The sequence below is a fragment of the Camelina sativa genome, chromosome 9 (genome assembly GCF_030686135.1).
Source record: "Camelina sativa cultivar CO46 ecotype springtype chromosome 9, ASM3068613v1".
In the NCBI taxonomy this organism is placed as follows: Eukaryota; Viridiplantae; Streptophyta; class Magnoliopsida; order Brassicales; family Brassicaceae; genus Camelina; species Camelina sativa.
This window is the reverse complement of record NC_141888.1, coordinates 15,398,797-15,470,885: the sequence shown is the minus strand read 5'-3', so window position 1 is coordinate 15,470,885 and position 72,089 is coordinate 15,398,797. Positions and strand designations below refer to the sequence as shown.

The window sequence follows — 72,089 nt, the reverse complement described above, 5'->3', positions numbered from 1 at the left end:
GTGGTTCCAAACTACTAGGCGGAACAAATTTCAAGTTAAGAAAATCATCATCATCAATGATAGGAGTCAATGTAGCTTTATACGGTGAAGAAAAAGGAGAATCCAAGCTAGCATGAGAAAACGAAAACCATGTCTCAATAAAAAAAAACATCCCGAGATATTGAAAGAACACTGGTATCAAGATTATAAACCTTCCAACCCTTCTTCCCGAAAAGGTAACCAAGAAAAATGGATCGATTAATTTGAGAGGCAAATTTATCACCTCCATGTCTATGATTATGAACATAACATATACAACCAAAAATTTTGAGATGATTCATAGGTGGTGATTGCGCATAAAGCCTCTCGATAGGAGTCTTTCCATGAATCACTGTCGTTGGTGTTCTATTAATTAAATAACCAGCTTTAAGAACGCAAGAACTCCAAAACTCAACAGAAATCTGAGCTTGAAAATGCAAGGCTCGAGCTACATTATGGATGTGGCGATGTTTATGCTCCACTCGTCCGTTCTGTTGGGGAGTTCCAAAGTAAGAAGTTTCATGAATAATCCCCTTCTCTCTAAAAAACCACTAAGGCTTAGAAATTCAGATCCATTGTCACTTCTAATAATCTTAACCTTTCGTTCAAATTGTCTTTCAACCAAAGAGATGAAATCACGTAGAGCAGAAGCAGTTTGAGACTTATTTGGCAGCAAATAAATCCATATAGCATGAGAGTAGTCGTTCAGACTTGTTAAGAAAAACTATGATCCACAAATCTCCTTTGTATGATAAGGACCCCATAAATCACAATGAACTAACAAAAAAACTTCAGAATTTTTATTAATGCTCAAAGGGAAATAATCATGTGTTTACTTTGCCCAAATACAAACATCACAAGCCTTGGAATCAAAACTACTACTACTAGAATTCAATTAAGACAACATCTCCATATCTGTAGAAGAAGGATGTCCTCAACGACAATGCCACACTTCCTTAGGTTTCCTCTCCAAAGTTTATGTCAATGTCGCAGCTGCCATCCCTCTAAAAAAATACAGACCATTCTGCTGTTCACCTGCGCCAATCACCATCCGAGTGATGCGGTCCTGAGTAATGCAAAGTCTATCAGATATCTAGAAAATGCAACTCCGATATTGAATTAACTGAGAAACCGATATAAGATGACAATGTAAGCCATCAACAAAGAACACTGATAACATCATTATTTTACTCATATTAGCTATATTTTTAGTATGCATTTAAAAAAAATTTGTTAAGATTTCAGGTATAAAAGGTCTATTATCAAGTATTTCAGGTTTTAACAATGTTTTACAGATTTTATAGAAAATTGGACCAAAAGACAAGCAAAACATGTTTCAGGACAAATTCAGAGCTTTACTGTACAAGCCACTTTTGAATAACTTCCAGAACTCTTATTATATTATGATTGGTGTCTATGGAAATTTGGAAGAGTCATCTTTCTCCTCGAAGTGGAATCAAGTCAATCCATTCAGCCATCAGGAAGATATGCCGATTTATCGACAGGTGTTATAAACCGACGTAAAGAGAAGCATCTAGCCACTGGAATTTTATTGAAGACCTGACCAGAAACCATCACGGCGGCCCAGTCCAAGCCTTCACCACGGTCCAGAGTCCTCTTTCGCCGCCCCTTGTTCTGCATTCAAGAAGAAAATACGCTTTTACCCTTACAAACCATAATCCAAGTCAAAACCCTATAAATACTCTTCAAAACCTAGGTTTCAGGTGTGCTTCTTTTGTGCCTCTTAGTTCTTCATCCACGCCTCCAACAGCTGCCCTAGAGACGACCAGAGACTCCTCCACAGCCGTTGAAGCTCGTCCTCTCTCAGTTCCTCTTGGAAGCCATCATCATTCACCTTGGAAGTCATCCATCTCTACTCTTTCTTATATCTTTCATACTTTCATCGCTTTTGGGATACAAGTTACTTTTGTGACAACTAGAGAAGTTTCTTTTTAACCCATTTTATTATTTGATTCGTTTTTGATGATATACTTTATAATATCAATATCGTTTCTAACACACGCTTCTGTTTTAGGGTGCAACCAAATAGGCTTCCCTACTGCACTTACCAAAAATTCCAAACTCTTGTCCGTAAACATTGTGGGAGGAACATTTTTTAACGTAACACATAATGGTATGGACTTCATGGCTGGTTGAGCTTCTTCAGCAAAGAGAGTCCACTTTGACACTATCATCAGTAGATCTGTAATATTCCACATTCCACGATTTAGAACTCTTTGCCTCATACCCTAATTCTGGATGCGAAATTTAACGGTGGACTCATTCACCGCAAACACATCAATCAAAAACGTTTGGTTCCCTAACCTCCAGATCTTGTTCACAATCATATGAATTCTTTCGACATGAGTAGCTTTGACGTGGAGAAATTTTCCAATCACCAAATCCTTCTAGAGAGGCTTGGCCACGACAAACACCTCCCGAGGGACGACAACCCTCTCCTTACCATCCACTTCCGAGATTTAAAACTTCTGCCGAGAGAAGGTACCAAGAAGGTCTCTAAAAGTTACTTTTAATTTACATCTTGATTTGCATTTGAATTGTGTTAGTCTTACTATATTCCGAGCTAGCCATCCATATTTAGTCTTAAAAATTGGCGTATAAAGGATCCACGAGTCATGTAATCATGCGAGTGTGAGAAGGTGTTAAACAAAAATAAGTAATATCCAATACCAATACTAAGTCTTTATCCACAAATATATTATGATAGCTTTTCTTCAACTTTGTAAAGTTGCAAATAAATTTATTTTGAGGACGATGCGAATAAGCAACAATTAATGCCCCACGTAGATACGAATAAATATGTGCGAGTATCAGTGCCCCACGTAAATTGTATATAGCATTTCATAATCTTATTTGTTTTTTTTTTTATGTTGTAGAACGAGACTTATTATATTTTTACATAATATTATCAGAGTAAATATCAAATAGCAGAATCAAAAAGATCAAAGAGGATGCAAACTAAAACTACCAGTAATGACATGAATAATAAAAACATAACAACTATTCCAAGCAATAGTTTTGTTCATGGGGTCTCTACCGGTAGTTTAGACCTCATCATTCACTTGGGAGGATGAAAATAGCCATACGTTGCAAAGAAAGCTTGAATTATCGTGAGAAGGACAAGCGTCAAAGCAGCGCAAGATGAAAGAGCAGTCCAAGGACTATCAAAATGGGTATGCTTGAATCCTGCCCATTGAACATGCCATCCTCGTGAAGTATACTTATTAACTCCTTCGAAAACATCAGCTAAGTAACTTTCACCGATGTCAAAGTTAACATCTTTACCGACAACCTTAAAGAATCGAGAGACTTCATCCCCTGACCCGAAATAGTTCTCAAGAATCCCTACTTCGCTTAGAAACATAGCATCAGCCTCGCTTTTGAGAAGACATCCCATGAAAGCTACATAGCTCGTTATGTGCTTCTTACAATAAACATAAAACTGCTCGAAGGAAACACAATTAAGGAAGACGGAAATGAGAAAATCATCCAAGATCAACACTGGTATCTCGAGGTATTTTCCCTTAAGCCTTATGTCCAATAGTGTTTCAGCATTGTTCCTCGGTTTGAACTTTATCATCCCCTTCAACTGAAGTTTTCTTGCTGAAAGAATCATTTTCAGATGAGGACGGCCTGGAGGATCTTCTTCTTCTAGCAAATCTGATATTTGTTTTCCTTCTTCGAGCATGGAATCCAACTCTTGTTTTTCTTTTTCGAGCATGGATTCTTGGTTTGCTTTTTTGAGCATGGAATCCATTTCTTCTTTTCCTTTTTTGAGTATGGAATCCATCTCTTGTTTTCCTTTTTCGAGCACGGACTGCAATTCTTGTTTCCCTTTTTTGAGCATGGCATCCAATTCTTTTTTTTCTTCTCCAAGAATACAAAACTTCCGAATCAGATCAAGAAAATGTTTTCCCTGTTTTTCTTCTTTAGTAATATCAGGCATAAAAATCTTTCGAATCAAATCAAGAAGATGATTTGCCTCAAGTTTTTGGTGTTTTAACCAAAACTCTTTTGGCTTTTGGAACGAGTAGTTGAAAAAATGATATGTAAACGTATTTAGCCCACTCGAGGATTCTATCTTTGATCTTTCGAATATAGTTTGAAGAAGAAAGTAAGGAACCTGATTCTCCAAAAGTAGTAGGTCACTCCTTACAGCCGGTAAAATCCATGGCATTACAAAAATAGGATCATTCTCAATCTCATAGTACCTAACTTTTCCGGCTACCGCTAGGAACAACATTAGAATGAAGCAACCGTCAAGAACCATCATTTCAATCAAGTTCTTCCGACCTAACAGATCATCATCGTTATAAAGGTTCTCGGAATACGATTCTCTAATATCTCCCTCCAACTTTGAAACTGCTTCGATAAGATCTTTTGAATCCACACCCTTTTTCTTAGCTTCAGCCATGAAAAAACCGAGGAAACGATGTTTGTGCTCTTCAATCATTTTGAGATGCGATTTTCCATGATGGTATGGGCCAAATGAGACAACCCTCGGTTCATAAGCCTTCTTGTTGTTTTCTTCGAGTCTTTCAGGGATTTTAAAGATGCAACACTTTTCTCTTCCAGCTGATTTCTTCAGAAGCTTCGGGTCCGATCCTCCTGAAAGTTCTACTACAACTACATCTATACCAGCATCTTCGTCATCTTTCTTTCCTCCCTTTGCTTCTTCATGAGGATTCATTATATGATTCTGAATTTGTGACGATATCTTTTGTTGGAATAATCAAGGAAGAGGACCGAATGAGCAAGTGTGGGAGGAGGAAGGAGAGTAAACACAACGTTGCTTTCATAGGGAAAACCGTGAATTTCCAAATAACTAATTAAAATTAAAATTTTCATTTTAAAATAAAGCATTTGATACGCTGTCATTATTATTACATCAATTACATGGAAATATCACGTGATATACATAGCATAAAAGACATATCGACTATGTATAATATATAGAACGTAATATTCTTAATGTTTTCTAGCTTAGTTTAATATTTCACTTCAAAGACGTTTGAAAAAATGTTGACAGGAAAAATTTGAAGAGTTTTTAATTGTCTAAAAGCTTAGACCTTCCCCAACGGAGGTTTTAAGCGAAAAGAGATTAAAAAAAAAAAAAAAAAAAAAAAATCAGAAAATTGAGAAAAATTGAAGAGCTCCTCTTATATAGTAACCTCAATTTCACATAAGAGACTGTGACGTGTCGTTGGCTCCGTTTAATCCAGAGCAATTTTTTTGGCCCGATTGTGTTCTTTTTCTTCCTCTCCCTCTCTCTCTCTTTCTCGCGAATCTCTCAATCGGATGAAATGGGATTGGTTGGAATCGTAGGAGATTGGAATCGGAGGAGGAGATTGAATCGATTCTCAATTGGCAGTTATTTAACTACCATCAGAGGAAATATACAAGATACAAAGAGAAGATGGGTGCTCCGTTAGTGTGCGACGGGCATTCTCGTCCCGTCGTCGATGTGGCTTATAGTCCGATGACTCCAGATGGATTCTTTCTCATTAGCGCAAGCAAATGTATGATCTTTGATATGGATGATTCTAAGTCTTTGATCGATTTGTATTTATAAATCTATGTTCTTTATATGTAACTGCGGCTATTTTGGATTATGAATATTATGATTTGCATAGCGGATGTGCTTTGAAGAATTGATTTGGCTGCCTCTTGTTATTAACGTCTGTTTGGATTTTCTTGACTGATCTAATGGGGAAATTAGGATGATGAGTTGTCTACATTGTTGTAAATCCAGTTGAGAAGATTATACTGAAAGAGGTGTTGAAGCGCAAAGGTTAACTTATTTATTTTTTCGTATGGCAGCACAAATAGTAGAGAGAGATGACAAAAGTTCAGTCACTGAAGGAGATCTCCCTCTGGTGGTAAATGAAGGTAGGTTGTGAGTCGTGTGACATTAATCTATGAAAGTAATATAATGAAACTTTTTGCTCAATTTATGGTCTTTCTCTCTATGGTAGGTGAAAACCTGGACAAAGAAACGCCACCGCTTAGCATCCTACTTCAAAATCTATCAAACAATTTGAAGTCGATATGCAAAATCTTAGGTACCACTCCCTTTACTGAATCTCAGGCAGAAGAAGCATCAGAGAGAACGCCTGAGAAGAACATTGGTTGTAGTCTCTCTAAGTTATTGAGAGATATAAGTGTGTATGTGTAATATTCATATTGTTTATGTCTAGTTGTGCAATATATGTAAGTATTTAGGTTTAATTGTATGAGTATGTATATAAGGCGTTGAGCCTCCGATGAATACAAGCAAGAAAACCTTTTATACCAAACTAGTTTTCTTGATATGGTATCAGAGCTATACCTAAAATTTTAGGTTTTACGATCTCTGGCTCTTTTACATCTTTGATCTGTTTTTCTATCTTTCTTTGACCTAAGTATCTCGATCTATTCTAATCGACATACTCTCTCTACTCTCTTTACTATGACAGAAGCATCTGCGACTAAACCTACCTCTACCATGACGTCTACTCGCCCTGAGTCTATGCGTCGGAGAATTGATCTTTATGATCTCTCAACTGGGGATAACCCCGGATCTATCATCTCGCAGACACAGTTGCGAGGAAGCAACTATGATGAATGGGCGTTGAATTTGCGTCTTGCTCTTCGCGCCAGGAAGAAGTTTGGGTTTGCGGATGGATCGATTCTCAAACCTAGTGATGACTCGGATGATCTTGAGGACTGGTGGGCGAATAACGCCATGGTGGTTTCGTGGATCAAGCTTACGGTGGCGCCAGATTTGAGCAGTTCACTGTCTCACCATGAAATCGCTTGTGATCTGTGGACGCATATACAAAAGCGTTTCTCAGTGAAGAATTGGCAAAGGGTTCAGCGACTCAAAACAGAACTTGCCAATTGCCAACAAAAGGTACTGCGGTGGAAGCATACTATGGGAAGCTTACCAAACTGTGGACGAGTCTTGCGGATTTTCAGAGAGCTAAGACCGTGGAAGAGATTGCAAAGGAGCGTGAGGAGGACAAGCTTCACCAGTTTCTTATGGGTTTAGATGAAACCTTGTTTGGTGCAGTGAAATCTTCTCTCTTGTCTCGTGATCCATTGCCTTCTCTTGATGAAGCATATCAGGTTGTGACACAAGACGAGGAATCTAAGAGAGGGAGCCGGTTGCTGGAAGAACGCAACGAAGGGGCGAGTTTTGCAGTGCAAACTTTGGTTCGTTCTCGTCAACAGAGTGTGCTTTGTGATCCAGCTGCGGTTTGCACTAGCTGTGGACGAACCGGACATCTTGCTGCAAATTGCTTTCGCAAGATTGGTTACCCTTGGTGGTGGGGTGATCGTCCATGGTCGACTGGCTCGAAACTCCCAACTACGCAATCGAGAAACTCGAGTGGCTCTCATGCTGACCGACGTGGAGCTTTGTCTATGCCTTCTAAGGGCATCGAACCAGCTCATGCCAATCAGGTGGTACTTGCTCAACCAACCGCAGTTGCTAATTCAGTTATCACCGAGGCTGATCGTTCGGATATCATTGGCTTGAGTGATCAAGAATGGGAGTCTTTGAAGAAGATGCTTAACGAACGAAAGCCAGACACACGTGAGCGACTCTCGGGTAAGTATTTTCTCGAATCATGGGTTATTGAGACAGGGGCTTCTAATCACATGACGGGAAGCATTGAGTTCCTTGTTGACATTTGTGATATGCACTCGGTGTATATCAAGTTACCGGACGGCCGGTTTAATGTGGCAACGAAGAAGGGAACTGTGTGTTTGGGTTCAAAGCTGAGATTGTCGAATGTGTTTTTTGTGGATAGTCTTCAGTGCCATCTTATTTCTGTTTCTAAACTCACTAGAGATAGGGGATGTATCTTTCAGATCTCTGATAGACTTTGTGTTGTTCTGGACCGCATCACACAGATGCTGATTGGAGCCGGTGAGCTAGTGAATGGACTCTATTTCTTTAGAGGAGTGGAGGTAGCGGCAATGACACAGATCTTGGACCAGCAATCTGATGATCGGTGGCATCGACGTTTGGGACATCCCTCATCTAAAGCAATGGAGATGTTGAAGTTATCTAATAAGAATAATAGTAGTTGTGGCTTTGATTCAAAGTCTTGTGACGTTTGTATACACTCTAAGCAAACACGTGATTCTTTCCCTTTGAGTATTAATAAGACATCAACGGTTTTTGAATTAGTTCACTGTGATCTTTGGGGTCCTTACCGGACTACGGCTATTTGTGGGTCAAGATTCTTTCTCACCATAGTTGACGATTATTCACGGGCCGTATGGCTTTATTTGCTACCATCGAAATCACATACAACCTCTACACTACGTGATTTTGTCTCTCTTGTTGAGCGACAATTTTATAAGAAGATTAAGACAATCCAGAGTGATAATGGATCCAAATTTCTTTCTCTTGGTGGTTTCTTCCGTGAAAAAGGAATCATTCATGAGACTTCGTGTGTTGAGACACCCCAATAGAATGGTCGCGTAGAGCGCAAGCATCGCCATATACTAAACGTTGCGCGGGCTTTACGTTTCCAAGCTTCTCTCCCTATCGAGTTTTGGAATTTTTTGCACTGACTGCGGGTTATTTGATTAACCGTACACCGACTGCTATTCTTAATGGGAAGACTCCCTTCGAGATGCTATATGATCGACCACCACTGATGAATCACCTTCGGGTGTTTGGTTGCTTATGTTACGTTCATGATCAACGCCGTGATGGTGATAAGTTTGCTTCTCGGAGTAATAAGTCGATTTTTCTCGGTTATCCGTTTGGGAAAAAGGGTTGGAAGGTTTATAATCTTGATAGTGGTGTGATCTCTGTTTTACACGACATCATTTTCATGGAAACAGGGATTCCATATGCTCTCCTGCCTTCTACGAGTACGGATTCGCCTTTGTTGGTACCTTCTAATTCTCTAACTGCTAGACCTGACGAGGATAATGATTGCTGCGATGAGTTTTTCTCTTTACTTCCTGAAGTTCGTTCTTCTCACACACTACCTTCGGTCGTGGTTCCAGTTGAACAGGGTGCGGATTTGGTCTCATCACCTACACCAGATTCTGAGGCTGTTCCGCCAACTACGGATACTTTGGTCGAGTCTCCTTTGCGTCCAACTTTGTCTCCATCTTCTGTACCATGTTCTCCGTCTCTGGCCGAGTCTTCTAACGAGGCTCCGGAGTTAGAACATGTTGACGAAGTGATTCCTATGGGCAGGGGTTGCAGACAAAATTTTGTTCCCACGAAACTTCATGATTACGTTATTAACACAGCACAAGTTGAGTCTGATGGTGCTATCACGGACTCAAGCTGGTATCCCATTGATTCTTATGTCGATTGTTCGAAGTTTTCAGAGCACCATCGAGCCTTTCTTGCGGCCATAACTGCCGGTGTTATTCCAAAGACGTATGCCGAAGCATTTCTTTATGAAAATTGGCGGAATGCGGTCCGTGTGGAGGTTGATGCTCTTGAGGATCAGGGTACTTGGACTGTTGAGACTCTTCCTCCAGGGAAGAAAGCTTTAGGTTGCAAATGCGTATTTACCTTGAAATATCGGTCGGACGGGACACTTGAACGATATAAGGCTTATTTGGTTGTTCTTGGAAATAATCAAACCGAAGGTTTGGATTACAACGAGACCTTTGTACATGTGTGCAAGATGACTACGGTTCGTACTTTTCTTGAAGTTGCTGTTTCTCGTGATTTGGAGGTTCATCAAATGGATGTACACAATGCATTCTTACATGGGGACTTAGACGAAGAAGTGTATATTCGGTTTCCTCCGGGGTTTTGAACTGATGATAAGACAAAGGTGTGTCGTCTACATAAGTCTCTTTATAGTCTTCGTCAAGCACCTCGATGTTGGTTCGCCAAGCTTTCTACGGCTTTGAAAGATTACGGTTTTAAACAATGTGTGAAGGATTACTCTCTTTTCACTTTTGCGGATGCGGATACACGGATTCATGTTCTTGTGTATGTTGATGATCTTATTGTCACTGGCAGTTCTCCACAGATTATCGCTGGTTTCAAGACATATTTGAGTTCCTGTTTTCATATGAAAGATCTTGGTATTTCGTAATACTTCTTAGGCATTGAAGTGGCTCGTAATTCTGAAGGCATGTACTTGTGTCAACGGAAGTACACACTTGATATCATTTGTGACTCGGGTTTGCTTGGTGCCAGACTAGTATCTCATCCTCTTGAGCAAGATCATCACCTTACGCGCGCTGATGGGGCGGTTCTTCCAGATCCTTTCATGTATCGTCGATTGGTGGGACGGCTTATTTATCTTAGCGTGACTCGTCCAAATATTTCTTATGCTATTCATATGTTCTCACAGTTTATGCATGCTCCACAGGCGCTTCATTGGGAAGCCGAGCTTCGTGTGGTTCGTTATTTGAAGATCAATCCAGGACAGGGCATTCTTTTACGGGCTGGTACAGATCTCCGCATTACGGCCTGGTGTGACTCTGATCATGCTGGTTGCTCACTTAGTCGTCGATCGCTTACGGCTTGGTTTATTCAGCTTGGTGGTTCTCCGGTTTCTTGGCGCACACGGAAACAGGATGTGGTTTCCCGTTCATCGGCTGAGGCTGAGTATCGTTCGATGGCGGAAACAGTGTGCGAACTTCTCTGGTTACGGGAGCTTCTTATGTTTCTTTCTTATCCGATACCACTTCTTTGTGACAATCAGTCGGCTATCCATATAAGTAAGAATCCGGTGTTTCATGAACGTACGAAGCACATAGAGACCGATTATCATTTTATTCGTGATGAGATTCTCCGTGGTGTTATTGCTCCTCAATATGTTGGTACTAAAAAACAGCTTGCTGATATCCTTACCAAAGCACTTGGTCGAAAGGAGTTTGATGAGTTTCATGGCAAGTTGGGTATTTGTGATCTTCATACTCCAACTTGAAGGGGGGAAGGGGGGTATTGAGAGATATAAGTGTGTATGTGCAATATTCATATTGTTTATGTTTAGTTGTGCAATATATGTAAGTACTTAGGTTTAATTGTATGAGTATGTATATAAGGCGTTGAGCCTCCGATGAATACAAGCAAGAAAACCTTTTATACCAAACTAGTTTTTTTTGACATAAGCCATGTTTCTTAACAGGTAATATTTTGATTTCCTCAAAAAATTGTCAAACTTCTGAGATTTCTGATAGAGTTCTTGAATTGGTAATTATCTTGGTCATGACTCATGAGATGATTAATTAAGTAAAATTTTAGAGTTTTAAAGGAAATGCTGGTAAGATCAGTGTATATGGTGTTGAATTGTCACTTTCTTGTTGCAGGACTTTTGTAGTGCCATCTCAGATGTGCATCAGTCCAATACATAACAAGAAAGGTATACTCAATCGATCAGACAATGAAATTACGGAGGAAAGGTGAAAGAGTTATTTTTAACTAGTTAAAAAATGCTTTTGTTTTGTTTCCCACTTCTGGGTCCAAATTGTATTCTACTTCAACTATTTTTACTTTCAAAATAATATATTTATAAAAATAAGAATCCTAATTAAAATTCTACCATTGGAGGGGATAATTTTAATTAAGATTCTATAAGTTCTTATTTCAAAAAAAGTACACAACATATTGTTAAAAAATTTAAGACACTCAAAGTTATATATTACTATTGGACTTGCCCTTAGAAACTTGATACGTTTTGCAGTTAATTTGCTTCAAATTCAAAATCAATCTAAAACTTAAAAGTGTTGATACTAATATTTTACCCACGTAATATAAGTATATATCTAAACAATAACATTTTTAAACAGACCAAACGTAAATTGTATCAAGCAAACTCGCTTTTCGACGTAAAGAAGAACAATAAAAAAATAACCATTTGCCAGGATGAAGAACCACAAAGTCTACTACAATTAATTGGAATTGGATCTCATCAACTACGATGAATATTAACAGTTTGACTAAGACTTCAAATTAATAACAAAAGACCACTGGCTATATAATGCCTATCCATACTAGCTAGTAGCCTAGTACTAGTCACTTAATAAGATCTTATCAACAAAGATAAATATTAACGATGTAAATAAGACCATTGACCTTAAACTTAATAACAAAAGTCCACTGACTTATGCCTATCCATACAAATACTTGTCATTTAATTAGACCTCATCAACTAAAATGAATATTAACGGTTTAAATGACCTCTGACCTTTAGAGTTAATAACAAAAGACCACTGACTCTATTGACTAAACTAATAGTCATTGTACAATAGAAATGGAGTCACTTCACTTTTCAAGTATCGGTGCCTCTACGTATTGAAACAACCCTTCCCGTTTTTTTTTTTTTTAATAAATAAATAATAAATAATAATATAATTTAATAACTACAACTAGTGGTCCCATACCCACTAGCCACCTAACCACATTCACAATCCAACAGCGGAACCACATACCAATAAATAACCAATAAAACAATATCCAATAACCAAATAAGTAATATCCAGCATTAATCCCAACCAGTATAAATCAAACAACCAGCAATCCTAACAATGCTCTAAGACTCAATTCTAGCAACCTAACAATGCCAGATAACCATACAATCAAGTCCCTAGAACATCCTCCTCTTCATTGCCTTTGATTCCACGATCACACTTTGCCTTTACCTGCACCACAAACACAAATTGAGATGCATGAGTATTTGATAAACACTCAGTGAGGCAATCCTCCCATCTACTGGGCTATACACACAAGCAATAAGATCTCTACATGCCACAAACAACAATCAATAAAACAAACCAGGCAGTATACATAGCATGCAACGACCATCGTAACTGAACAAGGGGTGTCGACCGACACCAGATGGTGTCGATCGATACTGACTATCTGGTGTCGACCGACACCAAACTGGTGTCGACCGACACCCTGCCCGACACTCCCGAAAACCCTAGTTTGCGTCGACCGACACCTCCACATGGCATCGTTCGACACTTGCTAAAGTCCCGAGCCGTCCTCGCGTTGGTGTCGACCGACACCCCAACTGGTGTCGACCGACACCGATGCCGAGCAGCGATTTCCCTCGATCAGAAACTCCGAATCTCGCCTCCAAGCTTCTCCAATCCACTCCTTGCACTCCCAGAAGCCAAACCCAGCCCAGACAGCAACGAAATATCATAGAGAACTCAAAGAAACAACCACATAAGCACCAAATCACATAGAATCTAGAGATCTTAGCTTAGATAAGCCATGGTCATGCACTCACCTCAAGAACAAGAAGTTTGGATTGAGAAACGTGGAAAGCAACACCTCCAGAAGCTTCCCCTTCGATTCCAGCAACAGCTAACCCTCCTACAGCCTCAGATCTCTCCAAAATCACCAAGAACAAACCCAGAAAATCTCAGAAACGTTTTCTCTCTGACTCTCTCTTTTTCTCTCTAAGCGGCGACCAACAAAAATGAGACTCTGAAACCCTTAATTCGTCCTTAGACACTTAACACACGATTTAGGATTTAATTGAACCAAACCGAACCAATCAGCAATTAAATCAAACCCGACCAAACCGGAAAAACATGGTGTCGATCGATGCCACCAAGGGTGTCGATCGACACCCACACCAAAATTACAAAAAATTGGTTCGCGGATGTTACAATTCTCCCCCACCAATATGGATTCGTTCCCGAATCCCGCAATACCGTCCATCTGCCAAGGACCTCCGTGCCACCGTCAGCACGGCCCGCACGTCCCCAGACCGGACTAAACACCGTCAGCCAAGGTTTCCTGTGCCACTGTCGCAACAGCCCACACACCTCCGACTGACCCTCGAGGTCTCCCTCTAGCCAATATACTCGCATCATAAACACTATTTGCTCACAACTCAGTGCTTCCCACGTCCGTGGTCGCAACCAACGAATCATGCCGGCTTGCTATCAGGCCAACCGCCTTAAGCTACGGCATCCAGGAAGTCACTCACACACACACTCCCCCCGCTCTCAGGTCGCAACCTTCGAGTCATACCGGCTCACTGCCAGGCCACAGCCTGCAGCTACGGTATCCAGGGAGTCTCACACACCCACTCCCCCCGCTCTCAGGTCGCAACCCTCGAGACATACCGGCTCACTGCCGAGCCGCGGCTCACAGCTACGGTATCCAGGGAGCCTCACATATCCCGCTCTTGGGTCGTCACCCTCAAGCGCGCTCTCGGATCGTCATCCGGAGCAACATACCACTCCCACTCTCTGGCCACAAAGTCCATCGAGCTATCGGTATCACGTGAGTTGGGCCCGCACGGCCTTGAGCAAAAACAAAAACTGATGCCAACGAGTATCTCCCGACTAGATCTACCTCAACATTTCCACAAAACTTTTCCCTTTTTAGTAACTTTCTATTTATGGAAACCTTCCTTTTGTGGAACTTTTCTATTTATGGAAACTTTCCAAAAATAGAAACCCGAGCTATTTCTCTTTTCCCATGACAACAACAGTCAAACATAAAGAAAAAATACTCATCTTATTAATCTCAAAAATGTCATAATCGTTACAATCTCAACGAAATTACATCAGAAAAACCAAAAATACAACAACCGGAGCCAACAACCCGCATCCCGAGCACCACCTCATCTTGATACTTAGTCGCACAACCAACCACCCCTAAGCGACCAAATATCAAGAGAGATGGGCTGGAATACTCCGTACCCGCTCCAGCCACGGACTACAACTCGGACCCGGCTAGACAAGCTCAAGTCGCGGTCTGCTTCTCAAACCACTTCTTAAACCTTGCCTTCATCCTCGCCTCGGGCTCCCAAGTCTGCTCCTCTACTCCGTCACAGTCCCACAGGACTCTCATCAAAGGAATCTTCTTCTTCCGAAGTTCCTTGACTCTCCTCTCGATCACCCTCACTGGTCTCGCCTCTAAAGTCATGTTAGGCTGAAGATCCTCAGGAATCTTAGCCAACAACTGATCACCCTCGTGAAGACACTTCCTCAGCATCGACACATGGAATACCTTGTGGAACGCACGCATAACCTCAGGCAACTCCAGCCGGTATGCTACTGGTCCCACCCGCTCAACCCCTCTGAACGGTCCCATGTACCTCGGACTCAACTTAGTCTCTGTCAATGACCTGTTCGGACCCCGCAACATGGCCATCTTGAGGTACACTCTATCACCAACCTGAAACTCAAGATCCTTTCTCCTCTTATCAGCATAGCTCTTCTGCCGATCCTGAGCCTCCTTCATGTTCAGCCTCAAAACCCGAATCTTCTCCGAGGTCTCCTGAACAAAATCTGCACCAAATATGCTCCTCTCCCCCCACCTGAGTCCAACATAAAGGTGTACGACACGGCCTCCCATACAGGGCCTCATAAGGAGCCATCCCAATACTAGCCTGGTAGCTGTTGTTATAAGCAAACTCCACCAAGCTCAAGTGATCTGCCCAATGACCACCACAATCCAGCACACACATCCTCAATAAATCCTCCAAAATCTGGATCGTCCTCTCTGACTGACCGTCAGTCTGAGGATGATAGGCTGTACTCATATGCACCTTCGTGCCCATCTCCGCCTGAAATGCCTTCCAGAACACCGAGGTGAACTTGGAATCTCTATCAGACACAATACTAGCAGGCACACCGTGCAATCTGACTATCTCCCTCACGTACTTCTTGGCCAAAACCGCTGCTCCATCAGTTTTCTTGATGGCCAGAAAATGCGCAGACTTAGTCAAACGGTCCACAATGACCCAAATAGCATCAAACGTCCTCGACACAGGCAAACCTACCACGAAGTCCATCGTGATCAAATCCCACTTCCACTCTGGAATGGGTAAACTCTGTAATAAACCACCAGGAACCTGATGTTCCGCCTTCACCAGCTGGCAAGTATCACACTTTGCCACCCAGTCAGCTACGTCCTTCTTCATCCCGACCCAGTGATAATACCGCTTGAGGTCACGGTACATCTTGGTCGCTCCTGGATGAATAGAGAACTTGCTCGAATGAGCCTCTCTCAGTATTTCCTGCCTCAAATCCTCACCCTTGGGCACACAGATCCGACCATGCACAAGGATAGTACCATTAGCAGAAACCTGATACTCTGCACCCGCAGCCTTAGAGGCATTCACCAGCCCCTCATCACTCTCCTGAGCTAACCTCACTCTGCTCAACAAATCTGCTCTATCAACTGCCTCCAAACCCAATGGTTCTTGTGAGATAGCACACAAACTCAATGCACTAATCTCACCTACCAACACCTCCATATCCTGCTCCTGAGCCGAAGCCACCCGCTTCCGACTCAAGGCATCTGCAACCAGATTAGCTTTACCAGGATGGTAAGCTATGTCCAAATCATAATCCGCTACTAACTCCATCCAACGCCTCTGCCTCAAATTCAGCTCAGGCTGAGTAAAAATGTACTTCAGACTCTTGTGATCTGTAAATACCTGTACCTTCCCACCATACAGATAGGATCTCCAAATCTTAAGAGCAAAGATCACTGCTGCCATCTCCAAATCATGAGTAGGATAATTAGCTTCATGCTTCCGCAACTGCCGCGAAGCATAAGCTATAACCTTCCCCTGCTGCATAAGTACACAACCCAACCCCACTCTAGAAGCATCTGTATACACAACATAAGGCTCGTCCTGCTCAGGCAATGCTAACACCGGCGTGGTAGTCAACATCTGCTTGAGACTTGCAAAACTTGCCTCACACTCTGGTGACCACACAAACGGGACATCCTTCCCTGTAAGCTTAGTCATCGGCTGAGCCATACTCGCAAAACCCCGAACAAACCTCCTGTAGTAACCTGCTAACCCCAGGAAACTCCGGATCTCAGTGGCACTCTGCGGCCTCGGCCACTCCCTGATGGACTGAATCTTCTCTGGATCCACTGAAACTCCCTCAGCTGAAACAATATGACCCAAGAACCCCATCTCACGCTGCCAGAAACTGCACTTACTCAGCTTAGCAAACAACTTCTGCTCCCGCAGCTTCTCCAACACTGCTCTCAGATGTACTGCATGCTCCTCAGGACTCTTAGAATATACCAGGATGTCGTCGATGAAAATGATGACTGACACGTCCAGAAACTCCTGGAACACGCTGTTCATCAATCTCATAAACGCAGCTGGCGCGTTTGTCAACCCAAACGGCATCACCACAAACTCATAGTGCCCATATCTCGTCCTGAAGGCTGTCTTCCTCACATCTGCCTCATGAATAGGAATCTGATGGTAACCTGAAGCCAAGTCGATCTTGGAGAACCAAGTAGCACCCCTCAACTGATCCAACAACTCATCAATCCTCGGGAGAGGGTACTTGTTCTTCACAGTAACTCGGTTCAAACCCCGGTAGTCAATACACAACCGAAAACTCCCATCCTTCTTCTTAACAAACAACACCGGAGCTCCCCACGGTGAACAACTAGGACGGATAAAACCCTTGCCCAACAAATCCTCCAGCTGCTTCTTCAGCTCTGCCATCTCTGCTGGAGCCATCCTGTAAGGAGCCTTGGATAACGGCATCGTCCCCGGTTCCAGCTCAATGGTAAAAGGATCCGACCGAGATGGTGGTAATCCCTGCAATGACTGGAACACATCCTCAAAGTCCTCCACAACCGGAATACCGCTAACTGTAGACTTCCCCACTGACTCTGGCATAGATATAGTAACCAGATAGGCCTCACGGCCCTTCTCGATCATCTTCCCTGCCTGAACGGCTGAGATCACGAAACTCCCCGAAGTCGGTCTAATACCCTGAAAAACCAACTTCCCTCCTGGACGCTCAAACTCCACTCTACCCCGATAACAATCCAAATGCACCTTATACCGATGCAACCAATCCATACCGAGAATGACGTCATACAACTCCACTGGACTGATAAGCAAATCCGCTGGCCACGACTCTCCTGCGATCTGAATATCAACTCCTCCAGCTCGTCCAATAACCCTCAGGAACTTGCCTCCAGCAACTCTGACAACTCCTGAACGCTCTCCAGAATCCCCTCTGATCCCCGCACTCACGGCACACTCCGGAGTAATGAAGCTATGAGAAGCTCCAGAATCAAACATAACATGGGACTTAAGCCCGCCCACCAACAAGGTCCCTACACAAACCTCATGTGTTGAGAACCTAACACTTGACCACAAACAAAAACAAATATAATCTGAACTATTGAATTGACTAAGTTCGAATCTCAGAAGTTATACATGTGATCGCTCCTGCACTAGTGCCACCGGGCTCCTGAGTCGAGTACACCTGAGTCGTCGGCTCAATCCAACCCACCGGCTGCACACCCTGCTGCACCCCTGGCTGAGCTCCAGCCTGCAACACTGCTACTGCCCTCTGCTGCAACTTGAGACAACGAGGCTTGATATGCCCCGTCTCTCTGCAGTAGTAACACACCCGAGTATCTGTCCGCGGCTCCGTCACCGCCCGCTGCTCTGTCACTGCCCGCTGCTCACCTCTCTGTGGACAGCTAGACACCTTGTGGTCCCTACTACCACACCCAAAGCACTTCGCACCCCCGTGCCTCGATCTCTGCATAACATCGAACTTCCTCTTCTGCCCCTGCGCAGGCTTGCCGCCCTTGCTAGGAACAGAAAGCGGCTGAGACTGCTGTGGCTGCACCGAAGAACTGACCACAACCACCTGTGACCTCAAGTCATCCTCTATCCCAGCTGCAACCTCAACCAGCTCTGCTCTCGTAGCATAGCTCCTCACTCTGCACCGAGTCCTCAAATCATCCCGCAGAGCCAACAAAAACCTCCGCACCTGAGCCGCCTCTGGCTCCCATGCCCTGCGTGCATACCCCACAAGCCGACAGAACTCTGCATCCAGCTCCCGCACTGTATGGTTCCCCTGAGTCAAACCCAAGAACCGTGCCTCCATACGATCAAGAGCCTCCTGAGGAAAATACTTGGAGTTAAACTCCCCCACAAAATCTCCCCAAGACATACCCCTCTGCACCCTCCGTGCTGTCACCGACCTCCACCACACACGAGCATCTTCTGACAAGTAAAACACTGCCAGATCCACCCTGTACCGGTCGGGACACCTAAGCGAAAGGAAAATATCCTCCATCCGCTCTCTCCACTCATCCGCTACACTCGGATCGGTACCTCCTGAGAAATACCCTGCTCCCACATGCCGCAGCTGCTCCATCATCCGCACATACTGAGCATCCACAACCTCGGCCCCCGGCTGCACACCTGCCTGCAAACCCGCCACAGGCTGCACCGCTGGACCCTGCCCACCACCCACGGGCGGCACTACCAGATCCTGCCCACCAACCACTGGCGGCACAACTGCTGGAAGTCGCTGCAGAACCTGAGCTAGCAAGTCCATCAAGACATCCTCCCTGCCTGGAGCACCTCCCGCTGCAACCCCCACACCCGGGGCAACACCGTGACCGACACCGGGCCCATCCGCCCTGCCGTCACCCAAACCAGCCTGGTCTCCAGACACACTAGGATGAACCTGTGACTCCGCCACCTCCTCACTGGCCATGCTCTGGGTCACACTCACACTGGCCTCAGGAACCTGACCTCGTCCCCGACCCCGACCACGACCACGCCCACAACCACGACCGCGACCAACAGCATCCTCACCCCTAACCATCTGTATCATCCAAGAACAGAAGGCTAAGCAAACAATAATTCTATTACACAAGAAACACAACTTACCGTGGAATCACAACACAGGCTCGAAGAGGATGTTCTAGGACTTCATGCCACACACAATTGACCGACTCACACAATCAATCATAGCATGGAATCCTAAACATCAACAGCAAAAGCACAATGAACCCTAGTCCTAGAACCGTAAGGGCTCTGATACCAAAATGAAACAACCCTTCCCGTTTTTTTTTTTTTAAATAAATAAATAATAAATAATAATATAATTTAATAACTACAACTAGTGGTCTCATACCCACTAGCCACCTAACCACATTCACAATCCAACAGCGGAACCACATACCAATAAATAACCAATAAAACAATATCCAATAACCAAATAAGTAATATCCAGCATTAATCCCAACCAGTATAAATCAAACAACCAGCAATCCTAACAATGCTCTAAGACTCAATTCTAGCAACCTAACAATGCCAGATAACCATACAATCAAGTCCCTAGAACATCCTCCTCTTCATTGCCTTTGATTCCACGATCACACTTTGCCTTTACCTGCACCACAAACACAAATTGAGATGCATGAGTATTTGATAAACACTCAGTGAGGCAATCCTCCCATCTACTGGGCTATACACACAAGCAATAAGATCTCTACATGCCACAAACAACAATCAATAAAACAAACCAGGCAGTATACATAGCATGCAACGACCATCGTAACTGAACAAGGGGTGTCGACCGACACCAGATGGTGTCGATCGATACTGACTATCTGGTGTCGACCGACACCAAACTGGTGTCGACCGACACCCTGCCCGACACTCCCGAAAACCCTAGTTTGCGTCGACTGACACCTCCACATGGCATCGTTCGACACTCGCTAAAGTCCCGAGCCGTCCTCGCGTTGGTGTCGACCGACACCCCAACTGGTGTCGACCGACACCGATGCCGAGCAGCGATTTCCCTCGATCAGAAACTCCGAATCTCGCCTCCAAGCTTCTCCAATCCGCTCCTTGCACTCCCAGAAGCCAAACCCAGCCCAGACAGCAACGAAATATCATAGAGAACTCAAAGAAACAACCACATAAGCACCAAATCACATAGAATCTAGAGATCTTAGCTTAGATAAGCCATGGTCATGCACTCACCTCAAGAACAAGAAGTTTGGATTGAGAAACGTGGAAAGCAACACCTCCAGAAGCTTCCCCTTTGATTCCAGCAACAGCTAACCCTCCTACAGCCTCAGATCTCTCCAAAATCACCAAGAACAAACCCAGAAAATCTCAGAAACGTTTTCTCTCTGACTCTCTCTTTTTCTCTCTAAGCGGCGACCAACAAAAATGAGACTCTGAAACCCTTAATTCGTCCTTAGACCCTTAACACACGATTTAGGGATTTAATTGAACCAAACCGAACCAATCAGCAATTAAATCAAACCCGACCAAACCGGAAAAACATGGTGTCGATCGATGCCACCAAGGGTGTCGATCGACACCCACACCAAAATTACAAAAAATTGGTTCGCGGATGTTACACGTATTCTAGTGAACCGAATCAAAATTCTAAAATATTGGAATGAACACTAAACTTCAAAATGAAACGATCGTAAGTTCGTAACTAAATCGGTATCAGATAGAAATATAGTTATACTATATTCAACATTTATTTTGGTAGGATATACTTATATCCAACATATTAGTTATATTTAGTTTACATAAATTAAAATATCTGAAATATCAAAACAGTACTCGGTAAAAATCTAAAAATACCTGGAATTACTCGAAATAAATACTTGAAAATATCTATAATATTCTTGATTACCCAAAATATATATTCAGGTGTTTATATATATATATATATATATAATTTTCTTACGTACATTGATTGGGCCCAAATATCCGTTTAGGTCTTTAAAGGTAGTGGTGTTTTGGGTCTAGATTGGGTTTTATCGATCTGAGGATGTATTTATCCTTTTGGAAAATAACCCGTGTCTTGTAGTTGTGTTTTTTCTTCTTTACCGTATATTGGTTGTTGGACGGAATGGTGTATTTCGATCTAAAGGATAGTAGTAGGCTTGTAGATCTTATTTTGATGTACGTTCTTCGTTTTGAAGCATTCATTGTGTCGATACAGAAAACTTTAATTTTTTTTGGCGCCTTTGGGAAGGTTTTGTCTTGCCTTCGAATCGGTGGTGGATAATTGGTGCTCTCCTGGTTAGTTTGTTGACCGTCTGTGTTAATTAGCTCTCCCATGTGTACATTTCATTCTCTAATTAAGTAATCGACTCTTTTAAGAAGGTTGTTATAATTTTAGTTTCAATAGGACCATCTCAGTATTTGGCTGGATTTACTCTGATTTGCTCTTTTTGAAATTTCTCTTTTTTTTGTGGATTTCTGTTTGCGTATATATTGATTCTGAAATACTACTGGTTCTACTATTTTTTGCTACTTATCGGGAGCCTTGGCTTTGGCTTGATTTCATTTACTAATCTTTTTTTAGCGTCTCTTTTGTGGTTTGTTAGTGTCTGCATCTCTTACCTTTTTTTTTAGTTTGGTGATAGATGTGTCAACAGGTGCCAAAATAGGTTTACTTTGTTTTAGTTTCGTTACCTTCATCCTGTTTTATTTTTCTTAATTCCCCTGTTTTGATCGGTCTTCCCTTTTGTACTTTTGCGACCTTGCTTTTGTTTACTGTATTTTTCTTTGAAGTTGTTCTTCGTGCATAACAATTTTATATCTTATAGGTAAACACCATTTTGCTAATATCTTTATCCTCGTGTTCATAGTTGTTCGTAATATCTGTTGACTTATATTGGCATGCTGCACTATTGTTTTTAATAGTTGTTTCCAATTTTGTTGTATTTTCAATTGTTTGAGATTAGACACATCGACATAATAGTTGAATAAAAAAACTTGTAAAGAACTCTTACACTGGAAATATAATTCATTATTAAACGATGATAACAGTCATAAACCATATTGTCGATCGTTTAGCTAAAAGAAAAAGACAAATTTAACCATTTGTTTGTAGTAGTAGCAATGAGGGCATCTATTTTTCATGTCAGTGAGGCTACAGATGATGGTTGGTTGAACTTCTCTCAATGTAGTGAAGTAGCATTGTAGTTTTTGCACATTGATTTTGTGTAAGGACTTCTTGTTATTTTTCCAGCATTGATCACCCTTTGCTTTCTTTTCTTTCCAGTCTAGTTTATCCAACCACAATTGGCCTTCCTCAGTGTCACCTCTGCACAACTTCACAATACCGTAAAGGTAAATACTGTTTGCATAATTACCTTATGCTGCCTTTTTCAAGTGTTCCAACCCTTCTTCTGTGTTGTTGTTGTGAAACTACTCCTGGATTCCTTTGATGTAGTGTGTCTCCACATTTCCACTTGCAATGCATTTTTCCATTAGATCTTGGTACTTGCTTATTGCTGCTAGTGGATGCATTGCTAGTGGTCTTAGGTTGATATTCTTGTAAACTCGATGATCTTGGGCTGCCTTTGCAAGGTCTGGTGATGCTAGCATAATATGCCTGACCGTTTTTTTGAAATCTGAGCAGCTCTTGAGATGATATTTTCGAACACGTCATTTGGTAGTGCGTTAAGTGAGTAGGGTGTGTTTGTTGCATTTTTCGGAAGCTGGAGAGTATATTTTGCTACTATTTTTTCTTCTATCCTTTATAGAGTGGACGTTTGTTGCAGTTACGTTTGTGTGTGTTTAAAATATTAATGTCGACCTGCCACTATTTTGTTTCATTGGGACCTTTGACATTTATGTCATTATGAGTTCTGCTTGTTACCTTCTTAATCATTAATTTAGGACTTCATTGTATGAGTTATTTGGTTTAGTGGGGTCTGATTTAATTTTTGATCCTTTTATATTTTTTAACGTTTTAAAATTATGGACATTTATTACTTTTTAAAGGAAATTACAATGGGAATACATATGTCCTACAGGGAATACAATTTGTTATTTATATTTTTGATAAATAAGAAGTGTGGTTGAATTATTTTTCTAGATTGGTATAAACATTTTTTAACCTCATTTAAATTTTTAGTCTATTCTTTGTTTCCCTCTGTTTGTTTCCCTCAGTGCTAGAGTTTGTACCCGCACAAGCACGGGATTTTAATTTAAAATATTTTTTTATCAATATAAATTATTGAGCTCAGATATAATTATATATTGAGTATTAATCTATATAAATACTAAACTTACTTTACTAAGTGATATACAACATATATATTGCTGAAAATAATATTTTTTTGTTATATCTATTTGCGTGGGATTTTAATCTAAATTTTTTATCAATAAAAATTATTGAATATATATATATATATAATCATTTGAAGTTTAAAAGATATATAAACGTTATACTTGTTTTACTAATCTATATATAAAATATATTTTATAGTGTCGCAATAATGTTTTCTTGGAAAATCAAAAATATATCACATGGTAATAAAAAAATGACTTAAGAACCTCACTCGAAGAGTCGTCAATCTTCTAACTTTTTATCCCTATAAAATTTCACTCCATAATCATATCCCACGAAAACTTATTTTAAAAAGTTCTAAAGTCGAATGTCGATTGTTTGCCTAATTATAGAGATCATTTAAACATATCGATATCACAAACTAAATACAAATATAACAAAGTTTCATGAACATTTTTAGTGTTATGTCGCTACAAATGCATTATCAGCCATAATAGAATTTCCAACCAAATCAAGAATGCTTAGATGGTAAAATGATTAACCCCGACAATGAATATCCATTCACTAATCCAAGTTACATATTTTTCTAAAACCTCATATGTTATTTTCAGATGTTAATTTTGTGATGCAATCTCAGCTTGTCTTCTAAAAAAACATACTTCTGCCAATGTTTTGGGTTTAAAATATTTGATAAAATTGATGAAATTTCCCAAGCTGTTTTTATATTTTACTTTTTTTATCATGTTATAGAATTGTAACTTTAGTAATATGTCTTCTGAGATATGTTACACAAATCACATGTCACTTTTTCTAAGTGATTAAATATCATTTTTTCTATATTTTGTAATTTGACCAAACTTAATCTCTGCGTATACTTTATCAAACTATATTTTGGCACACACTACTGAAACAATAGCTTTTGTTTCTGATCGGTTCCTATGCAAAATGGTCTAGCTATATCTACTGCCTCCTGATTACTAACATTGTCCCATAGACCGTCTGATGCTAAGATCAAGAACTCGTGTTCATCTTCTCTCAAAGGACGATGATCAGAAGTCATAGCCTCAGCGTGCCCTCCAACGCTCAAAACAGCACGGCAGTCCACGAGATTCCCATCGTTGATCAGAGCCGTGACACAGCAAGAGCCGCCCTTAGCATCTTTCTCCCTAAGAAACTCAGAATCAGTCGCTAGGTAATCGCGTCTTACAGCTTCTTTAATCTTTGAATCGTTCATCCCACCAAGGCACCAACAATCTCATCTAGAATTAATGTTACTACACAAGTTGTTAGCCGCAAACTCCGCCGCTTTTGATCCTCCGTGGCCATCATAGATTCCGAATATTGCCTGAATTTAGAATCTTTTTAGTGATTTTGTAAGTAAATATATATGATCTACCTATTCAAGAACTACTCATACAATTCTAGAACCAAACTTCACAAAGCTCATCACTGGCTCACACACCATAATGAAACCTTAAGTTATATAACTCTTCAAATCACATAATGAGTAAAGAAACTCGAAACTACAGAAGCAAATTGAAGTATTACCTGTTTGGGATCACCTCGAAGATTGGTGATGGCAGAGAAACGATCCTCAAAAGCTTCTCTTCTTCCTCTCTTGCAATAAACAGAGTACTCATCACCTTCCCTCTCCACATCTCTGCTCTCCTCCCTCAGCGTCTCTGTAGTCACCGATGCCTCAGCAGATATAGGAGCTGCAGTACCAACCGGTATATCAAGCCTCATCGGACGTTTCCTCTTCAGAACGCCTCAGGGAACAGAGTCTGTTCCAAACCCTGATTTAGGCGGCAGTTTCAGGAGACGGAGGCAGAATGGAGATGTGGGAGGCGCAGAGGAAAGAGAAGGAGAAAAAGCTGGAGGATTGAGATGGGATAGAGATAGAGTTAGGGTTTCGTGTGCCGGAGGTTTGTTGCAGAAAAGTGATGATGACGGAGAGAACACCGGCGAGTTGCAAACGGCAACTGCAAATGACATCGTTTGTAAAAGAAAACTTGTTAGGTAAGTTTGATTGTGTCTATGAGTCGTGTTTTGCGTTTTCTGTTAAGTGTCGACGAGAGAGAAAGATACTATATATATACAAAGACGAGTCTCAAGTCTCCGTGGCCGTTGTTGTTTGCTTCTTCCAGCCTTCCAGGTCAAACGTTACCACTCTCATCTCCTTGTTTTTGACTTTTCAAATCATGGATCCAAACAGAGATCGATGATTTTTGTGCCAAAAGAATAAAACAAAAAAATAATAAAGCAAAGTGGAACACCTAAACCCTTGCGCTACTTCTCCTTCACTTATGATCGATTGATTGATTTAGCTGGAACTTACTGGAACTTGATAACAGAGTTATTTGCCTCTAACCACGTCTCGGGTGAGAATTGGGAACTGTCTCCCAAAGACAAAGAAGCTAGAAAGAGAGTACAATCTCACACAAAGAACACAAAGGTAAAACTCTAACTCTCTTTGCTCCTTTTAACTCTAGGCGGTTCTTTTCTAACTTCTCTCTCAATATTTCTCTGTTTCTCCTTCAAAGTGATATCTCTCTTAATAAATTTAGGGCTATTAATTTAGCCGTTACAAAGGCTGTGTGAAGTTAAACGCCATGGATCGAGAGTTACGGAGGAGAGGAATGTGTGAAGGTGGAGCGTTCTTGACAGCATGTGGAGAAGCGTTATTAGGTTTAATCCATAAGCTAAAGAAATAGTTTGGGTCCAGAGACGTTGGCCAGATTGTGATATAAAATTATGTGGAAAAGTTTGTTTTTGAATGAATGTTTAGTGGGCTAATAATTATCTCTTAGACCCAAAAAAATTAAAGAAGAAATGCTGACGTGGCAGCACCAGGAATAAATAAAAGGTAACTTTATATATATAGATAGTGAAAGTACTCTATATAAATATGGATGTTAGATACTATTATAGAATAAATAAAGAGATATACTCTAAAATAGCACTAAAATAAGTTTTATGGACAACTATAGCACACATTCCATAAATTTCCAAAAATAACACTATTTAACAAATTAAAATATTTAAAATTAATTTTTAGAATTTTTTTTTTTTAGGTTTGGGTTCTCAATTTCACATTTAAGGTATAGTTTTGAAGGGTAGGATTTAGTATTTTGAATTTACGATTTAATTTTAAAAGATTAGTTAATGCTATTTTTGAAATTTTAGAGATGTTGTGCTAAGTTTGGGAAAAAAACTTATATATGTGCTGTTTTTTAGAATCTCCCGTAAATAAATAGCATCTTATCGAAACCACATGTAAACATGAAGAAATTAAATGTCGTTGGCTTCTCAACTAATATAGAGAAAAGACATTTTTTTAAGCATTTATTTAGTGTTCAGAAGCAAAGGATTTCTCTCACCACAGATATTTGGGTTTCTTCAACAACTTCTGTGAACTACATGGTTGTCACTGGTCATTGGATAGATGAGAATTGGGAAATGCAGAAAAGGATACTTAGTTTCAAGGTGGTCACAGACAGAGCCGTCGCACAAAATATAAAGGCCACAAGCCCAACAAAGATTAGGAAGAAAAAAACAATAACTTACGCTGATAAGTGTTGAACTCGCGACCTTAAACCTGCTTGTGATGTACTTTACCGCTAGACTAAGAAGACTTTTGCAAATTTTAGGGCCGAAAAACTATATATTATTTCAGGGCCACAATCACATGCTTCAACAACCTGTGCATTGGGCCGGCTCTGGTCACAGATCATAAATGAGTCACAATTGCTGAACAGCTTCTAGATTGTTTAGAGGAGTGGGGGATTCAGAAAGTGTTTACTGTTACAGTTGACAATGCTAAAGGAAATGACAAGGCTTTGAAAGAGTTCAAGGATGAGATGAGGCTCAGAGGAGGAGAAGCACTAGTGAGAGATGGTGATTTCATTCATATGAGATGTTGTGCCCATATCCTCAATCTGATTGTTGGAGATAGTCTTAAAGTAGCAAAGCCTAGTATAGTTGCTATTAGGAATGCTATCAAGTATGTCAGATCATCTTTCAATCGAGTGAAGTCATTTGCTCTAAGGTGTGACTCGGGAAAAGTTTGTAGAGGCAGTTTGCCTATGGATGTCCCCACGAGGTGGAATTCAACGTATTTGATGTTAACTTCTGCTCTGAAGCTAAGAGTACCATTTGAGAGGATGTTGAGTGAAGACAAACTGTATGATGATTATTTCCTTGAAATAGATGAGCAGACAAAGAAAAAACGGGTTGGACCACCCCTTTTTCTGATTGGGAAGATGTTTCAAGGTTATTTAAGTTTCTCAAGATCTTTTACAAGTGTACTCTACTGTTCTCTGCTTCAACAACAGTGACTTCCAGTCTTTGTTACAATGAGATTGTAAACATTGAAAGAAATCTCATTACCAAGTGTGACAACAGTAATGAGAAAGTCAGAAAAGACGCACACACAATGAGGGATAAGTTTGAAAAATATTGGGATGGATTGATAAATATGAATCCGTTTGTGATCGTTGCTTCTGTTTTTGATCCCCGCAACAAGATGCAATTTGCTAATCTATGCATTGAGCAACTCTATGGAAAGGATACCGTTGAATGTAAGCAGCTTACTAGTTCAGTCTCAAGTGTAATGAAAAAACTGTATGAAGAATACAGTTACAGACTTAGCAAACCTATTGAGGTTGAGGAACCAGCAGACTCAGAGCCAGCACCTACTACTACTTGTGAATTATCTGATGATGATGATGAGGATGGTTGTGAAAGGATGGAGGTTATCTACAATAAGTTGGTTAACTCTAAGAGAAAAGTAGATGGTTGCAGTGAGTTGGATATCTACTTGAATGAGAAAACGGAATTGAGAGTGGAGACTACTTTGGGTTTCCCTTATGATGTTCTGTCTTGGTGGAAGTGTAATAGCCAAAAGTTCCCTATATTATCAGAAGTTGCTAAAAATGTTCTAGCTATCCAAGTCTCATCAGTAGCTTCAGAATCAATTTTCAGTACTAGTGGCCGAATATTGGATCCATATAGGAGTTCTCTGACTCCTTATATGGTTGAAATGTTGTTATGCATTCAACAATGGTTGAGGGTTTCTTTTAAAACACAAGCTGAAGTTGCTAACTTGGTGCAAATGTTGGAAGAAGCTGCGTTCTTTGAGTCTCTTGGTAAGTAATCAAATTTAGTTGTATATACAAGTTTTACTCTTTGTAGTTTTTAACAATATGTTTGTTTCTGTAGATTCTCGGAATGCAATGCTCACTCAATAACTTTTAGTAAGTTAAGTATTCTTAACTTTCTATTTCACTTTCTCTGATTGAATGTAATAATGTAACAATTTGTGTTGTGTTTCAATGATTACAGGTTTGAAACAGAAGCTGCTCTTTTGTCCTTTTTGATGTCGATTAGCAGCCTGCAGCCTAGGATTATGGAAGCTGCTCTTTTGTCCTTTTTGTTTTTGATGTGGATAAGCAAGCAGCAAGCAGCCTGCAGCCTTAAACGATGGATGGTATTGAGTCAGTACCTTCTTCTTTTGAACAATGGATGTTACTAAGCCAATTTTGTGAACTATGAACCTGTTATATATGATGCTGCCTTTTTGGTGTAACTACTAACTTAGAAAGTACATTGGTTAGAGTTACGTAGTACATATTTGAAGCTTTTCTTGTGGTCTTACTAAGGTTTGTAATGTATTTGTAAGGCCTCACTTCTGTGTTGGTTTGTTTTTAGCAGTATTTACTTAAGTATGCAGGTATTTATTTATTTTCTGCTCTATTTCGGTTTAAATTAACCGAAATAGAATTTTTTTTCGGTTTACTTCGGAATGTTAGATAATCAAGATAACTGAACCGAATAAACCGAGAACCGAATAAACTGAACCGAACTTTTATTCGGTTTAATTCGGCTAGATTTTAAGAAAACTGAAAAAATAAAAAACCGATTAAACCGAATCGAATAACCCGAATAAACCGAATGCCCATGCCTAGAATTACTACTTACTACTCGTCAATTTTAAATTGATCTTGTACCATTGACATTAAACTCTGTTTTATATAAACAAAGGCTAGAGATTAAATAAATAAAAACTATCACATGCACGTCGATAACATGTGTGTTATATATATATACTTTACTGTGAAGCGTGGTGGGTAATAACTAATAACTAAGTAAAACTGTATGACTTTATTAGTTAATGCAATGTAATGTCAAGTTGTTGAGATTAACATCATACATATCTATAATCCACAACTTCAACAGTTCTATCTATCTATATATACAACAATTCACGTTAGCCTAAACACACACAACTCAATGGATTTAGAAACAGAAAACACTTTGACTTTGAGTGTGGCAACCTTTCTTCTTCTTCCCATACTATGGATAAAAGTTCAGAGATCGAAACGGATCCAGCCGCAATATAAAAGAGGTATGATCTTTAATGGTAGATATATGAACGCACTATATATAAAACCATTCGAAAAACACTACTCAGTTTCTTTCTAAGTCTCTCTATTGATTTGCTTAGAATTCTTGTTCCTTTTGAATTTATTACTCTACGTTGTGGCCATGGAAACGAGGCGATGTCGCCAATTATCTCTACAAGTTACTTTTGTTTTATATTTATTTTTTCAATTTTCAATCTCAGACGTCAATGTATGATTGAAGTAAGAAAAAGAAAAAATAGGACATGTAACATTTATCTCTCTACATATTTTCAAGAGAAATACCTAAAAAACAAAATTTATTTGGTTAGTTCGTTTTGTTTTGACAGGAATCACGATGGGGTTAATTCTTGTTTCTGCTCTTGTGGTAGTATGCACAAGAGCATTTACGGAGTATGAATACTACACCGATATATTTCAACTAGGTACGTTCCCAGTATTCCAAAAATTATTCATAATCTTATTTGATCTCAATCACACACACTCGTTTTTTTTGTGATGAATATAGCCACCCTTGTCGTTTGTGTCCTACTCTACATGTTGGTAACAAGAGCGTGTTGGGGAGAAAGAATCTACATGCCAAAGCTTGTTTATCTCTTTTTTCATTTTCTATCGTTATGATTAGCCGTATATGATATTCACATATGAATAAGAAGAAGGAGGGAGGTCTCAAGAAAATATTCACTGAATATTTTTGGAGTACTGTCCAAGTTGCTTGGAGTTCACACAAAATCTTTCTAAAAAATAAATGGGTCTAAAGCTGTCCAAAAAGCCCAAAAAACCCATGGCCTATGGCCCGCATCCACGCCCAGCCCGGCCCGGCCCGCCCCACGTCCATGTCCTGTTCGGTTCACGTGTGGGAACCTTTCCTCTTCCTTCTACAAACTTTTGAAACTAGAAGAGTGTGAAACTATATATATATGAGTGAAAAATCAGTCATATTTCCGATGTGGGATATTTCCCAAACCATCCCAAGTAGCTCACTTCACACTCTTATTTCTTATTCAAATCAACTCCTTCTTGGACGTATGAGTATATCATCTTGTAGTACACGTTATCAGCTTTCCATTGCACTATCGACCCGACAATTCCGAGCAGCCATTTGGCCGGAATTTGGCCGGAAAGTCATTGTCTCAAAACCTGCAATTTTCTTGAAAATTGCAGTTCCAAAAATCCCCCACATGAATAGAAATAAGTCTAAACATATGACGAAAAAACTAACACTATAGACTGACACTACTAGCTAGACTAGACAGACTTTCGAGAGTATATGCGAAAACTAACTGTATCTGAGTTGGTGGCATTTTTCAATCTTGAACCGACTCATTGTTATACATGTCGAGTTTACTCAGCCAGATGGTGAACATGATGTCTTGAACCATCCGGATTTTTATGTAAACTTAGACAGTAGGCATAACATAGCTTTGTTTTCTCGTAGAACGATGTTCTCTATTGTGTTCATTGTGGCCTTGAACATGCCTGGTTAATCATGAATGAACTTAGAGAGTATAGCCTCATATATTCTCCTAGAAACGGCCCTATTTTTGACACTCACAAGGTGATTTTTAATAGCTACTTATATTTAAAGAAATATCCTGTAATTATTTCAAATATTTTACAAAGCTACATTTCAAATTATTAAAAGCATATGCTTAACGTCTAACATACAGGAAGCACTTTACATCATTTTAGGAACTGGGAAAAGACAAAAGTCTCTTAGTGCTTGTAGCAGATTCAGCTTGATTTAGTTGTCCCTTTGAACCTAGGTCATGGGATCTCCAATCTGAGTAGGTGGGGTTACCATCAAACCTCCTCTTAAGTCGTAGGCTTTAAAACCATTCCTCTTGATGATTTTATAACTTGATCTCACGCCAAACCTTTTGTAAAAATATCCGCTAGGTTTTCTTTGTATGGATGTAATCAATTGTAACTACACCAGTTGAGATAAGTTGTCTAACAGTTTTATGTCTCTGTCTGATGTGACGAGATTTGCCATTGTAATGGGTATTCCTTGCCCTACCCAAAGCCGATTCGCTATCACAGTGTACACGTATTGCAAGCATAGGATTCCCCCACATTGGGATGTCTTCCAAGAAATTATGAAGTGATTCAGCTTCCGACATAGCTATCTCCAAAGCTATGAATTCAGATTCCATAGTTGATTTAGCTGCCAGAGTTTGTTTGGAAGACTTCCAGGACACTGCTGCACCTCCAAGTGTAAAAATGTATCCACTCGTGGATTTTGAGTTTCTCGAGTTTGCGATCCAGTTGGCATCACTGTAACCTTCCAAAACTTTGGGTTCTCTACCATAGTGCAAGCCATGATCTTTGGTATAGCGTAGATAGTCTAAAACTCTAGTTATAGCCATCCAATGCTTATGTCCTGGATTACTTGTGTAGCGACTAAGTACATATACAGAGTGTGCTAAGTCTGGTCTTGTACAGTTTGTCAAGTACATTAGACTGCCAATTACTCTTGCATACTCCACATGTTGCACAGGTTCACCAGAATTTTGGGTCAAGTGAATTTGAGGATCCTCTGGAGTTTTTGCAGTCCTATTTGAGTAATGCTTGAATCGATCAAGCATCTTTTCAGCATAGTGGGTTTGAGACAAGATAAGCCCCTCATCAGTTCTGATGATTTTTATCCCCAAAATTACATCTGCTAAACCCAAATCCTTCATGTCAATTTTTTTTTTGAGCATGTTTTTCGTTTGAGTGATGATGTCTTTGTTGCTTCCAATGATGAGCATATCATCTACATATAAGCATAACAAAATATACCCTGAGGGAGTAGTTTTGTAGTATATGCATTTATCACATTCATTAATGCGAAAACCATTAGACATCATCATACTGTCAAACTTCTCATGCCACTGCTTAGGAGCCTGTTTGAGTCCATATAATGACTTCACAAGTTTACACACTTTGTGTTCTTGTCCTGGAATAACAAATCCCTCAGGTTGTTTCATGTAGATTTCCTCCTCTAAATCTCCAATGGAGAAAAGCAGTTTTTACATCCATTTGATGGATTTCAAGATTTCTCAAGGCTGCAATGCCTATGAGCATCCTGATCGAAGATAGTCTTGTTACCGGTGAATAGGTATCAAAGAAATCTAAGCCTTCTTTTTGCCGAAATCGTTGAAGTCGATACTTGAATGCCAAGTATGGCTCGTAATAACCTATCTTCCGGAGCATAGGAGGATTCTTTCGCCACTTGAGGCATTAATTTACCTACTAAAATATCATCTGTTTCAACCCACGATCCTAGCATCACAATCCCATTTTTGTCTAAATTTTGGAGTAAACGGCCTTCTAGATGCGGTATTTCTTTAGTGATCCTTTTAGGACCTTGGGTTGTCACATGCGTCTGAATTTCATATTTCCTTACGTGGAAAGAAGTATAAATATCACCATATACTAGACACTCACTAATGAGTACCGCATCTTCAAAATTGTATCCTTCCCATGGCACTACAAGCCTAGCCTTGTACCGCTCAATATCGCCATTGGGTTTTCGTTTTATCGTAAAAATCCATTTACACCCCAAAGACTTAAATCCTTGTGGTAGATCTGCCATCTCGTAAGTGTGATGTTGCATGATAGAGTCTATTTCAGTTTTGACTGCTTCCTTCCAATAAGGTGCATCAGGTGTAGACATAGCTTCTGCGTATGTTCTTGGTAGATTTTCAACTATAAATGCCATCATCAAAAAATCATCACCAAACGATTTACTTTTGCGAGCTCGTTTGCTTCGTCTAGGTTCCAGTTCTGTTTCTACAGAAGTAGTACTCAATTGCCAGCTTCCAAAGTCGCTGCATCTCGTTGTTCACGAGTCCGTTTTTGAGTTTTCCTACAGGGGAAAATGTCTTCAAAAAATGAAGCATTTCTTGATTCCATAACTGTATTCACATGGATATGTGGAATATCTGATTTATGAACCAGAAATCGATATGCACTACTGTTATGTGCATATCCGATAAAGATACAGTCTACGGTCTTAGACCCAATTGTGACCTTTTTAGGAGGTGGTACAACCACTTTTGCAAGGCACCCCCACACTTTGAGGTATTTGTACGAAGGTACTGTACCTTTCCAAAGCTCATATGGTGACTTGCCTGTCACTTTATGCGTTATCCTGTTGAGGATGTAATTAGTGGTAAGTAAAGCTTCCCCCCCACATGTTCTGGGCTAACCCAGATTCCTGCAACAACGCATTCATCATCTCTTTCATAGTTCAATTCTTTCGTTCCGCTACTCCATTAGATTCTGGCGAGTATGGAGCGGTTGTCTGATGTATAATACTTTTTTCTCTGCAAAATGCATTGAACGGCTCATTATATTCTCCTCCTCTATTACTTCGAACTACTTTTATAGTTTTTTGAAGCTGATTTTCTACTTCGAGGGTGAACTCTTTGAATTTTTCCAGTGCTTCATCTTTGCTATTCAAGAGATATACATAGCAATATCTTGTGCAATCATCAATGAAGGTAACAAAGTATTTCTTACCGCCTCTAGTTTGCACATACTTTAAATCACATAAGTCTGTGTGAATTAAACCTAGAGGTTCGGTTGTTCTTTCAACGGCGTGGTGAGGGAGTTTTAGTGAGTTTGGCATGTACGCACACTTCACATTTTTCTTGGTTAGTTTTGAATTTTGGAATCAAATTCAAGTTTTGCATTTTTCGCATTGTTTTGTAATTGACATGTCCTAAACGTTCATGCCAAGTAGTAAACAACTCAACCAAGTAAGCAATAGGGTTTCCTTTCATTTCAGTAATAGAAGCAGAAGCTACAATTTTCGGAAGGACTGTCGTTACAGACATTTTGATGAGTCCACCCTTAACAAAACCCTTTCCCAAATACATCCCATTTTTCTTAAGAACCAACTTATCAGCCTCAAAGTTAATGGAAAAACCATGCTTGCTTAGCACTGTTCCAGAGATGAGACTTCTGCATATCAGGTACGTGCGTTCTGCAGGGTGAGCTCCCGATCAGAAGTTAGCTTCAGAACCACTTTGCCCTTACCTTCAATCTTGGACATCGCCTTGTTGCCCATGAAAAGCTGCTCATTTGACTTGTTCTGCACATAGGTGGTACCACTCCACTGGGTTGTCTTCCACCATGTTACATTCAGTAACCACTGCAACCATGTCATCTTTAGTTAGGTTTCCTTGCAACTTGAGATCTTTTGCTTTGCTTTTGCAAACATCAGCCTTGTGTCCAATTTTTCCACAATGATGACACTTTCCTTTGAACTTCCTCTCAAGGTTGCTCTTCTTGAAGTTTGGTCCAGATGATACCTTCAACGGTTTATGAGAAATAGATATCCTTTTACCCTTGGCTTTATACTTGGCCTTATGCTCAGCTACATGAACATCATACCCATGGTTTTGAGCATCCGAGTGAGCTCCACGATTGTTGTCCTCAACTCTCAACCGACTGATGAGATCATTAAGAGACATTGTCTTACGCTTGAAGTTAAGGTAATGCTTGAAATTCGACCAGCCTGGTGGTAGCTTCTCGATCAAGCAATTTTTTTTGAAGACATTGCAGATCGACATCCCTTCCAAATCGATCTCCCGAAAGGTGCGTTGAAGAGCCTCCACTTGTTCCATAATTGGTTTGGAATCCACCATCTTGAAGGTTAGGAACTTCGTAGTTGAGAATTTCTGCATCCCAGACTCATCAGTCTTGTACTTGGTCTCCAAAGCTAGCCACAATGCTTTTGAAGTCTTGTACATACTGTAGAGGTCATACAGATCATTAACCAAACGGTTCAGAATCTGACATTTGCAACAATAGTCTCCTTGAGCCCAGCTATCCATACTTCCAACCACATACACATCAGTGTCACCTTGTGGAAGAGTTGGTGGATCCTTTGTGAGGTATCGTTCCAAGTTCATGCTGGCCAAGTAGTAGCGCTTCTTGTTTTGCCACGTTTTGAACCCAGCTTTGCCATCGAACTTATCTAGCATCATCCCTTGGGAAGCCGAAGGTGGTATCCCCATGTGGGTTGATCCATTACCGAACAGATTTCGGCGCACGTTTCCCATACCCGAATTGGTAAGTTTCGTGTTTTCAAGTTCTTTAGCAAGACGTAAAGCCAACTCTGCAGGAGTTTCAACAGGGTTGGCAGGAACCCTAGCACCGTCAATGTTGTTGGTGTTGTCTCCAGACATTTTTCTGTTTCACAATAAACAGATCTGATTAATATATTAATCAAACAATTCAAGTAATTAAATTGCACTGAATTAGTTTTGCAAACTCGCTTAACAAGCGTTCGCAGAAACTTGTTTCACAAACTCACTCAATTAAGAGCGTTCGTGGAAACCTGAAACAACCCGACCTTTTTTTTTAACAATTAAATACAATGTAAACAATTATGCAGCCTATACTATTAAATTAAACCAACCCAAACCACAACTCCTCATTAAACCAATAACAACCAGTACACACAGCGGAAACATACCAACCATACAAAACCATTACAACATCAATACAATAACAATCCTAAGCATTCTATCCATCAACCTAGCATATCTCTATCCAAGGTTCCAACAACATATCCAACAATCCAATAACACACAAACGAGACCCTAGATCATCCTCCTCCTCATCGCCATGATTCCACAACACAAACCTGCACACCACAAACAACAATTGAGATGCGTAAGTATTATCACAAATACTTAGTGAGGCAATCCTCCCATCTACTGGGCTATACACACAAGCAACTGAGAAACCAATGCTTAACAAATGACAACCAAACACAAACAAACCAGGAAAAATCACGAAACAAGCAACTTGGTGTCGACCGACACCAGAGAGGTGTCGATCGACACTGGCCAAACATGGTGTCGACCGACACCTAACTGGTGTCGATCGACACTCCCTTCGCAGACGCGAACTGCACGAATCCGAACGACGAACCTCCATTTCAATCTGCCTACAATCTGTCCCAAACTCTCCCAAAAGCCTCAGGAACTTATAATAACCATAACACAAGCACCACAAGCAAGAACAACACCACAAAACACAACAAATCAAGCAAACAAAGGATTCTCAGGCTTAGATAAGCCATGGTCATAAACTCACCTTATCAATTGATTATAACAACCAATACAACCAGTTGAGACCCTCCTAACGTCTGAAACAGTCCAGAAACGCCCTACAACAAGCCACACAAACGACTTATAGCAAAACTGGACAGAAACATCAGAAAAGAACACTCTCAAAGACGAAACCCTAAAATGAAAACCAACCGTTAACTACCAAATCGCTCCGGTGTAACGCTATCCCTAGACGTCACGAAGCTTCCCACAAAATTTCAGCACGATCAGGAACCATACGAGACCACGATCTCAATTACAATCCCCGATGGTTCCAACTCGCGTCTGAGAAAACGTGACTCACGAAACTGCCAATAACTCATCGAGTTTAAATCCAAAACTACTTCTGTAAAAAGGAAAATGACGATGAAAGACTTGGGAATAAACCTACCAAATTTCATTACATTTGAGAACGATTTGATACGCCGAAACTATTTCCTTCCAAACCCTAACGATTCTGCTCTTTCTCCTTTAATCTCCTTCACACCACAATAGGCTCTCTCCTCTTTCTCTATCTCTGCAAACGGCGACCAGACACCCTAAAACCCTTAATTTTTTGCTTCTCCACTTATATACTCGGTTTAGTTAACTAAACCAAACCAACCAAACCAAAATCGTGAATTAAAACAAACCCAACGAACCCAGAAATAGTGGTGTCGATCGATGCCACAAGGGTGTCGATCGATACTCCTACCAAAACCGCATAATCCGGTTCGCGGATGTTACAAAACCAGAGAGAGAGAGAGAGTATAGAAGAAAGAATTAAAGTAAAAGCGTTCTTCAAAAAACTTTCCGCGTAAGCACCAAAAGATGAAAGCAGAAACAGTTTTTCAGAAAATTTTGAAATCGTTTTTAAAATAATAAAAATTCGAAAAATTCTCAATCCGTTTAAAGCGATAAGCAGAAAGCGGATTTATTAAATTAAGACTGTTAGGAGCGCAAAAATTGAATTGAGAAAATATGCAAATTATATTTAAATAACGAAATCAAGAACGAATTACAACAGCATAATATAAAGCAGTAAATAAATCACGGAGGCGAGATATGATATCTCTTTCCTTAATTCAATAAATCGGTCGTAAGTGCTTTCGGACAATCACGATTTATGAATCCCAGGATACAACCGATCACGAACTATTACAGTAGCACACCAGTAATAGAACTCAAGCGAACAGATCTACGTTATACTCTCGAGACTACTAACTATAAGAACTTACTCTGGACTAAGTAAGGGAGAGGGAGAGAGAGAGATCTTCAGTGGAAGGATGCTTTATGTTTTTGAGTATGAGAAATAATGAGAGGCTATGTCTCTATATATAGTGGAAGGAGGGAGGTCTCAAGAAAATATTTACTGAATATTCTTGGAGTACTGCCCAAGTTGCTTGGAGTTCACACCAAGTCTTTCCAAAAAATAAATGGGTCTAAAGCTGTCCAAAAAGCCCAAAAAAACCCACGGTCTATGGCCCGCGTCCACGCCCAGCCCGGCCCTGTCCGCCCGCGTCCGTGCCCGGCCCACCCCGCGTCCGTGCCCGGCCCACCTCACGTCCGTGCCTGGTTCGGTTTGGTCCGCGTGTGGGAACCATCCCTCTTCCTTCTACACGCTTTTGAAACTAGAAGAGTGTGAAGCTATATCACTAGTAAAAAAAATATGTATAGCCAGTAATATATTCGTGGCTGAGCCTAAATATTCGTGGCTATAAGCAAAAACTGTCACGAATAGTCACGAAAAAAAATCGTAGATATAGCTTCGTAACAAAAATTTTGGCGTTGCTTGTCGTGGCTGAGCAGTCACGAATTTGTCACTCTCATTCGTGACTATATATAGCTACGAAAATATCACCAAAATTTCGTGGCTATATGTAGCTACGAAGACATCACGTTTGTCCGTGGCTAACCACAGCTACGAATTAGTCACCACTCTCAGTGGCTATATTAGCGACGGATTGGTCACATTGTTTGAGTGGCTAATTAGCCACGTTTTTGTCACCTCATTGGTTCGTGATAATATAGCCACGAATTACCAAATAGCAATTTAGTAGCTATGCTATGCAATGCAATTTAATCACTATGCTACGATTGTAACTTGTTTCGTAGCTGATTCTTTGCAAAAAAAACAATAATATTAATTACTAAAAATAAAAACCTGTAATATGAACTAATTACCGATATTTTTCATTACCAGAAGTAGTTTGATGTTTACACATTACCAAAAAGACTTGCTAAACAACAATTAGTCTTATCTTACATACCAAAAAGAGTTACTAAATAACAATAAGTAGTAAACATCAAACTACTTACATTGTACCAAAAGACTTGCTAAATAACAGTCTATCTGTTAGAAAGTTTTAACAAAAAACGCTTAACCATCATTGAAAGTTAAAGACCAAATGATGCACACCAAGAATCTAAGTTGCCTTGGTGTGAAGCTGGAGCAGGAGTTGTAGAAGCTGGAGCAGGAGAAACAATAGCTGGAGAAGGAGCAGGAGAAACAGTAGCTGGAGAAGGAGCAGGAGTTGTAGAAGCTGGAGCATGAGCAGCAGCAGAAGTTGTAGCAGGAGCAGCAGCAGAAGTTGTGGCAGGAGCAGCAGCAAAAGTTGTAGCAGGAGCAGCAGCAGCAGAGGGTTGTCTAATTCCAAGAGACTGCATGATCAGATTAAGTGCTTGTCGTGATGCAGCCAGCTCTTCCATCACCGTTCCAACATTGGTGTTGAGTGTGTTGAAGCTTGTCTCCAAACTAGAGATGCGCACTTCCATGTCCAAGTTGCGAGAAATAGAAGCAGCTACTTTCTCAGATGGATTGATTTCCCGGTATTGAACACTGCCGATCCCATAGACATACCCATTTTTAGACTGTCCACGCTGTGAGAGAAACAAAACAAACATCAAACAAAATTCAAAAACAGACATATATATAATGCAAACAGACAAACATAACCAATCAAACATAACCAATCAAACATAACCAATCAAACATAACAAACAGAGAGCATGAGGAATTAAGTAAGCTAAAAGATTTTTGAGAGAGTACCTTGAGATATTCTTTGTTCAAAAGAATACGAGAAGGAATACCAGATGTGGCAGTTTGGCTGTGGGGAGAACCATCTTCAGAAGTAATCTGTGAAACAGCTTCCTCTACTTCGTTTACAAGACACTCAGCACGAGCATCGATGAATGTTCCATCTTTGCGTGTGTGTGTCTTCCGCACAAGATCAGTGTAGGATGGTGGTTCATCCATACCAGACTCAATCATCTACAAAAACAAAGATGAAATATTAGTACAAATATGAAAGTAAATAATAACATAAGAGAAGTATAACACTTACCATCTCATGCTCAATCTGCAAAAAACACTTAGGACCTGCACAATGCTTGTGAATCCCTTTGCCATCAGGATTAGATAAGCGGCTTGCAGCAGCATTCTTGCTCTTCTTCTTTGCTGGTTCTGTTCCCCAATACTCCATTAGAGTGTCCCAATCAGCCTCGCCAATGTACTTGGGTTTCTTATTTGCCCTCTTCTTTTTGCTGATGCGATCACAAATTGATTTCATAGTGTGCTGCCTCCAATGGTAGTGGACAGTGTCATGAAAGCGAGGTTGCCAGTAGTAGTGTTGCTACAAAAAAAAGGGAGAAGAGAGATTAGTAGTTTGTAAGTTAGTTGGATAATATTGTTGACTTATAGAAACATTAATTACCACAAAAGTTTGCCACCAAAGATCCGTCCTATCATTGGGAACCTCTGACCAGTTCCTCCATGGTCCCATGAAATTTGCTTTCCATGTTGTTCGAACAAACTTGTAGACAGAGGGGTCAACACCAAACCTGAGAGAAGAGAGAGTAAAATTAGATTCATCCCATGAACAAACAAACACAATTGTAGTTCTTACAAACTAACCATAAAGCTCCGTTGAGTTTCCTTGGGTGGAGATGTGGCTGGGATTCTCTTTCAGGAGCACTCAGCAATGCATCGAGAGTTCGCTGGCTGTAGTTGTTTGCCTGTGAAGATGTTGTGCTTGTAGAACGTGTGGCTCCTGGCGGTATGGAGCCTGTTCGTATGGCACTTGGTGGCATCCATCTTCGTTGCAGCTCTGCAGTTAGAAGCAAAAAAGAAACAAAAATAACTGATGTTAATAACAAGTCAAGTTTGAACATAGAACAAAGTCAAGTTTGAACATATAACAAAGCCAAGTTTGAACATAGAACAAAGCCACATCTACAAATCCTAATTATGAAAAACATGTTCTTAAGAGAGTGAAATGAGTAAAAGCTCAGATTATAGACTCAAATTCAACAATCACCGAAGACTTTTCTCAGAAACATTTCCAGGGAAGTAAAATAATTTTAAAAAAACGATGAGTTGAATCTACCAGCTCAGTTCATTAACCGAAGAAACACTCATCAATAATAACTTAGTTTCGTTGATATGTTGTAGAGTTACACACGATTAAAGCAAATACACAAGCTAACAAGAAAAAAAAACCACAATTGAAGACTTACGATTAAAGCAAATACACAAGCTAACAAGAAACAAAACCACAATTGAACACACTTACGATTACAGCAAATACACAAGCTAACAAGAATAAAAAAACCACAATTGAACACTTACTCAAAATCAAAATCAAAATCAAAACATTGAGAACAATATGAAAAAAACTAATCCTAGAGAACCCTAAACAGAAACAAAAATAAACGATCTAAACAACCTTATAGAAAAATAGAAATAGAGCATGGAGACAAAGAGAGAAAGAGACAGAACAAGTAAATAGGGGATGAAAGAAGAAGAAAAAGCAGAAGAAACAGATACCTGCTGGAGCACTGTGTAGTCATGATCATTAAGCCATCCACTTGTAGTTTTTCCACTAACACGACCCTCATGGTAGAACAAGGTAGGCACATCAGGATAAAAATATGTAAATCGAATTTCTCCAGGAGCAGCATCATCCCTAACTTCTGGATGTCCAAAATAATTTGCAGATGCATTTGCTATCTCCTCATTCACACATTGTGCAACAATCGAACCTGCAATATGTGCTTTGTTCTTAACTTTCTTCTTCAAATGGTACATGTATCTCTCGAATGGATACATCCACCGATATTGTACTGGACCTCCTAAAGCAGCTTCATCTGGTAGGTGCACGGGGAGATGTTCCATAACATCAAAGAACGACGGTGGAAATATCTTCTCCAAATTGCAAAGTTTTACAGCGATATTTTCTTTCAGCAGAGCAACATCATCAATGCGTAAAGTCTTCGCTGAGATATCCCGAAAAAAAAGTGCAATTTCTACACACATATAAATACACATCATTAAGGTATCAATGTTAGTATAAAAATATATTAAAAGTAAAAAATCAATAAATTACCGGAAATTGCCGTGTGAACGGGTTGTGGGAGAAGTTCTTCAAAAGCAAAAGGTAGAAGTCGCTGCATAATGACGTGGCAATCATGGCTTTTCAAACCTGACAACTTCCAATGAGTTTCGTCGACGCAACGACTGAACTTTGACGCGTAACCATCTGGAAATCTTATCTCATTTTTCATCCATAGGAGAAATTGCCTTTTCTTTTCATTTGACAACCTATATATTGGTACCGGCATTGTCCCATCGCGGCGAAGATTCAATGTATGTCTTCTACATAACGCAGCAAGATCCATTCTTGATTTAATGTTATCTTTCGTCTTCCCAGGAACATTTAAAACCGTGTTGATGAGATTATCAAAAAAGTTTTTCTCGATATGCATGAAGTCAAGGTTATGTCGAAGAAGAAGATTTTCCCAGTAAGGCAACTCCCAAAATATACTCTTTTTAACCCAATTATGATGAACCCCATATCCATCGATGGTTCGAGCAGGCTGCTGGTGTCCGTTCCCTCCACAATCGACCTAAACAACCCCAAAATATTGTTTATTCTTTCGTGAAGAATCTCCTCTCCATTCAACCATGGTGGATGATCATCTAGTTCTTCTTTCCCCCGTCGAAAGGCCTGAACATTACGCCTGTATGGATGATCTTGAGGTAAAAACATTCTGTGGCAATCAAACCAACTATGTTTCCTTCCATTTGTTAACCAAAATGATTTTGTCTCATCTAGACAATATGGACACGATAAACGACCATGTGTCGTCCAACCACACAACATGCCATATGCTGGGAAGTCGCTGATTGTCCACATCAACGCAGCTCGCATCGTGAATTTGGCCTTTCTTGATACATCATACGCTTCCACACCGTCACTCCATAGACTTTGCAATTCTTCAATCAACGGTTGAAGATAAATATCTAGAATTTTTTTTGGATGCTTTGGCCCAGGAACGAGTACCGATAGAAAAAAAAATTCCTTTTTCATGCACATATTGGGTGGCAAATTATAGGGAGTTACGATAACAGGCCATACTGAATGTGCCTCCCCATTCATACCAACAGGATTAAATCCATCCGTTGATAAACCAAGATAAATATTGCGACTTTCGGCAGCAAAATTAGGATATACCTCATTAAAATGTTTCCATGCTACTCCGTCAGATGGGTGATGCATTTCTCCTTCGGTAGACATATGTTCAGCGTGCCATCGCATAGCCGTTGCAGTCGCCTCTAACTGGTATAACCTCTTCAACCGATCTGTAATCGGCATATAAAACATTCTCTGCTTAGGTCTATTTTTCCCTTTCCCATTGTTCGGGTGGTATCTATCTTTATTACAGAACCGACACTGCATTAGATCACGATCGTCCCCTTTCCAAAAGAGCATGCAATTATCTTCGCAAACATCAATCTTATATACTGGTAGCCCAAGCTCTCTTGCCAGCTTCTTTGTCTCATAGTATGATGCAGGAGCTTTATTTGGTGTGGGTAAAACAGCTTTGAAAGTCTGTGATATCTCATCAACGCATGCTTCCACCATATTGTAATCAGATTTTGCTTTCAACATACGGGAAGCCAGGTACAGCTGAGAAATTCCTTCCGGACATCCATCGTAAAGAGGTTCTTTAGCGGCTTCAAAAGCTTCAAAAACACTATCAACATATCCCTCTTCATGTGTTGCTTCCATTGTATTCTCCAACACATGTGGAGACGCCGCCTCTGGTACAATGTTAACATCTGCGTATGGAAAATACTCATAAGTATTTCCTGGAGCTTGAAAATTTGTAGCATTTGGCGGCAACATTGCTTCTTCACCGGTAAAATGACTTGCCCCCGAAGATTCTCCAACATGATAATATTGTTCTCCATGGTTCAGCCAAATATAGTAATTTCCTTTAAACCCCACCCGAGAAAGATGTCTAGTGACCGTTCTTGCATCACGATGCTTTCCATTCTTACACCGAGCACAAGGACACAACAAAGTGTTGGTTTCCTGATAAGATGCTTGATTACAAGCAAATTCGATAAAAACATCAATCCCCGCCATAAATGTTTCTGAAATACAATTTCTCACTGGATCAATACGTTGATCCATCCACTCCCGATTTTGAAAATAATAAGACATGAAACTTTTGAAAACAAAAACAAAACTCTCTCCCGATTTTTTTTTTCTTTTTTTCTTTTTTTCTTACTTGCTTAATGGATATGGAAACTGAAGTGAGAAGCGTTCTGTTTTTATAGAAAACATTAGCCACGAACTAGCCACGAACAAAACGTGGCTGAATTTTTTTTATAGCCACGATTCAGCCACTAAAATGAACCGTGACAATATTTTGAAGATATTCTCCCCACTATTGCTTCTGCAAACTCTCAATCTTGTCGGGCTACTAAAATGAACCGTGACAATATTTTAAATAATCATGAATTCTTTAGTGGCTATACAAACATATCACTTTATCTCTGATGGGACGTATAATTCGGTGGAGAAGTCACGAATTTTTCACGATCGATATTAGTGGGAATGATAATTCGGTGGGTAAGTCACGAATTGGCCACGAATCTACTCTGTGACAACGGCCTAGTCACCAGTCAGCTACGAATACTGTCGTGGCTATAGAGTCTTCTTACCTTTCCGTGGTGCAGTTTGATGGGAAGGATAATTCGGTGGAATAACCACAAAATAGCCACGAAGTTGTTCGTGTCTGCTTAGCCACGAATGTGTTCGTGACATATTCGTGACAAAACAAGCCACACCTTCGGTTCGTGATTATTTCGTGGCCATTATTGTCACGAAGTTGATACGAACTGTTTTCGTGGCCTGTTCGTGACAAATAAGTTTTTAGTCACGATGCTTGGTGACAAAATCGTGGCTATACGTTTTTTTTTTACTAGTGTATATATGAGTGAAAAATCAGTCATATTTTCGATGTGGGATATTTCCCAAACCATCCCAAGTAGCTCATTTCACACTCTTATTTCTCATTCAAATCAACTCCGTTTTGAACGTATGAGTATACCATCTTGTAGTACTCGTTACCAGCTTTCCATTGCACTATCGACCCGACAATTCCGATCAACCATTTGGCCGAAATTTGATCGGAAAGTCGCTGGAAAGTCATTGTCTCAAAACCTGCAATTTTTTAGAAAATTGCAGTTCCAACAATATTATCTTCTGATTTTAATAAGAAAATGTATTTGCAGGAATAATGATAACGGTAGCAGTTATCATTCTCGCGTATGTGGCAATTTTTGCTAGAGAGTCAACTCCAAAATACTCACAAGGTACATAAAATACACGTGAATACTTTTACATTTTATTTATTATTGTTGTGAGTTACTCTTGAGTCTTGACACATACTAGTATTATTCATTCGAGTTGAATAATGTTGAACGATTTCTTATTGCAACTAACTATAGATTTTGTTGCACTTTGTTGTTCTTTATTTTCGTAAATGAATAGAGTCGATATCGCCTCCTTTGGCCGATCGGCCCCCTATGCCCACGTACTCACGAGGTACGTAAATAAACACGAATACTTTTTGCATATTATTTAATCTTGTTGTGAGCTGCCGATGAAACATACTATTGTTCGTTTGCGTTTATGTAATTCTGAACGTCTTCTTTTTGCAACTGTGATTTGTTCTTCCTCATTTCCGCAAATGAATAGAGACGAGGCCGCCCCCAAAGGTAACGTACATGTCTATGCCCAAGCCCATGCCCATGTCCATGTCCAAGCCCTCGGAAACACTGGTGAATAATTTAATTTACGGCAAATCATTTAACATTAAAACTACTGGATCCAAAGTGAGCTTTATTGTGTTCGCTGCCTTATGTTTCTGCTATGGAGTTTAGAGCGGAATTGTCTACGTCTGAGATGTATACGTCTATCGTTAATTTGTACGTATGAGTTATCTCTAGACAATATATGTATTTTCTTTGTTTAATCTATTCTTGTAAGACTTTTATGAATATTGCAGTAGTGTTTAAGAGTGAATATCAAATAGCCATATCAAAGAGACCAAAGACGGAACAAATTTATTTCAGAAATATGAAAAAGGATGCAAATATACCACTAACGAAATGAAAAGTAAAATCATGACAACTTTTCCAAGAACTAGTCTTGTTCCCCACAATCATATACTATTAGACAATAGAAAAATAGTATCATATCAAAACCACATGCATGTAATTAAGCAAGAAAAAATGGCTTCTACTCAACTAATTATATATATATGAAAGTTGGCCAACTCTCTCCATATGAATGTCACATCATCACATCAGAAAATAATATGTGTTTTTCTACACTTTAAAAAAAAAAAATTAATCAAATTAATTGAAGGAAAATCAAAAAACACTCTTAACTAAACTAAATGAAGGGAAATAAAAATTTTCATTAAGACCATATACTAATTATCATATCTATATAGTCTTCTCTCTATTCAATTTAATACGATATGGTAAGTTAGTAACATTGACATGGAGACGTTAGACGTACCAATAAATTCAAGATAAGACATACTCTCATATATGCAAAGTGAGAGATCTAAGAATGTTTACTGAAATGACTTTTTAGTTTTAACTTTCTTTTTCTCTTTCATATGAAAACTCATGAAGCAAATAAGTAATTATAGTTATGCATATGTTGTTTAAATTATGTCAATCATATATATGAAAGTTGGACAACTCTCTCCATATGAGTGTCACATCATCACACCAGAAAATGATATGTGTCTTTCTACATTTTTTTTAAAAAAATTAATCAAATTAATTGAAGGAAAATCAAAAGACACTCTTAGCTAAACTAAATGAAAGGAAATAAAATTTTTCACTAAGACCATATACTAATTATCATATGTATATGGTCTTCTCTCTATTCAATTTAATACGATATGATAAGTTAGTAACATTGACATGGAGACGTTAGATGTACCAATAAATTCAAGACAAGACATACTCTCATATATGCAAAGTGAGAGATCTAAGAATGTTTACTGAAATGATTCTTTAGTTTTAGCTTTCTTTTTCTCTTTCATATGAAAACTCATGAAGCAAATAAGTAATTATAGTTATGCATATGTTGTTTAAATTATGTCAATCTAGATTTTAATCAAGAGCCTACCAAAATGCATGTAGCTCGAGTACTAGAACATGAGAGAATATATGAAATAAGAAATTGTTTCTTTAGAATCAAGTTAAGCAAGTTTGAAGCATTATCCATATAAGTAACATAATTGCATAGAATTGTGTCAGTATATCCTATATTGTTTTTGTAGGTATAGAAATAATCATATGTATATATGAAAAAAATATAATTGACCTGCGCAACAACAAATTAGCTCCTTTTAAAACAAATTTCTAAACAAGAACCCGCACTTAGCGCGAGTATTCACCTAGTACAGAGAAAACTATGAGTCTTTTTCTTTTGTTCAACTAATGACTAGGAGTTTAGTAACGACTTAGACTACTTACAATGGAGAGATTTTAAGCTGTTGAATAATTTATTCAACAGTTGAAGCATTATAATGGTAAGTTGAAAATAAGAAAAATGCTGAGATGGAGACAACTGTGTTGAAACCATTCAACGGAGTTGAATCGCAAAAGTGTGGATTGTGCTTGCCACGTGGCACATTTTTATTAGTTTACTTTTAATTTTTTTTTTTTTTTTGAACGAAAAGTTTTTTTTTTAATTGTAGGATAATATTTGGATAAGTAAATGTGTTGTGTTTCTATTGGATGGTGAGATTTCAGATATTTTTTTATCCAACCCAATTATTTGAGATCAATTATCTTATAGAATCCAAAAAATTTATTTTTATATTTTTATACCAAAATTCATCATTTTTCATTTTCTATAAATAGAGACTTGTTTCATTTAATTTGGACACACAAAAAAAAACTCATCTTTTCTACTATATTTTGCTATCAACCTTCATAAACTCTTGTTTATTGTTTTACCCATCTTTTTGTTTTTAAATGGATCCTAATAATAACCCTTTCAATTCCCAAAATTCTTCTAATTATCCTTTTAGCTACCCAAATCCCAACAATTATCAGTTTCAAAATCAATCTCCCAACAATCCCCAACATATACCAAACTATGGATATCCACCAAATTTCTTCATGCCGTCAGCTGTTCCAAACTATCGTCCATATCATGGATCGATAATGTCATATTCATCTCAAACACCCTCTTATTCTTCTTCTCCAATGGCTAATGAAACTAATACGAATGTGGGAGGAGCTGAATTTCCTGAATTTTCTACACAAAAGGCTTTTGGTGGTATGAGTCGTGTTCATGAAGCCATTCCAAATGAAGATGATTCAACTCCTGCTCGTCAGAGAACCTCCAAATGGACCGTATGAGTGGTGTTCATTACGCTTTAATAATGTAATCCGTGAATCTTATCCTTATCTGTGAATTTTCAGCCATTCAATTCGAACTCAGTCCTCCAACCATTTTTTTATAAATAGAGACTCTTTCTCCCATTGATGTACCAATACCACAAATCTCACTTTACTAAAAAAATCTCAATGGATCCATCAGAACATCCTTTTGATATTGAAGCTTACCAAAGGCAGTCTGCAATTGAAGAGAGATATATCATCAACCGGTTTAGGGAGCGTCGAAGCAAAATAGAGGAAGACTATCCACCTTGTAGCAAGAGAAAATACGTCAAGAGAGATCATGCAGCAGAAAATCAAAGACTAATTGACGACTACTTTGCCAATCAACCTACATATAACGATGCAATGTTTCGTAGCCGATTTCGGATGCGAAAACATGTTTTCCTTTGGATCGTTGGAGACCTATCAAGCAGCGATAACTATTTCACCCAACAATTTGACGCTGCTAAGAAAGAAGGTATATCTCCATTAGCAAAATGTACCACAGCCATGCGAATGTTAGCATATGGTGTGGCCGCCGATGCAGTGGATGACTACATCAAAATTGGAGGTACTACAGCTTTGGAGCATTTGCGAAAATTTTGCAAAGGAATCATACGACTGTATGAGCAAGAGTATCTCAGAGCCCCGACTCAAGATGACCTGCAAAGAATCTTGCGTGTTAGTGAGATGCGAGGATTTCTGGGGATGATTGGGAGTATTGATTGCATGCACTGGGAATGGAAAAATTGTCCTACAGCATGGGAAGGTCAATTTACTCGCGGAGATAATGGAACCACCACTGTTATTCTTGAAGCAGTTGCATCTCATGATTTATGGATATGGCATGTTTTTTTGGATGTCCCGGCACATTGAACGATATAAACTTTCTAGACCGTTCACCGGTGTTTGATGATGTTGAACAAGGAAATACTCCAAGAGTGAATTTCTTCGTGAACCAACGTCCATATAATATGGCGTACTATATAGCTGACGGTATTTATCCTTCTTATCCTACTTTCGTCAAATCAATTAGGCTACCTCAAAGTGAACCAGACAAGTTATTTGCACAACGCCAGGAGGGGTGTCGGAAAGACATCGAACGTGCATTTGGAGTGTTGCAGGCTCGATTTAAAATCATTCGTGAACCAGCTCGCCTGTGGGACATAGCCGATTTGGCGATCATCATGAGGTCATGTATCATATTTCATAATATGATTGTTGAGGATGAACGAGAGACATATGCTCAACATTGGACTGATTATGAGCTAGTGGGTCTAGTACAGAACAACCATTCTCGACCGAAGTGCTACCTGTATTTGCAAATCATGTGCGTGCTAGATCTGAGTTGCGTGATTCAAGTGTACATCACGAATTATAAGCAGATCTAGTAAAACACATATGGGCACAATTTGGAATGTTCCGTGGTGAGGGAGATTTTTAAGTTTGTGAGTTGAGATTATTGTACTAATTAAGTTATGAGTGTTTCTTTACTTGTGTTGTATGTTTATTTTATTGCATTTTAAATTTCTCATCATTGTATTATATGTGTTTTTATAATGGCTATTTTTATTTCTTGTTTTTATTATTTGCAAACAATTTATATTTTATTTGAGAAAAACAAAATCTCAATTTATTATATAAATTTATTTAATTTTTACTTATTTTAATTTATTAGATATTAAATATGACTAATAATATGTGATCACAAAAAATAAACACAAATAAAAGGTGAATAAAATTAGTGGGGTAAGGTGTTGTAATTTTATTAAACAAAACTATTGTAGAAGGTAAAAATGATGTATGTGTTGAATTATGATGTGGAAGAGAGAGAAGATGATGTGGAGTGTTAAAAAAGAAAAAGTGGGTGTTGTAATATCAAAACCATTGTACATAGTCTTACGATTACGACTAGTCGACCAGATATTCAGAAAATAAATCATTAAATTTACCACTCGTCACTTTTAAATTGATCTTGTACCATTGAAAACGGTATTTTCATACCCAAGCTAAGGGGGTATGTTGAATTCATACCCCAGCTATAGCACTGAGCAAATCCATACACAATGTTAAGTAAAATTCAAATTAGCTACCCAAACTCAAGAAATTGTGTAAGAACATACACAACGCGTAACGGTGTTATCTGCCCGTTAACAGCCGCTTACGTGGCTGCCACGTATGAAACGACGTCGTTTTGAGAAACAAAAGAAATAGCTCATTTTGTCCAAAACGACGTCGTTTCCTTTATCTTCCTCTTCTTCCATATTTCTTCTTTCCCGAGTCGAGAGAAAGTTGGTACAATTGATTTGGGGATTTTTAAAACATTTAGGGTTTTTGGGCGAAATCGAGTAAGATGTCTTCATCATCAGCTTCTTCAGGTGAGTAATTGAGAACATTATGTGTTTAGTTTCCTTTTATTTGTGTATTTTGATAGAAATTTTATTTGATTGTGAATCGGTGAATCCCTTATTTGGTGAAGGAGTGAGCGACAGAGTCAATGTGACTGGAAGAGGACTCCCACGAAAATGTAGATGTGGTCGATTCTCTGTAATGAGAACTTCAAACACAATGAAAAATCCTGGAAGACTCTTTCATTGTTGTCCTAATGGAACGAGGTAATCAATATAGTTGGTCATCTGAAAATTGTTTGTTCTCATAACCTTCTCATAATGTGTCTTTTTGTATTAGAATCTGAATCATTTGTTTAAGTGGACCGACATAAGAATGGTTGAGGAGATGGAAGAGGTTGAAAGTGTAGTTGACAAGATAGAAAGAGAAGTGGGAAGCTTAGCAAAGGGATTAGATGAGGTAGAATGTATCAAAGAAATCGCAGAAAGATGTGAAAAAGATATTGTAGAGCTCAAAGGTGTGGTGAGTTCTTGTGAGAAAGAGATTCAAGAGCTAAGAAGCCTCAAGAACATGATTGTTTGTGGTGGTTTAGTTGTGGCTTTTGTCTACTATGTAATATTTGTGTAATGTGTTGGATTGATTAATGAATGAATGGATTTGTTAAGTGTTTTTGTTGTTAAGATTAACATAAATGAATGAATGGATCAATAAGTTTTGATTAGATTAAAAGTAAAAGCCATGTTTTGAGTACAACAAAAAAACTTAAAATTCACCGAACTACACCATAAACCATAAACTAAACTACCATGAGATTACCACAAAAACTTTCAATCTCATCCGACTAAAACAAAAAACTTCCATCCGTCCCTTCCTTCGATGCAGTTCCTTCATTCCATTCATACACTACAAAAATAACATGTGAAAACCTGAGTAATGATAATGAAGCTGTTAATAAGCAGAAGTTTGATCAATAAAAAGACTCACCATTAACCATTCTGAGATTGCTGGCTTGGTCCTTGGCTTGGTGCTTGGCTTGATTGCTGACTAAGTCCTTGGCTTTGTCTTTGGCTTGGTTCTTGGCTTTGTCCTTGGCTTTGTCCTTGGCTTGGTTCTTCACCAGATTTCTTCTTCTTCCACCTTCTACCAACAACTCCGAGAGCCGGACAACTTCTAGTATTATGACCGACGGTACTACACTGGCCACAACGACTATCTCGTCCAGCTTTTGAAACTTTGATTCTCTTCTCCGGTTGTTCTTGTTCTCTTTTTCCTTTTGACTTCTTCTTTGGAGACTCATTCTTGCCCTTCTTTATTTTTTCTGTCTTCTTGCGACCTTTTGTAACTTCTCGTGGTGGTGGTTGAATCCTAGGCTCTTGAGATCTTATCCAAAAACCAATGCCATTAACTGCTGAGATCGACTCAGAGTAAATCTTGACATTTGTTGATGCCAAGTACCAATCACAGTTAACATACGACTCAGGATTGTGCTTCTTGGTCAGTATAACTCTTAAAACATGGCGGCAAGGGATCCCTGTCATACTCCATCTTCGACATGCACATGTCTTTGCATTCATATCCACCTTGAATCCATGCTTATTTTCCATAACCTCATACTGCCCATTTCCACAAGGAATTGCCTGACAATACTTTCGCAACCTCTCTTCCTCCTTGATGGTGTTGGCGACTTTTTCCGTGTATTTCCCTTGACGTTTCATAGCCTTCTTGAGCCTCACATCTATACGGATCATCGTTTGTCTTCTTATTGTCTCCAACATCTTCACTAATGGCATCGCCCGAGCTGCATTTATGGCATTGTTGTATGACTCAGAAAAGTTGTTAGAAACATCCTCACAACTTGATTTGCAGCTGAAGAAGGCACGACTACAGTTACGCGGATTTTTTTGCATGACAGCATCATACACACCTTCATCAAACTTCTTCAATTCCTCGGTTGCTCTATTATACTCTGCTTCGTTAAAACTCTTGGCAACTGCCCAAAACAACTTCTTAGGCAAATCTTTACCCGGATAAGCTCTTCTCAGATTGCCATAGATATGGCGTGCACACATCCGGTGTTCCACCTTTGGTAACTCTTGATCAACAGCATTGAGCAACCCCTTTTGTCTATCAGAAATAAGAGTAAATCCATCACCATCTCTGAGCTTCAAATCATCCTTCAGCTTCTGAATGAACCACAACCAAGCATCATAGTTCTCTGTTTGCACAACTGCCCAAGCAACCGGGTAGAACTGATTGTTGGCATCTCTTCCTACAGCTGCCAACAGTTGTCCTTTCACACCATTTTTTAAAAAGCATCCATCTATGCCAATTATTGGCCGACAATATGCTATCCAAGTTTTGCGAAGGGCTGCAAAGCAGACATAATACCTATCAAACTTGACTACACCATTATCATCAGTCATTGTCCCAACGTCCACTGTTGATCCTAAATTTGATCTACAAAACAGAATTCAAACACATTCAAAATCATATTAGAAACTGAGACAACTTCTACTATTATAAGTAAAGCAGAAAAAGAAAACAAATTTACTTACTCTAAAAGATGTTCCATGTAGTCATGCATTCGAGCAAATTGCTCATCATATTCCTCTTGAATCATCTTCAATGCTTTTGCTCTAGCTGTTCGGCACTGATCATAAGTAGCATAAATATTGTATCGCTCCTCAATTGCATCTTGCATCGCCTTAGCCTTGAATGTGGGATCCTTCCTAACGTCATTCAAGAACAGCTGAGCAAGGACTCCATTCTTGATAACTTTACTAAACCCATCCTTTGTACATGCATGCACATCATTGCATGTCTTCACCATGAACTTTCCAATTTTATCTTCATAGGAGCAGTAGATTTTGAATTTGCAATCCCCTCCAATGGCACACCTAACTTCACTTTTCTCTGATCCCCATCTTGTAAACTTTATATTCTCTCCATTTTTCAGGGCATAATCAACCACAGCTTCTTTAAACTCTGCTATACTATCAAACACTTGCTCTAATCTGATTTCTCCACTACCTTTTTTGCACCTCATATATCTTCTTTCATCTTCCTCGCCATCTGAGTTGGGAGGAGTATTCTCGTCATTATCATGCTCTTCTTCGTCAACAAAACCTGCTAAATTCTCCTCCACTCGATCTTCCATATCAACAAAAACCCTACGGCCATCTCTATCACCCTCTAATCCCTCACCTCCTTCAGAACCATTACCAACATCTCTATGACCATGAGATCCATCATGCTGGTGACCCTCACCATCTCCAAGGAGCTCATAATTTTCATTCTCTACGAAAATGTCTGATATGATCGTGGCAAGCAAGGAGCCAGAGGCTGCAGAGCAACCGGAGGTGGTGGGAAGGATCACTCGTTCAAGAGCTAAGGAGATGGCCAAGGAAGCTCATGCACTCATAGTTGACGGGTCATTCAACCTACCAAGGATTCAAGTCTTCAACATATCCAACCTGAAGACTTCACCCGGTAATGATGACTAGGTAACTTAGGTGAGAAGTTTGTACTCTTTTTCCCATAGCTGAGTTTTGTCCCAATGGGTTTTCTCAGCATGGTTTTTAATGAGGCAAATGGATCACTACGTCGAGTTATCTAGAAGTCATTACCAACGGGGGAATAATGTACTTCTGTACTAGTTCAGGCGACTTCTGTACTACTACAGGTCGTCTAGACGTTTTGCTGTTTTTCTTATTTCCTTAAAACGTCTTGTTGTTTTGGTTTTGCACTTCTTGTTGTTTGGAGTGTCGAGCCCTAGGGTGTTTAAAACCCAAAGCTACGCGTCTTTTGTTCTTTAGCGAAGAAGTTGTATGAACAAGTATTGTCAAACTTTTTCCTCACTTTGAATTCTTGAATGCGTTCTTGATTTCTGGGTTTCTATACACTTTGTGATTCAGAATCCCTTCACTATCTTACAATCCATCAAACCCCCTAAACATCTATCTCCGTCGAACCATTGTATCACTTAATCTTCATCACCTCCACCGTATTTGTCTCCTACGAATCATCACCTTTCACTTCCGCACCATCACCATCGAATCTCATCATCATTCGTCAGTCTACAGCCTTCATCAGAGTTCTATCCTAGGGAAATCCTATCATGTGGTATCAGAGCCAACTTTGTGCCAAGGCTAAGCGATTCTAAGAACCCTAATCTTTTGAGTTTTTTGCTTAATTTCGTTTGTCTAGTTTTAGGGTTTGAATTTTTGAGTTTCGTTAGTGTCTAGATCAAATTTTGTGAGTCTAGGGATTAGTTTTGTGTTGATTTCTTTGATTTTGGTTCGCTGTTTAACCCTTTGTGTCTTTGATTTGTGGTGTGTTTAGTCTTCGTGTGAGTCTTGCTTAGTTTTAGGGTTTGAAATTTTCCTTATTGTTCGTTTGTGTTTAGTATTCAGAGTTTTAGAGTTTATTTTTGTTTCTCATTCAAAGAACAAGTTACTGCGAGTTTCTTCTTTGATTTGCAGGTACAATGGAGCTATCTCCAGAAGCTATGGAAGCTTTGAATCAAGCCATGTCTAAGCAAATAGCAGAAGCCAACAAGTTAATGTCTACTCAGTTTCAGCAACAGATGGAGCAGCTCAGTAACAAGTTTGAGAAACAGTTCAAAGACATAGCTCAAGCATCTAGTGCTTCAGAACAGAGTTCTACAGAACCGCCTAGTCCTAATGAAGCCCTTCGTTTAGCTAAAGGAAAGGCTCACGTAGGAACCTCTTCCAAGCACACACGGATTAGAGCAGCTAAGTCACCTACTGGGGGAAAAGAGACTTGTTTCAATCAGAGGAGAAGCACTCAGGGTACAGAAAGAGAGCAACGCAGAACCGGCAGGGAACATATACGCCCACGACGAGCTGAACAAGTAGCTGGGCATCAAATCTACATTGAGTCAGATAGGGAGTATTCTGAAGAAGAAGAAGTTTCAGATCATAGTCAAGAGACAATGAGGAGAAACCGAAACAGAGATCATGGCAGGGATTATGATCCTTTGAGGCAGCAGCTGAAGCACCTTAAAATTCAGTATCCTTCTTTCCATGGAACCAATGATCCAGAAACTTATCTAGACTGGGAAAGGAAGATGGAGTCCAACTTTCAGGTTCAAGGTACTTTTGAGTTGAACAAGGTGAAGATAGCCATATCCGAATTCAATGGCTATGCTTTGTTGTGGTGGGAGCAGTTGGGGCTCACTAGACATCGACAGAGAGAGCCTGCTATCACTACATGGGAACAGTTAGTCACGCAGATGAGAAAGAAGTTTGTGCCTACTCATTACCAGAGGGAGATTCTTAACAAGCTTAGGCGTCTCATTCAAGGCACTAAGTTTGTTAGAGACTACTATCAGGAGCTGGAAACACTTATGATCAGGGCTGATCTAAGGGAAAGTGAAGACATGGTTATGTCGAGGTTTCTTAGGGGTTTAAACAGAGAGATTCAAGACAAGGTAGAGTTGCAGGACTATGAGGATGTGCAAGAAATGGTACATAAGGCAGAGCTGATTGAATTGCAGATCAAGAGAAAGGGAGTAAGGTCTACATTCACGCCTAACATGTCCAAGCCGAGGGAGTTCAGCAAACCCGCCTTCACCAAGGACAGCAAACCCGTGACAGCCACAGTCAAAGAGGAGGTTAAAGTCGACTTCAAGCCAAAGAGTAGTACCTCTACAAGTCATATTAGGTGTTTCAAATGCCAAGGAATGGGGCATTATTCCAGAGACTGTCCAAACAAGAAGATGTTTCTTCTTCAAGAAGGAGGAGAGATTGTGCCAGTAGACAGTTCAGAGAGTGAATCAGAGTCTGAACTCTGTGAAGAAGGTGAACCAGCAGTCATAGGAGAGATGTTGGTAGCTCGCAGAGCTTTAAGTGTTCAGGTTCACCCAGATGATAGAGGACAGCGTGAGAACCTATTTCACACACGGTGTATGGTTCAAGACAAGGTCTGCACCTTGATCGTTGACGGTGGAAGCTGTACTAATGCAGCTAGTGAAGAGATGGTACAGAAGCTTAATCTTAAGACTACTTCACATCCAAGACCTTATCAGCTATAGTGGTTGAACAATAAGGGTGCTTTGACAGTTTCGCAGCAAGTAATGGTGAAACTAGCGATTGGGAAGTATGAGGATGAGCTGCTTTGTGATGTTATTCCAATGAAGTCAAGTCATATCCTTTTGGGAAGACCATGGCAGTTCGACAGAAGAGTGTTCCATGATGGTTACACCAACAAGCAAACGTTTGAGTTCAAAGGACGCACGGTCACTCTTCTACCGCTTACACCCAGTGAAATCTACAAGGACCAGCTTCACATGAACCGCAAGGATACAGAGAATGTGTCTCACAGCCTGTACATCAATCACAGCGAGTTCAACAAGCTATTTGATCCAGAGATGACCACATTCATGTTTGTGTACAAGGAAACACTCACCAGTACTAAGTCCGCAGGAGAGCTTCCACGCGAGATGATAGAGATTATAGAGGAGTATAAGGATGTGTTGCCAGAAGAGATACCTCCAGGCTTACCTCCCATTCATGGGATAGAGCATCAGATTGACTTGGTACCAGGTTCAGCTTTACCGAACAGACCAGCTTACAGAACTAATCCAGTAGAAACTAAAGAGCTTCAGAAGCAAGTAGAAGAGCTGATGAGTAAGGGACATATCCGAGAGAGTCTCAGTCCATGTGCAGTACCAGTATTGCTTGTGCCAAAGAAAGATGGTTCATGGAGGATATGTGTTGACTGCAGAGCTATTAACAATATCACAGTGAAGTACAGACACCCAATTCCGAGATTAGATGACATGTTGGATGAGTTATGTGGATCAACAGTCTTCTCAAAGATAGATTTGAAGAGTGGGTATCATCAGATCAGAATGAAGGAAGGAGATGAATGGAAAACAGCTTTCAAGACCAAGCAAGGGCTCCACGAATGGCTAGACATGCCGTTTGGTCTCACCAATGCTCCTAGCACCTTCATGCGCTTAATGAATCATGCCCTCAGACCGTTCATAGGCATCTATGTGGTTGTGTATTTCGACGACATACTCAACTACAGTAAAGGTCTAGAAGAACACTTAGAACACATCCGCCAAGTTCTAAATGTTCTTCGTTCTCAATCTCTCTTTGCTAATTTTTCTAAATGTTCATTCTGTACTACTGAGGTTGTTTTTCTAGGTTTTGTTGTCAGTGCAGAAGGAGTTAGAGTGGACGATGAGAAGGTCAAGGCTATCAAGGAGTGGCCAACACCCAAAAACGTGGCAGAAGTCAGGAGCTTTCATGGACTAGCAGGGTTCTACAGGCGATATGTGCAAGACTTCAGTACTATTGCAGCGCCACTTACAGAAGTTGTCAAGAAGGATGTAGGATTCAGATGGGAGGAAGCACAGGAGCAAGCGTTTTCAACCCTAAAAGAGAAGCTTAGCTCTGCCCCTATTCTCTTACTTCCTGATTTTATGAAAACTTTTGAGATTGAATGTGATGCTTCCGGAGTGGGTATAGGTGCTGTTTTGATGCAGGATAGGAAGCCAGTAGCTTACTTCAGTGAAAAGCTAGGAGGATCAACGTTGAACTATCCTACATATGACAAGGAGCTGTATGCTTTGGTTAGAGCTCTTCAAACGTGGCAGCATTACCTGTGGCCCAAGGAGTTCGCTATTCACACAGATCATGAGTCCCTGAAGCATCTCAAAGAACAACAGAAGCTCAACAAGAGACATGCCAGATGGATGGAGTTCATATAAACTTTTCCCTACACAGTTAAGTACAAGAAAGGTAAAGATAATGTAGTTGCAGATGCATTATCCAGGAGGTACACTCTCATTTCTACTTTGTCTTCTAAACTTGAAGGTTTTGATGAAATAGTAGAACTGTATGAGACTGACATCGATTTTGCTGAGAGCTATGGCAAATGCCATAAGTTTGCTTTTGAGAACTATTATAGGCAGGATGGATATCTGTTCTTTAAGGATAGATTGTGCATACCAAGAGGATCCATGAGAGAGCTGCTGATCAGAGAAGCTCACGGAGGTGGACTAGCTGGACATTTTGGAGTGTCAAAGACTCTACTTGGACTGCAAGAACACTTCTATTGGCCTCAAATGAAGAAAGACGTTGAGAAGGTTTGTTCTAGGTGCCATATCTGCAAAATGGCGAAGGGTAAGGTACAGCCTCATGGCTTGTACACTCCTCTACCGATTCCTTTTCAACCTTGGACTCATATTTCTATGGATTTTGTTCTTGGCTTACCTCGAACCAGAAATGGTAGAGATTCGATTTTTGTTGTGGTTGACAGGTTTAGCAAGATGGCTCACTTCATTACAGGTCACAAAACAGACGATGTTGTTGTTGTAGCTAACTTGTTTTTCAGGGAAGTAGTACGTCTACATGGAATGCCTCAAGTAATCGTTTCAGATCGAGATACAAAGTTTCTAGGACACTTCTGGAGGATATTATGGGCTAAGCTAGGAACCAAGCTATCATTCTCAACCACATGTCACCCGCAAACAGATGGGCAAACCGAAGTGGTGAACAGGACGCTGTCTACACTTCTAAGGACCTTAGTGAGAAGCAATCTCAAGTCATGGGAAGAATGTCTACCACATGTTGAGTTTGCATATAATCACGCTAAGCATTCTGCTACTCTATACTCTCCTTTTGAAATTTTTTATGGCTTTAATCCACAATCACCTCTAGACTTGATTCCTTTACCTTTAAGTGTGAAGTGTAGCTTTGATGGCAAAGAAAAGGCTGAACAGGTGAGGAGGATACACGCTAAAGCTAAAGAGAACATAGAGAAATAGACCAAGCAATATGAGAAGCATGCGAACAAGGGCAGAAAGGAGCTCGTTTTCGAAGAAGGAGACTTAGTGTGGATTCACTTACGCAAGGATAGGTTCCCAGAAGAGAGGAAGAGCAAGCTTCTACCCCGAGCTGATGGTCCATTTGAAGTCATCAGGAGAATCAATGACAACGCATATCAGATTGATCTTCAGGGTAAGTACACCATATCATCAACATTCAATGTTTCTGACTTGCTCCCTTATTATACAGATTCTGATTTGAGGACAAATCCTTTTGAAGAGGGGGAGGATGATATGATCGTGGCAAGCAAGGAGCCAGAGGCTGCAGAGCAACCGGAGGTGGTGGGAAGGATCACTCGTTCAAGAGCTAAGGAGATGGCCAAGGAAGCTCATGCACTCATAGTTGACGGGTCATTCAACCTACCAAGGATTCAAGTCTTCAACATATCCAACCTGAAGACTTCACCCGGTAATGATGACTAGGTAACTTAGGTGAGAAGTTTGTACTCTTTTTCCCATAGCTGAGTTTTGTTCCAATGGGTTTTCTCAGCATGGTTTTTAATGAGGCAAATGGATCACTACGTCGAGTTATCTAGAAGTCATTACCAACGGGGGAATAATGTACTTCTGTACTAGTTCAGGCGACTTCTGTACTACTACAGGTCGTCTAGACGTTTTGCTGTTTTTCTTATTTCCTTAAAACGTCTTGTTGTTTTGGTTTTGCACTTCTTGTTGTTTGGAGTGTCGAGCCCTAGGGTGTTTAAAACCCAAAGCTACGCCTCTTTTGTTCTTTAGCGAAGAAGTTGTATGAACAAGTATTGTCAAACTTTTTCCTCACTTTGAATTCTTAAATGCGTTCTTGATTTCTGGGTTTCTATACACTTTGTGATTCAGAATCCCTTCACTATCTTACAATCCATCAAACCCCCTAAACATCTATCTCCGTCGAACCATTGTATCACTTAATCTTCATCACCTCCACCGTATTTGTCTCCTACGAATCAACACCTTTCACTTCCGCACCATCACCATCGAATCTCATCATCATTCGTCAGTCTACAGCCTTCATCAGAGTTCTATCCTAGAGAAATCCTATCAATGTCTATCCCCTTAACCCAAACCACGGTTCTACACATGTTCTCAAAATTCTGACCTTCATTGATTAACTTCACCTGTGAAAAATCCTCAAAGGGATACTTAAACCAGATTTTCTTCCCACAAAGAGGATCGTCCAATGCCGCCATCAGATTAGTCACAACTGTGTCTGCCTTACTTTCAAGGGTTAGAACCGATCCTCCTTCATATGTAGTTTTAATCCCATCAACAACTCCAAAAGACCCACCATTGTAGCATTGGAATATTACATCCTCATCGCTGAAAAAGATTTCTAAAAAACTATTAGTTAGTTCTTCCACCACTATCGAATTTCTTTCAAACAAAAGATCGAATTTCGTTCAAATCTATCAAGTTTTCTAAATAAACACTCCTAATTATATCAATTGAGCAAACCCCTAAATTTTGAAAACCCCTAAATTTCGAAAACCCCTAAATTGCGAAAACCCCTAAATTTTGAAAACCCTAAAAATTGAATTAAAATTCCATCTCCAAACTATACAAATACACAAGAAATCAATCACGTTTTCTAAATAAAAACCCCTAATTATGTCAATTGAGCAAATCCCTAAATTTCGAAAACCCCTAAAATTCGAAAACCCCAAAATTTTGAAAACCCTAAAAATTGAACTAAAATTACCTCATTTTCGGATGCAAATTCAGTTAACTCCACTATCACACACTCCTCAGGATCGATAACCGTTGCTACTTGAATCAATTGGCTTATGGATGAAAAGAAGAGAGTAAACACTAATTTTTTAGAAATCCCAAATCGAAATGAGCTCTCGACTCGGGAAAGAAGAAAAATGGAAGAAGAGGAAGATAAAGGAAACGACGTTGTTTTGGACAAAATGAGCTCTTTCTTTTGTTTCTCAAAACGACGTCGTTTCATACGTGGCAGTCACGTAAGCGGCTGTTAACGGGCAGATAACACCGTTACGCGTTGTGTATGTTCTTACACAATTTCTCGAGTTTGGGCAGCTAATTTGAATTTTACTTAACATTCTGTATGGATTTGCTCAATGCTATAGTTGGGGTATGAATTCAACATACCCCCTTAGCTTGGGTATGAAAATACCGTTTTTCCACAATTTGACATTAGTGGGAACGTACCTCTCATTAAATTCTATTTATAAAACAAAGACCAGAGATTACTTAAATGAGAATTCGGCCAAAAAACCCAAATTTTTAAAAATTTATTAAAAAAGCACGAACTTTTGGTCTAGCCAAATAATAAGTCAACTTTTATTAACTTTCGAATATAATAACAAACTTTTCATTGACTTATCAAATCTACACACCGTTTATAAAATTAACAAAAATTTTAAAAGTTATTAACAATATGTTCACTGTTGGAGTTAAATCATACGACGTCATTTTGAAATTCTTAATTTTGAAACAAAACTGCATCACCAAGGCAAGGCTCGAACTAAGGTTTTGGGAGTGCGTAAGGGAGGATTTTACAAAAATTAAAATTGTTCAGATTAAACCTGCAATTTAGTACCAAAATCTGGAAATTAACTAACAAAAATCCTCTATGAATTGAAGGTTGAAAAGAAAAAAAAATCGACCTGGTTGCTCTACGCCAAGGTCTTCTTCTCTCTCAACGTCGGCAAAGTCTGATTTTGGTAATGTGGATAAAGTCTGATTTTTTTTTTTTTAAATTATGTGTACTCATATAATAAAAGCTAGTATATTACACTAATGATCGAAAGTTGCCACTGGTTCAGTGGTAAAAGCCTCCCTTACGTACTCCGACATCGTATGATTTAACCTCAACAATAAACGTGTTGTTGATGATGTTTAAATTTTCGGTTAACTTTATAAACGACGTATTTATTTGGCAAGTCAATGAAAAGTTTGTTATTATATTCGAAAGTCAACAAAAGTTGAGTGTTTATTTGGCTAAACCAAAAATTCATGTTTTTTTTTGGCAAATTTTGAAAAGTTTGGGTTTTTTTGGGTCGAATTCTCTTACTTAAATAGATCATTAAAACTTTCACATGCAAAGTAACGTCAATAACATGTGTATTTTTTCGGTAATGGTGGGCGTTCGGTTTTTCGATTTGGTTTCGGTTCGGTTTTTTTGGTTTTATAAAAATAGAACCATATAGAAACTATATGTAATTCGGTTTGGTTATGGTTCAGTTTTTTGGTTAATGGTTTTGTTGGTTTTATCAAAAATGAAACCATATAAAAACTATAGAGAAATACCCCTAAATAGCACTAATTTATGTTTTTCTTCCAAAGTTAGCACCCACTCTCAAATATTCCACATTTAGCACAAATTTAATATAATTAAATACTTTTAATTTTAAGAAAAATTTAAAATATCACTATCTCGATCTCTCTCTCTTCTCCGCTTTGTTCTCGTCGTTGAAGACCACCTCCTTCGTCGTTATTTGTCACCGGAGTCTCCAGTTCTTTCATCTCCATGGATCCAAGATACCAGTGGCTGCTTTGGCTATTAACTTTCTGAATCTTCGTGGCTCATCGCACATATCGTGACGTTGGGTGAGAATAGCTTATCTTTTCTTCACCTTTGATCTATTAAATTTCCAAATCTGTTTCATTGTCTGATTTGTGTGTGTTTGTTCTATCCCTTCTTAGTAGTCCACTTCATATAGGAATTTAGCTTGTGGGATCTAAGATTTTGAATTTGTTTTTGATTACGAGATGTTTGTTTCTTAAGGGGAAACATGGTGGATGCTTTGATTTTTATACACTTGTGACTTTGTTTCTACTGGTTTTGATTGACATTGTCAAGTTATTGCTTAAACAAGATTCCTCCTTTCTATGGCTTGGATTCGTCTGTAGACATCGGACGACGCTCACCAAAACGATTTCTTTATACAATTGACGACGCCACCGTTGTTGGTGCTGATTCTGCCGTAGCTCCTGATCCCACCGCCGTGTAGAAGAGTGGTGGTTGGTTTGGTTTTATCTCTGATGGTATGGAATTGGTGCATAAGGTGATTTTTAAGCAGCTCAATTCCGATTTGTGTGTTTAGACATAAGCAAAGGTTTCTGAAATTATATTTGTAGCTTTAAGTTATTGCTTAAACAGGTGAGTGAGTGAATTAGAGTGAGAGTATAGTTTTGCAGCTCTTACTTGTCACTTTGATTTAGTTTTGACATATTGAACGAGAATTTGAGAGTATTGTTTGATGGATTATGTTTGGTTTTGAAGTTATTAACAATGTTTATTCTTTGCTGAATCACATGTCCAAAGTTGTTGCGTACCAAATGTTTGTTATAATGTCATTGGGAACAAAGTAGTTGGTAAAGAGTAATAAAGTTCGTTCGTTGTCGTCGATCTTGATGTCTTCAGCTTTTTCGGCTTGTAGTTTGTCGGTTACAGAGTGGCCTAGTATTGTTGATGAGGTAAAGTATGGTGGTGGTGGTGGTGGAGGATCTTCTGGTTCTAGTTATCCCCGTTTTGAGATTTTTGTATATTTAGGAATAACTTCCTAAAATTCAAGAACACATTCCTAAACATTATGTAATCTTTCCTAAACATTATGAACTTCCTAAATTAAAAGAAATGAATTTTTAAATCTTCTATTCATGTGATGCCTAAATATATCATAGATTACTCCAATATGATGAATTTTATGCACTTAATTGTTTTCAATCATTATGATATTTATGCATGATCACTTTTTTTTTTTGTCAACAAACACTCCATTAAATTAAGTTACAAGGTTAATGTACTCCATTCTAAGAGAAGTATAATACAACCAACTAACTTATACAGGAGGAAAGAAAGCCACGGTGTGTTGTTTAGACAAGTGCACAACACCCGGATCAAGCTAAAACAAAAGAGATAACAAGCTTCAGAGCACCTAAAGTACAAATAGCTAAAGTTACAATAAGTACTAAGATAAAGAGGTCTTAAAACCATCGAGATAGTGAGATCCACCCAGGAGATAGGCCACATGAAGTGACGGGAGGCTGACCAAGACCAAATCACTGGCCGCAAAATGACAATTTGCCACACTGGAATACAGAGATTCCGATGGATTTTTAAAAACCTAACTGGCACTAAAGATGATGAGCCTTCATGATGTGAACTGGGGACACGATGCGGATCGGACAGATCCGAACATCTTTGGACAAGTCGAACTAGAAGCGGTTTTCCTCGGACAAGACTTGGTTGTTCGTCTTGGAGGCGGAAAGGAACGGTGAGAACGGAATATGAACACAAAGGAACGAGTGGATTGTGAAAGATGCACGGAAGAACTCGTCGGGTTGCTCGGACGGATCGACGCGGCTCGAGACGGTTCGATAAGGGACGGAAGGGATTTACGAGCGGATGCGAGACGAGGGAACAGAGGGTTCGAGCGGATGCGAGACGAAGCGAGGATGGACTCGAGACGTTGCGAGACGGAACAATGGAGATCTCGAGAGGATGCAAGGAAAACGTCGATGGTTGCGAAGGGGGATCGACCGATGAGAAACTCGACTCGGCGATCTCCGGGAAAGATGGTCGGATGGGAGGACGTCTCGGTAAGAAACTCAAACCGATCGATTCTCGAGGAAATGGTCGAATGGGACGCAGCGTACGGATGGACGACGGACGCAACGGATAGATGGGTGGGATGATGCGACGACACACGAGAGATGGCTTGGCTCGTCATACGGTCGAACTACTCGATGTTGAACCCGGTTCAAGATCGGCTAGGGTTTCTCGGTAGCCAAGTCCCGGACTTGGGCTAAGGAGAGAGGCGAGACAAGAAACAAAGATTCTCTCTTTGTGAATTTAATTCAATCTTCAAGTCTAAGTTTTACAATGTAAGAGAAGGGTTTAAATATTGTGAGGGTTTAGAGGGAGCCTAGGACAAGCGGACTCGCTATGGTCCGCAAACATTTGCCCTTGACGCGTCTCCACAGACGGTGAACACGTCGTCCCTCTTTGTGGTTTAAACAAGGCCACACACGTCACACTATTCCAACGTTCAAAAAGGAAGGATCTAGACAAGTCCAAAACGCAAAGCTTAAGGGAAAAGATAAAATAGGCCACGTCCTCAGGCTGGCCGCGAGAACCACGTCGTTGGCTTCAAAAACGTGGTGTTGTGCGTCAGAACTCATTGCCTCGTTAAAACCCCTTAGGTACCGAAGTAGGAAAAAGAGTACAAGTCATGATTCTAACGTCTTTGGCGCCCTCTTCCTTGGGTAAATTTGAAGGCCGGACGACCTAGCCGATGGTTGCCTTTGCCGAACCGATTTCTTGGTCTTCTTAGATGAACGCTTGGACGCAATGCTTGATCTTGAAGTCCTGTATGAGCTCTTTGTCCGAGTGGTTGCACCGGGAATGATCCTAGGATTGCCGACTCCAAGTTGTCCGACGGGTGATACGCATGTCCGAGAGGTGCCTGGGTCCGGCTCGAGCGTCCCGGACGCATGACCGATCCCGTGATCATATCATTCCCTCCCTCTTCTAGAAGTTTTGTCCTCAAAACTCGACTCAACACCTGGATCAAAGAAGAGAAACCGAATCAGGAGCATCAACAGTTCAACCGCGGCTTAATTTACCGGGATCAAAAGGAAACAGTAAGGCCTTAAGAGAAAAAGATAAGACTTCTCCGGTAAGGCCAGTGGCATTGGTCGCTCCGATCCCTTGATGAACCTTGGTTGCTTGCTGAGACTCTCCAGGATGCCACACAAACGTTTGATCCGCACCAAAGTTGGACAAATGCGTCGCCATAGGACCATGTGCGGTAACGGTCTTGGCGCTAAGGGTGGAGAAGGATGGCACGGTCTTGGCGACTCCCAGCTGGAGCATACTACTCGAACTAGTCAAGAATAATACCGAATGGACAGACCCTTCAATGGCCATCTTTGGTGGCTCAACTTGCTTGAAACTCCCCATTACCGAGTGAGCACCGGATAGGGAACTGATTGTGCGGGCAGACTCATCTTTTGTCTCGACTAGTGACTCGGTACGTGTCTCGGATGAGGATTCACGTACCATGGTCGGCTCCGGACGCGGCAGTCGAGTGCTGGCTCGGTCTTGATCGAGAGCTGTCACGATTTGACCTTGGTCCCTGCATAGGTTGGGACTTGTATCTCCGAGTATGCAAGCTTGGTGGTCTAGCGGCTCGGCTGGCTTCTCTACGATTCCTCCCGGGCAAATGACTTCCTTAGGACCGATTTGTTGATCGAATTCCAGTCCTAAGCTCAGCTCCCGGTAAGCTTGCGCCGTTGGTGCAGCGTCCTTGATCAAGTCGGTATTCGGCCTACTCCGCGTCAAAGCGTCTTGTTCCAGAGTAAGGATCTTCATACTCCATACTTAATCAAGTTGATTCAAGCATTGGCTATCGATCGCGGTCTTGAGACTAATTTTGATCGACGGTACGGATGACTATCGGTAGTCGGCTTCGGTACGAACGATGGTGTTTGGTCGGATGGTACGGTTGATAACTCGTTCGGTGAGTCGATAGTGACGGAAAACTCGATCGAATGATGTTACGAACAGACTTCGGGCCTCAGACGGATGAAACCACAATCGGGAGAGAATTCTCGAACGGTGACGTGGACTTGGTCCGTAGCGATGCGCTGGCCGAGTGATTTGTGTACCTCGTCAAAACAAATCGAATATTCGTGAGTAAACGCGTCAAAGCTGGCGGATAAGATATTTTCTAGGCAGCAGTCAATGATTGAGGACAGCAAGACAAAACGACAACCTAAGACTAACAAAAAGAACCTACACGCGCCTAAAAAAGCAAACACAGGCACAAAAAGCAAAACTTTGGGACCACAACAAGAACGCAAAAGCAAAGACTCTACTTTATAGATCTATCGAGTCCTAGGAAAGAACAATGTCGAACAAAAACCCAGAAGTAGGACGAACAAACGAAAGAACAAACGACCTAACGAGACAACTATGCACAAACGAAAACTATCGGACCTAAGCGAAATTAAGGACGAACTAAGGAAACGCAAAGACACAAAGATGAAAACTTTAAAGATAAATGGAAAAGATCAAAAGTGTCAGAAAGACACAACCTTTGGAGGATTTTTTAGCTATGATACCAAGGTGATGTGACCCGGGGATGCGATGCGGATTGGACAGATCCGAACGTCTTCGGACAAGTCGAACTAGAAGCGGTTTTCCTCGGACAAGACTTGGTGGTTCGTCTTGGAGGCGGAAAGGAACGGTGAGAATGGAATATGAATGCAAAGGAACGAGTGGATTGTGAAAGATGCTAGGAAGAACTCGTCGGGTTGCTCGGGCGGATCGACGCGGCTCGATACGGAACTACCGGGATGACTCGTGGAACACGAGACAGATCGAGATGGTTCGATACGGGACGGAAGGGATTCACGAGGGGATGCGAGACGAGGGAACAGAGGGTTCGAGCGGATGCGAGACGAAGCGAGGATGGACTTGAGACGTTGCGAGACGGAACGATGGAGATCTCGAGAGGATGCAAGGGAAACGTCAATGGTTGCGAAGGGGGATCGACCGATGAGAAACTCGACTCGGCGATCTCCGGGAAAGATGGTCGGATGGGAGGACGTCTCGGTAAGAAACTCGAACCGATCAATTCTCGAGGAAATGGTCGAATGGGACGCAGCGTACGGATGGACGATGGACGCAACGGATAGATGGGTGGGATGATGTGACGACACACGAGAGATGGCTCGGCTTGTGATACGGTCGAACTAGTCGATGTAAAACCCGGTTCGAGATCGGCTAGGGTTTCTCTGTAGCCAAGTCCCGGACTTGGGCTAAGGAGAGAGGCAAGACAAGAAACAAAGATTCTCTCTTTGTGAATTTAATTCAATTTTCAAGTCTGAGTTTTACAAAGTAAGAGAAGGGTTTAAATAGTGTGAGGGTTTAGAGGGAGCCTAGGACACGCGGACTCGCTATGGTCCGCACACGTTTGCCTTTGACGCGTCTCCACAGACGGTGAACACGTCGTCCCTCTTTGTGGTTTAAACAAGGCCACACACGTCACACTATTCCAACGTTTAAAAAGGAAGGATCTAGACAAGTCCAAAACGCAAAGCTTAAGGGAAAAGATAAAATAGGCCACGTCCTTAGGCTGGCCGCGGGAACCACGTCATTGGCTTCAAAAACACGGTGTTGTGCATTAGAACTCGTTGCCTCGTTAAAACCCCTTCGGTAACCCATTGGGACAAACCCAAAGTAGGAAAACGAGTACAAGTCATGATTCTAACGTCTTTGGCGCCCTCGTCCTTGGGTAAAGATGAAGGCCGGACGACCTAGCCGATGGTTGCCTTGGCCGAACCGATTTCTTGGTCTTCTCAGATGAACGCTTGGACGCAATGCTTGATCTTGAAGTCCTGTATGAGCTCTTGGTTCGAATGGTTGCACCAGGAGTGATCCTAGGATTGCCGACTCCAAGTTGTCCGACGGGTGATACGCGTGTCCGAGAGGTACCTGGGTCCAGCTCGAGCGTCCCAGACGCATGACCGATCCCGTGATCACATCACTTCAGCTCCCTGAAAAGGGAGATTGCATGTAGGTTGGGAACAAGCTCCCAAGAATCGAGATAAAATCATCTTGCCACACCTAGTTGAAGCATCTGAACCAAGTGGATAACGAAAAACATGAATCAAGACGAAATTTTTTAGTCAAGGGAATGGAGTTGAGGGAGAAACATGAGAGCCAACAACAAATTAAAGTTGCAAAAAATCTCTCCTTATAGGAGGAAGTTATTATGAAATGTCTCTCATTGAATGAGGAAATTGATCTATTTTCATTAGAACAAATGATCTTTGGATCTTTAAGATTCAATGGAACAAAAATAATCCATAACCAAAATAATTTTGAGTCCATACACATTAATGGGCCAGCAGAAGCACAAAAAAATAGATCTGCTAAGAGCTCTAGTCGTTGCTATCTTAATATTGGACCATATTGGCTTCAAGTCCACACAATTAAATGGACCATGAAAACCCCAAAAAGAAACAATGATGGTCGAGACCCAAGTTTCCTTCGAAGCTTGACAAAGCTTGGTCATACGAGGATTACGGCGGCTACCGGAAAGTTGATCTAACCCAGATACGAGAAGAGAAGCTTCTTGAAGTTTCTTGACGATTCTCGACGGCGGCAAAGTGCTTTGTCAGAAGATCTCGCAAGAACTGTAGCTTTGGCGGAGAAGGCGGAAGAAAAATTGGCAATGGTACACCGTAGTAAGGTTCTTCGGCACCAGTTCGATAAAATTTTGGGCCTGGAGGAGGAAGCAGACAAGCTATCGACAGCGGTAAACGGTAGTAAGACTCCTCGGGAAACACCCAAGAGATGACTAGATCTGACGAATCTGATATATCCCACGGTGGTGGTAAGGCTTTTCAGGCAGCCGGCAGAGGCCTTGCCCGGACAGCAGAGACACCAGATCCGAGGTCTCCTGTGGTTGTATGAGAGTGGACCCTTGAAACGGTTTTCTATAAAGACGAGAGAGGAGAACTCTATCTGGCGTCAGCGAGCAGCCCAAACCCTCCAAACGGAGGCAGTATCTCCAACCTCCATATTTGGGCTAGGGAGGCGGATAAACTGAGTACTATGACAAGATCTCGTCGGTGACATATTCATACGACGGAAAGAAGAAGAAGAACTCGCCAAGTGTCCAGGAGATATCTCCTGGGTACGACTGAGTATCCAGGAGATATGCATGATCACTTTAAAATGTAATTTTCATAAAATATTTCATTTATGAAGAGCATCTTGAATTTCCAAGTGTCCTTCTTGAATATTATTGTAATTTTCATAAATTTAAATAATTGTGTTTCTAAATCTCTATTTTTGTGTGTTTTGCTTTAATGTGTCAAATATTAATAGATTACTCCATTATTGAGAGATAATGATTTCATTTTTGTGCACATTTTGATGTTAGGAAAATCTAAACTTTTTTATGAAAGTCATCATGAAATTCAAAAAAAATCCTTCCTAAATTTCATAGTTTGGTTTGAATCTCCCAAAACTATATGTATCACAGTTTGGTTTGGTTTCGGTTTTTAACGGTTGTTATATGCTTTAAAAAAATAGATAATTGATACATTACTAAAAAACAAGCATAAAAGTAAATCACTATAAGCCCAATAAAGAAAAAATTACTTATATTGTTATCTTATTATATAACGTTAGGTTTTAAAAGTTAAACATCAACAAAATTTTGACATGTGTCAAGTTATCGATGTCAGATTTCGACATGTGTAATAGTTAATATTTAATAGGAGGAATTTTATTACAACAAAAATAAAATATTTTATTTTAAAAAATATTAATAATGTAAAAAGATAATTATCAAAAATTACAATTTTTTTTAAAAAAAATACAAAGTTTTCTTAACTAATTGTAAGGAGATTGTATACATATTTCATAAAATTTGAAATTATAATATTATTTACTTATTTTTAGTTTTAAGTTATTAAGTCTCAAAAAATAGAAAAAAGGATTAAGGAAAATATACAGTTAATTATTAATTTTAAATTTTGTAAATACTCACTTCTATATAAATATAGATCACCTCATATTAAAATAATTTATTCAAAAACATTGCTTTCAACTTTGTTTAATTGATATTTTCTATGGGAAGTTAAATTTTTCTTTTTTAAAACCAAAATTTTCTCATTCTTTCTTCTTTTTCAGTTGGGAATCGGTAAGATGAATATGTTGACAAAAAATGATTAATATATGGGTCTTCTTTCCTAATACTGTATTTTAAAATTTATTG

General features: G+C 39.9%; 4 protein-coding genes and 3 pseudogenes across 6 annotated transcripts; 2 read left to right on the top strand and 5 right to left on the bottom strand.

Annotated features, from left to right (window-relative positions):
- Window positions 1–2,991: 2,991 nt before the first annotated feature.
- LOC104710932 (UPF0481 protein At3g47200 pseudogene) lies at window positions 2,992–4,798 on the bottom strand (annotated as a pseudogene). Its single transcript, XR_015567252.1, has one exon. The product of XR_015567252.1 is annotated as a UPF0481 protein At3g47200 pseudogene (transcript).
- A 19,844-nt stretch (window positions 4,799–24,642) lies between these two features.
- On the bottom strand, window positions 24,643–26,464 carry LOC104710933 (putative protein phosphatase 2C 2; annotated as a pseudogene). Its single transcript, XR_015567117.1, has 2 exons — window positions 25,390–26,464; window positions 24,643–25,186 (listed from the first exon to the last, which is right to left on the bottom strand). The product of XR_015567117.1 is annotated as a putative protein phosphatase 2C 2 (transcript).
- A 1,797-nt stretch (window positions 26,465–28,261) lies between these two features.
- Window positions 28,262–29,090, top strand: LOC147938115 (zinc finger BED domain-containing protein RICESLEEPER 2-like). The gene is made up of 2 exons (XM_087465477.1): window positions 28,262–28,988; window positions 29,062–29,090. Exons 1-2 carry the CDS (start codon window positions 28,277–28,279, stop codon window positions 29,088–29,090), a joined length of 741 nt encoding a protein of 246 aa, XP_087321603.1. The 5' UTR covers window positions 28,262–28,276.
- A 1,036-nt stretch (window positions 29,091–30,126) lies between these two features.
- Window positions 30,127–46,735, top strand: LOC147938112 (uncharacterized). Its single transcript, XM_087464222.1, has 5 exons — window positions 30,127–30,247; window positions 30,593–30,688; window positions 45,939–46,019; window positions 46,198–46,251; window positions 46,405–46,735. Exons 1-5 carry the CDS (start codon window positions 30,133–30,135, stop codon window positions 46,587–46,589), a joined length of 531 nt encoding a protein of 176 aa, XP_087320348.1. The 5' UTR covers window positions 30,127–30,132; the 3' UTR covers window positions 46,590–46,735.
- On the bottom strand, window positions 39,752–41,692 carry LOC147938114 (uncharacterized). Its single transcript, XM_087464042.1, has 6 exons — window positions 41,671–41,692; window positions 41,268–41,460; window positions 41,068–41,194; window positions 40,699–40,986; window positions 40,404–40,625; window positions 39,752–40,234 (listed from the first exon to the last, which is right to left on the bottom strand). The coding sequence occupies exons 1-6, from the start codon at window positions 41,690–41,692 to the stop codon at window positions 39,752–39,754; spliced, it is 1,335 nt and encodes a 444-aa protein (XP_087320168.1).
- On the bottom strand, window positions 41,872–44,862 carry LOC147938113 (uncharacterized; annotated as a pseudogene).
- Window positions 46,736–52,456: 5,721 nt separating the features above from the next.
- LOC147938111 (uncharacterized) lies at window positions 52,457–54,777 on the bottom strand. The gene is made up of 2 exons (XM_087465476.1): window positions 54,026–54,777; window positions 52,457–53,927 (listed from the first exon to the last, which is right to left on the bottom strand). The coding sequence occupies exons 1-2, from the start codon at window positions 54,625–54,627 to the stop codon at window positions 52,457–52,459; spliced, it is 2,073 nt and encodes a 690-aa protein (XP_087321602.1). The 5' UTR covers window positions 54,628–54,777.
- Between the last annotated feature and the right edge of the window lie 17,312 nt (window positions 54,778–72,089).

Coding starts and splice junctions, on each gene's coding strand:
- LOC147938115 (XM_087465477.1), top strand. CDS start 28,277: ATGAGGGATAAGTTTGAAAAATATTGGGATGGATTGATAAATATGAAT. Junction 28,989..29,061: donor TGCGTTCTTTGAGTCTCTTG/GTAAGTAATCAA, acceptor TTGTTTCTGTAG/ATTCTCGGAATGCAATGCTC.
- LOC147938111 (XM_087465476.1), bottom strand. CDS start 54,627: ATGGAAGATCGAGTGGAGGAGAATTTAGCAGGTTTTGTTGACGAAGAA. Junction 53,928..54,025: donor TACATGGAACATCTTTTAGA/GTAAGTAAATTT, acceptor TCTGTTTTGTAG/ATCAAATTTAGGATCAACAG.
- LOC147938114 (XM_087464042.1), bottom strand. CDS start 41,692: ATGTTTCTGAGAAAAGTCTTCG. Junction 40,987..41,067: donor TTTGGTGGCAAACTTTTGTG/GTAATTAATGTT, acceptor TTTTTTTTGTAG/CAACACTACTACTGGCAACC. Junction 40,626..40,698: donor TGCAGATTGAGCATGAGATG/GTAAGTGTTATA, acceptor TTGTTTTTGTAG/ATGATTGAGTCTGGTATGGA.
- LOC147938112 (XM_087464222.1), top strand. CDS start 30,133: ATGGATTTAGAAACAGAAAACACTTTGACTTTGAGTGTGGCAACCTTT. Junction 30,248..30,592: donor CCAGCCGCAATATAAAAGAG/GTATGATCTTTA, acceptor TTGTTTTGACAG/GAATCACGATGGGGTTAATT. Junction 30,689..45,938: donor CACCGATATATTTCAACTAG/GTACGTTCCCAG, acceptor ATGTATTTGCAG/GAATAATGATAACGGTAGCA.